Consider the following 72,089-nt stretch of genomic DNA (forward strand, 5'->3'; position numbering starts at 1 on the left):
ACACCTTATGAACCCATATCTGCTCACAGTCTACCGCAATGTTTCTCAGCCTGGGTTCCTTTTGTGTTTGTTAGGGGATCCATGAGCAATTTGTACCTCTCAGGTCAGTTTAGGTGACACCAATAATCCTTTTGGCTATCTGTAAGGGTGACATTCTTCCCAATGGCCAGCAATGTAAGAGACATTCTTCCCCACTGACCACCATGCTAATATACTGTGAGCTGTGGATATAGTAATTATAGGAGGAGTTCCCTGAAGACCTGAACATTATTTCAGGGGCCCCCCATGTTCAGAAAGGCTGGTCTAACTAACAAATTGGAGTAAATGTCACACAGCAGGTTCAGATAAAATATTTTTATTCCACATGGGAAATCCACTGACCTCCACCTGGGTGTCCAGTGAAACCCTTCAACACTGACACGAAAACTGGCACAATGACCTGGGTGTCTGGAAATCGTACTGTATGGCATGTCTTACCCAGCAAGGGCTTTAATGAATTTGGAATGAGCTCAAAAACATATCAAAAGCACCCTTCATTTGTCCAGTGAAGCCCTTCAACAGTGGCACTAAATCTGGCATGGATGATCTTGGATCTGCCATAATTACTATATATGATGTGTTTTATTCAACCAGGGCTTTAATAAATTTGAAATGATCTCAGAAACATCTTACACTCATTTAAAAGCACGCTTTATTTGCCAAACAAAACCCAATCACGTTGGCCCTATAGCTGGCACAGATGAGTCAGACGTCTTACCGGTAGGTTTTACCGGAAAAACATCAGCACATGTTTTTGGTAATAATAGGCTGAACACAAGTACTTTTTTTTATCACATTAATTACCATTGATGATTATATTTTGACTCATGATGACCTAAACAAAACCTTTACATTTAAACTAATGTTAGTTTGCTAACCTTCCAGAAAACCAAGCCATAAACCACAGCCAGCAATAAAAAGGTTATAATGAATTAATGATTGTTAAAGAGACTTTGTATAGCTATGTAATGTATTGAATTTTTTCAAAGCTATTTAGGCTATGGCTACAATTTCTGGAAGACTTTGGACATCTTTTTGTTTTGTAACAAAAATGTTTTCAAACAAACATTTCAATACAGAAATGTATGGCTTGGATCACACTATTACACTGGCCATTCATTCATCGTGTCACCATCTATTTTGGAATCCCAACGTACCAAGGCAGTGTAGCACAACACATCTCAATGCACTACTGTCTGCTTCATTCCCATTACAGGCTCAAGTATACTTTGGGCTGTGTGTTTATTTATTGGAGGCTCTTTCAAAATGAATGGGCACTAAAAAAGTGTGCTCTTACTTTAATATGCCTAAAAATATGTTCTTCCCTAGTAATGCATTGACTATTTGGTGAATGTGTCAAATACAATGTGCATCATGTGATGTCTAATAATAATTTATGCACTTGCCAAAAATAATCGTCATCTCTGACTAATTGTTCCTTTGCTCTAAATGTTACTTATTACCCAAGACTATTGATAAACTTTCCCTGTTCAGGTGTAGGCTGCAGTTCTCTCTGCTACATTTTCTTGATCCTTCTCATGTGCAAAAACGACATACATGGTGCAGTCTGTCAATAGCAGTTAGTTTTTCACAGTTTTCCCAATATATTGTTTTCTCACCCATTGATCCTTCATTATTTTCCGCCATTTTTCTATCCCTTCTGCAATAAAGAACCCGTCTGGTTGCAATTCTTTCAAAGGTTTAGTTCCATAGACTGAAACAACTTTATTCAGAGAATTCAAGAAATATGCAATATGAATAAAATCCTATAAATAAGATTGGAAATGATTCCCCTTTTTTAATTAGGGCATCCCCAACATCCAGGGCTAATAAAAAAGAAGTCCTCCATTCAGACAGTGTGTTTCAGAAAGCACAGACCCCCCTATTCTGTACCATGAACAATGGTCTACTGCAGGGGTGTCAAACTCAAATACACAGAGGGCCAAAATTAGAAACTCAGACAAAGTCGGGGCCAACCTTGAAATTTATTTAAAAAATTGAGGCAATTTTTCCTTCTCATTAGATATAAAACTTTTTTATATAGAAAAAAAGAGGTTTTGCTTCACATTCAATCTGGAACAAGCCTATAATAGAGAAAGAGGCTTACATTTTTTTTTTATTTATTTAAGAAAAAGTCTTTCTCTATTTGTAGCCTCCTGAGTTAAATTTCAGTGGTAAACTTTTTGCACAGGGTAACAATATTAATAACAATATTTATCTATGAAAATCCAACCATTCAGGTCCATGCTTTGGAGTAGTAAGGAAAAGTACAGCCGAGGGGGAGTGCTGAAAATGCCAGACGCGGCCAATGAGAAGCTAAATCTTGTAAGTGGCCCGCCGCTAAAACTCCCTCTTCATTGAAATAGTGCCGCTACTAAAATTCCTTGCATTATTTGCGTCTATAAAACAGTCCAATGCGGGGCCACGCATAGGCAGAGGGCCCGCTGGTCTATAGATGCGAGTGATGCCGGTAATTGTAGTAGCAGCGCTATTTCAATGCAGAGGCGGGCCAGCTGCAGTTCATATGTAGGATTCCTTTGGGGGCCAAAAAAAAAGGACGTTGGAGGCCAGATTTGGCCCCGGGCCAGGGTTTGACACCCTTGGTCTACAGGGACTGACTTTCCCAGAGGGCCCAAAAAACTATTTAAAAAACTGTTAGAGGTTTTGTATCAAAACACCAAAAAGAAGGATGGGCTGGATTTTTACTTGATTACTGGATGAGGCAAAACCTGATCAAGTGCAAAAGATCAAATTGTAAGGTTGGGTGAAATATCAGGGGTACGTTAGGTCAGTGTTTCTCAACCAGGGTTCATTGGAATCCAGAGATTGATAAGGGTTCCTTGAGCAATAGGCAATTTGTGCCTTTTGGGTCAGTTTAGGTGACACCAATGATCTTTTTTGGGTGACATTCTTCCCACTGGCTCAGTTGTTAGGTAATTATAGTAGGGGTTCCCTAAGAACCTGGAAGCTATTTTAAGCATTTAACCAAAGTTAAAAAGGTAAAGAAAGAATATTAGAATATATATAGAATATTAAAGGAATTTTCTTAAGATTTAAGTTATGTTTTATGGTATAGAAGCATAGGGTGAAGAATCAGGTCCATATCATGAAGGCTAACCATTTGATGGTGACAACTTGCTGCTTGCAGGACTGCTAATAATGCTTCCTCTAATATACTTGTGATACTTCCTCCCTGCTCACATCATTGGGGTTATGCAGAGTTCCTGACGTAATCTACCCTGACGAGTGAGTGATTCTGCATCACTTTGGCCAGCAAGGCACTCGTCACGTAGGTAGCCTTCTTGAGTTGACACGTTGACATGTATCTTAGGCTGGAAATACTTGTGTCACAATATAGCGAGTTTCAAATGGGTTTATAATTATTTCCTTGTGGTTAACTGAATGCACCATTTTATGCCTTTAGGTGCCTTACATTTTCAACAAATAAAAAAAAAGTTTGATAGCTCCACGAAAATGCCATATGCATGGCTAGCTTAATATTTTATCTTATAATGTACGCAATTTTTTTGTCAACTCCTGTTTTTCTTTTTCTTTTTAAAAAAAGTTTGGTATGTAACATAGGTCACAGGAAAACTCTTACAGACACCTGATTACAAACAAGTTAAGCATCATTAAAATATCAAACACCTCAATTGTCATTTTGCAAGGGAGTAAAAATATTGATCACAATTCTTTCAGAAATCAGTTATAAATATCTAATCAGTTATAACAATCTATTACATTGATCTAAATTACAATCAGTTATCCAAAACACGCAGATTTGTATTTAACAGATCAGAAGCAATCAACTAAAGTCCGCCATAACTTTTCATCATGACAGTTAAATCAATCAAATGGAGGATTTTCAGTAACATAGCAGGTTGATAGGATCACCAGTGTGCTCATTGCCTTAAGTTGGCCATCTTTGTGGCAAGTTTCACTCTATTTCTACTGGGTTGAATAATTCTTCTTGACAGTCAATTGAAACTACCATTTGAAAATGTCTTGCAGATTCAACAAAAAAAGAATTGAATATTAAATTGATCAACTAAATTATTACCTAAAAAGACAGTTTCAGCTTTAGGATAAGATTAGGGAAAACCTACCAGTTCATGGTTCTTCATGCTGAAAACCATTGGTAGATCGAATGTTAAAAACAAGGTTTCCAACAGCCCCTGAAAATAAGGGGTACCTACTATGACCCATCAAGCATTTTGTCAACAGAGATTACCAGGGGACCATATCCTTGTCACATATGGTCCCTAGATATAAGACAGCCTTGTCCACTATAAACCTCCTACCTTGTCCACCGACATTATCAGCAACCATATCTGGGAACCAAGAATGGTCCTAAAATATATACCAGCCTTGTCAACTATGGCCCTCTTAACATTACATCTACGGACATTAACAGGGATCAAATCTAGGAGCCAAGAATGGTCCCTGGATATAATAAAGCCTTCTCAACTACCATTTCCACCAGGGACCATATGTGGGAACCAGATCCTAAGCTATAAGCCAGCCCTGTGAATTATGACCCTCTTACCAATTTACCCACAGACATTACTAGAGACTGTATCTGGGACCCAGGAATGGTTCTTATATATGAGACAACTTTTGTCAACTATCACCATACTACCATTTTATTTACAAGCATTACCGGGGATTAAATCTGGGAGCCAGAAATGTTTTTTTTTTGACATACACAAACTTAGCCAACTATGCTTCCCCCATAACCTTTTTTTCATTACAGGGACCAATTCTAAGAGCCAGAAATAGTCCTTATATATATAAGGCAGCCCTCTGAATTATGACCCTTATACCATTTTATCCACAGACATTACCAGATCTGTATCTCGGAGCCAGGAATGGTTCTTATATATAAGAAAACTTGGTCAACTATCACCATACTACCATTTAATTTACAAACATTACCAGGGAACATATCTGGGAACCAGGAATTGATCTTCAGAGACCAAGTCTGTGAGCCAGGAATGGTTCTTTATTATTAATTTTTTGATATATATATATATATATATATATATATACAGTATAAATATATATATATATACATATATATATATATATATATATATATACAATATATAGAAACCTAGTCAACTGTTACCCCCCCCCCACAACATTTTGTCTACAGACGTTACCAGGGACCAAATCTGGGACAGAAATAGTCCCTAGATATAAAGCAATCTTGTCAGATATGAGCCTATTATCATTTTATCCACAGATATTTCCTGAGACTGTATCTGGGACCCAGGAATAGTTCTTATATATAAGAAAACTTTGTCAACTATTACCATACTACCATTTAATTCACAAACATTACCAGGGATCATACCCGGGAGCCAGAATTGTTCTTAGATATAAAGTAACCTTGTCAGATATGACCCTCTTACCCTCCTATTCACAGATATTCCCTGGGACTATATCTGACAGTAAGGAATGGTCTTTAGATATAAGACAGCCTTGTTAGCCTCTTACTATCCCATCTATAGGAAGTCTCACTTACCCCAGTGCAGCTGATTTCCCCCCCATCACTGGGTAGAGTCTGGAGTGCCCCCTTCTCCAAGTTGCCCAGTCCATACATTGGGCTGATCAGCAGAATGAAGAATATCACCAGTGTCATTGTCACCCAGCCAGACAGTCCAGAGTACAGGAAAAAGAATCCACACAAAACAAAGTATCCACGTAGGAAATAACTTGTAATGACAGACAGATCTAACAAGTTATCAAAGTTCTTTAAAAAGTTCCCAGTATTGGTCAGCCAAGGGGAGCAGTAGAGGAGTCCCACCAGGTGGGCTATGAGGGGTCACAGTGGAGGTGTCCTGACTGATCCCTACCCGTCCTCTCTGATCCCTGGGGGACTCATGATAAGACCTCAGGCCAGCAGATCCCAAGTGAAGGAGTGTTGTGGCCCCTGAGTGACTAGGGGCCCCTAGCTGTGTGCTGTGCTGGATTCACCGGCAGTGCTGTGTCCTGAGCTGTGTGATCAGTTCCCGATAGCTGGGACCGCCTCTGCCTCCAACACACCCAGCTGGAAGGAGAAACACCTCCAACTGCAGGGACTCACTGACACTATGAATGGACTCACTGACACCATGGAGTCTCTATGGGAGGTGCAGCTGGGTGCCAAGTGTCCCGGTGCCCTGTACTGTCATGTGCAGGGACTGTCCCTATGTTGTCCCTATGCTGTCCCTCTGTTCGGGAAGATCTTTATAAATATTTATATATTGTGTATTTCTTGCTTGTAAATATTTGGAGCTATTATTGTAATGTTTATAATAATGTATACTTTGCAAAGGATTTTATTATTAAATGTTATTAATAAACTTTAATATTATGAAAATAAGTTATTAATAAACTTTTGTATTAAAGCACCAACATTTCAGTTTTAAGAGATCGGGATCACTCTAGACACCAAAATGCCAATAAATAAACAAAAAATAAAAAAAGTTTAATAAATGACAGGAAACGATTTGTTCTTTGCAAATATATTACTGAACTGGTTTTCTCACCTGCGGGTCATCTCTACAAGATTCTGATGTTGTATTGAAACATTGATGTACAATGCTTACAACCTTTCTGTACTATGGCCATATTTTGTATTGTTCCACTTTTCTGTCAACAAAAAATGTATTAAAAAAAAAAGCACCAACATATTATGCAGTGCTGTACAATATACAGAAATTGCAGCTGACTATCCTACATAATAGACCAGCACAAACAAGGTCATAGTAGGAGGAGAGGACTCTGCCCCAAAGACCTTACAATCTTAAGCTGCGTACACCCTTCCAATAATTATCTTTGGAAATGAACAACCGATCGGCCGTAAATCGTTCACAAAAAAGGTGACCAACAACGCTGATGAATGAGGATTGTTGTTGGAAATGAACGACCGTCACGGCGGATCTGATTGGTCAACAGTGGTTCGCTATCTATCGTGTGTACAGTTGTTCAGTGATCGTGCATGTTTCTGCAATACACTTTTTCCTTTACATGTCACTTCCTGCATCGTTAAAACGATCGTATCTAGCATGTGTACACTATTAGTGGATTATATTTGAACCATCGTATCGTTACAACATGTACAGAATTGTGCACAATACGATCGTTCAAGTATAATTGTGTTCGTTTTCTAACGATAAATATTGGAAGTGTGTACCTAGTTTAGGAAAGCATTCAGGGTCCTCCTGAGGTTCTGCAATGAGCATTTTGTGACTCTCAGTGAGTTTATTAGCCCCAATGATCTGTAAGAGTGACCCTGCAATGTAAGAGGCATTCTTCCCCCAGGGTAATGTACTGTGAGTTTTGGATATAGTAATTATAGGAGGGGTTCCCTGAAGACCTGAAAATTATTTCAAGGGTTCCCCCATGTTAAAAAGTTTAAGAAACACTGATCTAAGAGGTGGGGGAGAAAAGGGTACAATAGGTGGGTGTATGGAATGGTGGCCAGTTAGCGATGGGTTAAGAAAGTGATGAGGATGGCCAGGCAAGTGTAAGGAGATGGGTTTTAAGGACTTGTTAAAAATGTGTTGAAGATAGGAGCAAGCTAAGCAAATGAGTTGCAGGTAGTAGGAGGAATTTTAAGGGCGGGTTCATACCTGTCTATACATCGCATGATTCTGCGTGGGTCCTCATGGTTGACACCTCGCCAGCTGCTCGAACACTCGCATGGCAGCACTGGTTCTTATAGAACATGTGGCAACCAGTGTCAGTGAGCAGTACTAGTACAACTTACTGCTACCCCTATTCATTTGATATGGGTCTGCAGCAGGGAGAGCGCTACATGTAACATCTCTCCAAGAGGCAGCAGTTCCTGGCATGATGGAACGGTAAATGCACAACAATGTCACCGTCAGTGTGAATTTAGGCTAAGAAGTCCTGGAGAAATGTGTGGGAAGATGTTATGGGTGGGGAATTTGATAGCAGATCATTGAAAATTGTTACCATCTTGTTGTGTGTTAGGTTGGGGGTCAGGACCCCCCCAACAATGTAATCCTCTTATTATTTGTCATTTGTTTGTGTGTGTGTTAGATGGGGGTCCCTAAAACACAACAGAAAGTCACAACCCCCTCCCCATCCTAACAAATTAAGGGGAACATGTTCCTATATGTTCTGACACTTCCAGCACTACAGACTTTGTGGCTTTGCAATAAACAAATGTGTTTCACTTTGATTCACAGAATAACTAAATGCTATTTTACATTTATTTTACTTTACTTCTCTTTTGATTTGATTTTAGCAATTTTGGTGGCAATACCTTGTTATGTTATAGTTATATATTTCGTAACATTTTACGATTTGCAACTAAGGTCACTTCTAATGATCTAACTTACCTGAACATATTTAGTGATAATAAAGCTGGTATGGTTCTTTGGTCTGATAAAGCAGATTTTGTTTCTGTGAAGGGTGTCACCAGCAACTATCGCTGTCAACCTTTTATGAACATATATGATTGTACCCAATCAATTACTTGAAATTCTGTTTTTATCTTTGTTGTGTATGTTTTTGTGGATTTTAATTTTAAATAATAAAATGAAGGTTTTAAACATATATGATTTGTGGTATATATACTTTAAAAGCCCCATTTGCTGGTGCCAAAATTACCTATTGTGTTTTGTAGAGGTGTATATCAAAATCTTATGTACTCATTGGGCCTGATTTATTAAAGCTCTCCAAAGCTTGAGAGGATACACTTTCATCACTGACGCTGGGTGATCCAGCAAATCTGGAATTGATCTGGTCAAGGATTCAAAATATTTGCTATCAAATAGAAAATGACTTTGAATTATTCCATTCCAGGTTTTCTGGATCACCCAACTTCACTGAAGAAAATGTATCCTCTTCAGCCTGGAGCTGTAATAAATCAGGCCCTATGTCTCAATCTCAGGCACCATTGTATCTTTATTACAATAACATGTTCAAAGACCTTGCAATTCGTTTGGTAACAAAGCAGACATTTTGTTGAAAATACATTTTTCAGTTTCACTGATCTCTACCAACCAGTGCCGGAAATGAACAGAATTGCAGAATTCCGCTTGCCTTGAATGTCATTGGAAAATACTTTTTTTTCTCCACAGAAATGTAAGGTTTGGTCTCACTGAATCCTTTGCAGGGTTTAACTTTCACAAATTCAAAACTTGCAGAGGAATTATTGGAGCTCTACTGATGAAATGTAAATCCAGGAACATCTCAGTGCTTGTACAGTGAACGTCTGACTTATTCTACGATGAGGTTCAGGTTCTCTTTAAACTTTACTCAATTACCAAGCAATCAATAAATTGTTTGATACTGCGAGCATGACACAAACCTATTATTATTTTGTTATTACTAGGAATACTGACTGTGCACAATTATGTATGTAGGTAAGGATGCTAATGATCACTGACGAAGAATTTATTTTACCGATGAACCTGATTTTCTCATGAAAATAGATCTTGTACAGTCAGATTGTATGTATGGCATGATCGGCATGGCATGTAGGTATAGGGTAGCTGGCATAGGGCTTTTGTCCCCTTATATTATATTCATAGGGCTTTATGTATAAAACAGTGAATCTGACATTCAATTGAACATTCCCTGGTGGGAATCATCCAGGTCGATGTGTTTCAATGGCAGTAATTGATTACCACAAGGGAATGTTTAAGAGCATGTCAGATTCCCTGTTTTATAGAAAGAGCCCTTAGAGTTTCCACCTGGCTAGTACAGGTACTCCCTGGATTAAGAATATCTGACATACGGATGACTCCTGGATACGAACTGGGCTTCCCTGCTTGCTCATGTGCAGGATGGAGGCTTGATGGGGGGAGGGGATGGTTTGTATGACTTTCAGAAGAAATCTTTAGGTAAACACAGCTGTCGCTGAGCTCTTCTGTAAGCTCTCATAACTCTTTAATGACCAAGACAAACTCTGCAGTTGTTTCTTTTTGCATATCAAAGCACAGCTTGGTCCAGAAGTTAATGAAAGTCTAGGCTGCATAAGGTTTTGGTTTTTTCTTTGCTTTGTTTGTGATTAACTCACAGTGAGGATTTTATACAGTAACTGACACCATCTGCCTAATAATATGCTGAGACAAACATCTGTCCTAATTGCATTTATTAAAATAATGTACCTGTTCTGACTTACATAGAAATTCAACTTAAGAACAAACTTACAGTTCCTATTTCGTATGTAACCCGAGGACTACCTGTATTTGACTGGCCTGGCTGTTTCTTATATAGTTATGGAGATCCTGGGGGCGTGCTGGGTGCCAAATGTCACTGCGCGTTGTATTGTCTCTCTTGTGCAGAGACAGTCCTTATGCCGGAAGCAATCCTTCTGTCCCTTGTTTTGGTCCCTCTGTCCCCTCTTCTGGTCTCTTAGGCCAATCTTTATAAATATTTATAGGAGAAAGTACAGTTTATTTCTTGCTTGTAAAATACTGGAGCTAATATAAAAGTGTTTACTTAAAATCCATTGCGAAATCTTTTTTATTATAAAATGGTAATATACCTGTCATTATTAAATGTTATTACTATTAAATTATTATTATTTATGTTTAAATGCCAACATATTACACAGAGCTGTACAATGAATAGGAATTGCCGCCAGCAGACCAACCTATTAGACAAGTACAAACCATGACACAGGGGAGCAGGGAGAGCAGTATACAATGGGGGCGGGTTTGGAATGGGGGCTAATTAATGACAGTTTAAGTTTGGGAAGTTTGAAGAAGCGGGCTTTAAAGTGGAATTTCCAATGGGTTTATTGCAGAAAGGGACAAGAGATATTTCTTCTGCAATCGGTATTCTTACCTGCCTGATTGCTCCCGCATCTGTCGATTTTGCCAAGCTATACCCTGCAGTTCCCGCACGCCTGTCGCCTCTCCCTTTCTGCAATTATAACCCGTCTGATCATGCAAACCTAAAAAGCAGAACTTTAGTTCCACTGTAACTGAATTTGGTTCTGTTTTAAAGCAGACCTAAAATAAAAATTTTCACTTTACATAAAGCTGAAAAATATTTTGCAGAAATTATGTTGAAAATACATTTTTCAATTTTGCTTATATCTACCAATCAGTGCCCGGAATAAGCAAAATCCGCTCAGCCGAAATGTTATTGGAAAACGTTTTCCATGGAAATGTGGGGTGCGGTCCCCTTGAGCCCTCTTCAGGTTTTACCCTTCAGAATTTCTAAATGTACACATAAACATTTGGGGTTCTACTGTAAGAATAAGGAGAATGTTAGTCCTCGGACATCTTGGTGTATGTACAGTGAATCTGTGACTTATCTTACTATGATAGAAGTACAGGTTCTCTTTAAAGTTTATCAAGCCAATTCCCAAGCATTTCTAATATTGTTTGATACTGTGGACGTGACACAAGGTTATCATTAGTTTTTTATTATTATTATTACCAGGAATACTGGGTGTGCATAATTATGTATAATGTTTCTGCAAATTATGTAAGAGTACAAACGATAACATGTTTTAATCCCTGTTTGGCAGAAAATGTGCAGACAATGGGAATTTAATTCATTGATTTACCTGTTCTTCTCCATACCTCCCCCCACCACCCATCTTCTCTATATGCAATACACAGTTATGGCACGCACATATTACATTCAGGTGAACAATACAGAATAGCTATATATTCTGCAATTAAATTTAAAACCGACTGGCCACATTTAATGAATATTCAGTGTAGCCATATTCAACAATCTGACTGCAGAATTCCTGTATAATCTTTTTTATTTGTAATACAATATTATGTAATTTGAGGCTATACCTAAGCACGTCATTTATTTGTATCCAGTCATGGTAACTCCTACATTAAATGTGGACAATTTAGGTCTGACAGCACGCTATAGAATCTGATCGTACATTCGCTTTTACCATCTGGGTAGAGGGGTAAAAAAGAAGGGTGACTACTGGAATTTTCAGGTTAGTTGATTTCTTGCACACATAGCTGGACATGGGTAGCTTTTGTTGCCAGCATTGTACTTCTGGTTTCCAACTGGAAAGTATTGGACTGGTTTGGCTGGTAATTTCATGGTCTGGACGAGTGCTGGTTTTATATTTTACCTACCTGTTGATAATTTGGTATATATGTATCCTCCCATTGCTAGAAAAGATTGCTGCTGTCCATTTCCTAGCCCCACCTCAGCAGTATTTCCCCACCCCAGCGCAGGGTGAGGGAGTTACCAGAATCTAATTTGCCTTCTGTTGGAGGATTAGAACTATTTTGTAGCTGTCTGGGCTGAGCTGAGTTTGAGCTGCAAAGATTCTGCACTTGGAGTAACTCAAATTAAGTGACCCCCTTCCCAGGCTGACCAGCAATATAGCGATGATGGCCAGGGGGGGTGACACCAGGAGATTGCTCAGGAACTGGGAAGAAGCTTAGATTTGAGGTTGAGGCATTGCATTACCTAAGCAGAAGCAGCCAACATTTCAGGTTTCCTCAACTTCATTCAGTTTTTTTTAGCCTGGCACTGATTTACTGAATAAGCTCACTTATGAGGCTCGGAAGTCTTGACGTCACTTTTTGAAGTACTTGCTGGATGCATTGCCAATTCCCAGTGTGTGGTCAAATTTACCGAACATGAGAAAGTTCATTGCTTGATCTGGTCTCAAGCTGCAATATTTAAAGCTAGTAAAGTACTTTCTTGTAAACGATGAATAGACTGCAGAGATGGAGACATAATCCTGCCCCTGTACAAAGCATTGGTCAGACCACATCTGGAATATGCAGTCCAGTTATGGGCACCAGTTCACAAAAAGGACATTGGAGAGAGTGCAGAGAAGGGTAACTAAACTAATAAAAGGAATGGAGGAGCTCAGCTATGAGGAGAGATTAGCTGAACTGAATCTATTCTCCCTCGAGAAGAGACGTATAAGGGGGGTATGATCACCCTGTATAAATATATAAATGGTCCATATGAAGAAATGCCAACTATTTACTTTGAGATCATTATAAAGAACAAGAGGGCACTCTTTGCGTCTGGAGGAAAAAAAGTTTAAGCTCCGGATAAGGAAGGGATTCTTCACTGTAAGATCTGTGAAAAAGTGGAATCGGCTCCCTCAGGAGGTAGTTTCAGCAACAACTATATCATCTATAAATGAGGTAGGGAAGTACTCTAGTATACGGCCACTAGATTAGGTCCTTTTTATCTTTATCAAGTCCTAATGAGAGTACCCAGGATTTTACTGTTTTAGGTGAAAGGGTCAGCCACCCTTTATTCCTGGTTTGTGGTAACTACCTTAGTGCTTGTGGTAACTACTAGAGATTGCTTTAAGAAAAAGCTGGAAGATTTCTAGAAGCACAGAATATAACTGGGTATTGAGGGTTTAAAGTAAAAATAACAGGAACTGTTGATCCAGGGAACATCCGGTTGCCTCATAGAATCAGGAAGGATTTTTTCCCCCTGTTGAAGTAAATTGTACCAGGGGGTTTTTTGCCTTCCTGGACCAATTATGTCCTATAGGGTTTTATATCTGGGATATGTTTATTTCCCTAGTGGTTGAACTTGATAGACTTATGTCTTTTTTCAACTTAACCTACTATATAATGTTCTTTAATACAATACTGAGTAAACAAGCCTTGCTTTTTTTGCCTTTTCTGTGTTTAGCTTTTCCTTGTAGACACTTTCCTATTCAAGAAAGAGAATTTGAAGCATGTATTGTAAAGTTAAATAAACAATGAAAAAGGTATTCACCAGCTATGCTGCAAATATGTGCATGAGAAACTACGACTTATAGGCCACTTCCCCTGGCTGTACCAATCAGACGCTGTTTTTTTTATCCAGGAAAAAGTGGCCCCCCGAAGAGCCTTAACAAGCAAATCAGCTGCACCAACACCCAGCAGAAACCATATTTTCTCAAATACTTTTCGACATACCAAAAAACCTGATTTTCCAGCACAATTCATTTCCTTCTTTACTGTCTGGTTCAGCAGTATTTATTTACAGAACTTAGATCTAGATGATGATAAAAAGGATCATTAAGGAGGCAAATCTGGTGGCCACACTAACCCAAGCCCAAAGGCATCCATTGTCTTCCACTGTTCTGATTGGTGGAAGGTGGAAAGATATTGCTATTGCAATAGAACTTTGTATATCACCATTGTTTTTTGCAATTGTTAAGGGATTTGAAGGCAAAGCACAGGAGCTTGAATTTGATTCTAAGGTGAAATGGAAGCCAATGGAGAGAACTACAAAGAGATGCAGCAGAGAAGCAGCGGTGAGAAGATGCCCATCGCATAGATGAGTCTGGCTGCAGCATTCATATTATATTGTAAAGGAGAGAGTCGGGTTAGTGGAATACCAGAGAGGAGGAGGTTTCAGTAGTCCAGAAAAGAGTTAAGAGGCGTGTACAAGGAGTTTGGTGGTCTCTGGGACAGGTAGGGGCAGATTTTCAAAATGTCACAGGTGAAAGTGACAGGACCTGGAAATGTTCTGAAAATGGGGGGTAAAAGACAGGGCAGAATCTGACACCAGGACAATGTGCAAGAGCGGAGGGATGAATACCAGTTTTCTTAACAGTTAGAAATATGTCAGGGGGAGGTTTGGAGATTTGCAATGTAGCTATTACTGGCTATTAAGGCTGGTTCTTCTTCTTTGTCTGTTGGCAGGAGGTCACATCCACTGTTGTTGGTAAGGTGAAGCTTTTAAGTGCCTAACCAATAGCCTATCCCATAAATGTGAAAGTACCAAACCTCCATGGAAGCTTTTAGTAATTGTCACCAGGCTCAGAACACCAAGCAACCGTCCTGAAGACCCCGAGTGTTTCAATCAGTTCGGGTGGCATTGGAGGCTTTCTATAGCAACAAAATGCCAGTGACACCACGTGCAATGGAGAGGCCCACAAATGCTTTACACATTGCTAAAAGTTTGTATATTTGTTTAAACTCTTTCATTGCTAGATTGTGTTCAGGATTGGAAACTAGGTTCTTACAACCTGTCCTGTTCCATATTTCCATATAGGAAAGCTTCCATTAGCACCCACTGCATTACTGTGCTGCCTTCTGCATGCTTTAACCCCAACCCCTTGCAGTATCCACTTACCCTTTGCTGCCCTAAGGTGACAACTCCTGAAGTTTGCAAGCAGCCATGCCATCTTACATTGTGGTCACATAATGCACCATTGTCACCATCAGAAACTCAGATTGAAGCAAAAAATGTGCAGCTGCTGCCTGAACGAATGCATGTAGATTTCAAGAGGCCTCAGCAGAACAGCAGCATGAAAAAAAAAAAAAATAAAAGATTGCAATTATGGGTTTAGTTCCAACTTAAGGTTACAGAGGGAGCAGATGACACTGTTTGCATGCAGCCACACCACGCTGCTTTTGTTTAATAAAGGATCAGGCCAATGCAATTTGGAATGTATCCATATTTACCTGTTATATACGCCTTACAAATTTGCAAAGCTTTGAAACACATAATATGAAGACAGGTGGACTGATAATAGGGCTGACATCTGTGCATCTAAAAAAAATTACTAATTGGAAACACAAAAAATTGGAATTTATTCTGGACATGTTTTCTCTTCCAGTGCTCATTTTTCTAGAGCAATAAAAAAAGACTTCATACATTGGGGTGTTTAGGAATTCAGTGATAGAGACATTTGACAGATTTGGGTGATCTGATCAGAGAATTATATATGCAAAGTGCTGTATGCTGTCCATATGTGCCCTTCCTGCATCTGGTGGTACTAAATCTGAGACAAGAGTAAGGAAAATCTCACTGGAGAGGACATAACCCTTCCAAAATCAGAACCAGGCTGAACAGAAGGCCACCTTGGGTGCTTCAGTAGAAGGGGATGCAAAGGGTAGGATTGCCAACCTATGGGGTACACAGAGTGGGTGCATTTTGGTCCTTTGGGTTTGGGTGTTTAAAGACCTTTTTTTAAAACCACCCACCACCATTTATACTTTGTCCGATATTAAGCTGCTCTGTGCATTTACACCATATTATAAGTTGTTTATGCTCTTCCTGAGGAAGCTAGCGAAACGCGTAGAAGAGCATTTAAAATATCGTTGGACCATTTCAGTTGAATTGCATATTATGTACACATGACTTGGTGATTCAATGCTTAAGAGCATATCATGAACAATATCTATATGCTGTGTAGTATGGTGAAAAACATGATGCCATGTTCAGAGGTTATTTGGCATCATGTACCTGTGATCCCTGTAAAGGGGATTTAAGGGCCTGGATAGGGCAGTTACAAATTATATTGCTGCAGAATTGCATTTTTTTTTATTTGGGATCCAGGCTTGGAAGAAATGGGTGGGACAGGCACACCATCACTGTTTTAGGGCCAGGAAATAAGACTGACATGGGAGTAGGGAGAGAGAGAGATTTGCGGCAAATCGGGCTGTTCTTGCTTACTGAACATTTAAGCGAGAGCAGTAATTCGCCATGAGGTCGTGTTCTCGACGAACAAATTGCGGGGAGCGGGAAAGGCGACTATTTCTACACTTACCCAGCAAATATGGTGGTTCTAACATGTAAAGGGGCTTAGCTATTAATGTTTAAAGTGGACCCATTGACTTTATTGAAATTTGCAAAATGGTTTCACCGACATTTTGTGAACCCACCGGAAGTTTGAGGAAATTTTCGCGAAACTGTCAGAGACCTTCTCGCTCATCCCTACTCGGGAGCCCCTGGCCATGATTAAAAAGACACCTACATCAGGGGAAAGTTGTAACCCGGTGTCTCAGATGATGAGGCTGAGTGCAGCGTGTGTGGTGGGTGAGCCTAGGAGGACTCCCAACTTCTAGGTCTGTGGGACCAATACCCCCGATGGGTGTATCAGTCTGAGTGAAAGCTGTAATGCTGCAGGGAGCAGGACTGAGCAGCCGATGTTGTTTAAAATCCAAAGCTGAAACTACAACAAGTGCGACTTGTGAGTACCAGGACCACTCCTGATGTGGCCACTTGGGCGGAAGGACTTTACTTGCCAACCATTTGGGACTTTTTTTGTTCTGCTTGTGTTTTTATGGATTTTATTGGATCGTGTTGAAATAAAGGAATCTTTTTATTACTTTTTAAACTTAATTTTCATGTACTAAATGTCACTGCTGCACATAAAGTCACTCTTCTAAATAAGAGCAAAGACCAATTTTAAAATGTTTAAAATGTAAGAAAGAAGGAAATGACAGCTGGACATAACAGGTTTTCTGGGTAGTAGGGAGTTTTATATCGGACTGTGTTTTTGTAGAGCAGATTAAAAGAATTCTATTTCAAGGCTCATGCACATGTCCTTGCACAAAAATGACCATAAAACCATTGTATACATTCCATGTCTGGATTACTCAGCACACCGAGCAGCTTATCTTTGAAGTGGTATCTGCAATGTGTACCTTGTAATTTCTGATTTTTATTTGTTAGTGTAAAGGGAACATGTGTTTTATATTAAAGCTCTGATCCAGATTGATTTTGATACTATTAGGTTTGGGATATATTCTACATTTTATTACTAAAGCATTTTATTTGTCTTTTTCATTGTCCAATGAGATTTACTAGAGATGTCATTGGACATTCTGGTTTAATCTTGCTAGATTCTTAAAAGTGACAGAAAAAACAATAATGCAGAATAGAATGTACAGAAATAGAGGGAAGAAGTTGGGAGCAGTATTGTCCAAACGATTATATGGCTTGCCAATGTTTACCAAAGACCATTTAAAGTTATAAACATGGGTTCCCCAATCTGGCCATCGGCATATGGTTACCAGAGCCGCATTTGTACTCTTCCCTGGGCTAGCTAGGGATAAATATGGGAGGGCAGCCATGATGATAGTGGAAGGTCATTGATGGGAGCCATGATGGTTGTAGGCAGAACAGCCCTATGCTAAGCACCTTTCGTAATTTAATGATTATATTACAGCCACAATAGCAATACAAATTCCACTCATAGAGGACATGGCATCCTGGGCCACACCCTAGGTGGCCTTGTGAGAAATATGACCTGATGGTTACCCTGAGGGCTCAGAACCCAGATTTGATGAAAGATGAGCATGTAGGAACATGGAAAGGCTTCCTATAGTTTTGCCTGTAAAGTGAACCTGGTATTTTGTCCAGTATAAGCAAAGTACATGCTCACATGTAGAGAGTACAAAGGTATATGCGGCCACTTCTCAAAGTCACCTACTGCTTGACTGTCTATGCAATACCTAGAACCTCTGGTGATGGTGGAACATATGACATTCCTTCTCCCACTCCACAATGTAGTGCTTGGTGCCCCAGTGTCATATTGCCATGGCCAAGCAATATCTTGCGAGCAGTGGGATAGCTCCGTATTGGTTGCCTAACAAGACGAATGTTGATAATTCACAGTTACATGAGGAAGAAGCATGTAAGGTGAAGGTAAGTAAAGTCTGTTTATGATCTCTTAGTAAAGTGTACCTGTTGCCTATTGCAGGCAAAGTATAGGTTTATTATCAGTATGCAGCATGGGCTCCTGGAGCAGACAAAACAACACTATTTAGGGCAAAAGCAAAGACAAACATGTAGATCAAGATGCAGGGTCGGGTCTCTTTCCTTGCCTAAAGATTCCTCTAGATGTTTACAACAGGCACCGAACTGCTCCACAAGGTAAAGACCAGCAGATAGAAAACGATTAAGGTTGACTGGTACATTTTCAGGATTTATTAAAGCTCTCCATAGCTGGAGGTCCACACCCATTGGACTATCATTGGATATCCTAGGTGATCCAGCAAACCTGGGATAGATTTCTTAAAAATAATTATTAATTTGATTTAATGTTTTCAATCCTGGATGATATCTATTCCTAGTTTATTGGATCACTCAGGTCCTCCCATGATAGTCCAATGGGTGTGACTTATTAAAGCTCTTCAAGACTGGAGAGGATACACTTTAATTAGAAAAGTGAGTGATCCAGGAAACCCAGAATGAATTTCCAAAAAGTAGTTTGCTCATCCAGGTTTACTAATGAAAATGTATTCTCCCTAGCCTTGGAGAGCTTTAATACATCAAGCCAAATGTGTCTATTAGGCAGTAGACTTTCATAGATTAGTAGACTTTAATAGATTGAATCATACTCATAACACAAGAATATAATTTGAAGGCAAATGTTCAATGTCAAAGTTTTTATTTAAAAAAGTTGCCCTTTAGCAAGTCCAGCAATTTTACATGACAAATGTACATAGTATATGTTCCTTCAAGGCTCACCTTTTGTTCCCTTACTTGCACCTTATAGGTCAAAGAACCTTACATTCTGCATGGTTGCTGGAAAACTGAATCAAATGTTGGCTTCTAATATCTCTCAAAAGTCCATTGGTGAGATATTCCAACTTTAGTTGCCAGTTAAACCCAAATTCCAGAACCATTTAGGAGCTCACCTGATGGATGCTTTACACAGGACAAGAAAGACCCTTATCAGTGGTTTCATGGCAACATTCTTAAAAGAAGGATTGGAAACAGTAACTGATATAGGAAAACTTCACCACTGAAGTCTGTGACAAATATAAGAGGCTGGCAAGTGATTCTAAACATTGATTTCCCCTCAAAAACTGAAAGATCATTCTTCTATGAAGTTCAACTCTACTTCAGCCATGCCATATCTGTGAGGTGTCAATCCATTCGCACAAAAGTAACATTCTCCTGTAAATGTTCATTATTTACAGAGGTCTAGTTTCCAAATAAAAACTGGACCAATTCCTGAGGGCTCAAAGGACTGTTGAATCCATCTTGTTCTTCCCCATGTTTATCTCTTCATTAAGTCTTTGCTTGCAAATTTCAAAGTGGTGCTTTAGGCCCTGGCTCTTTTCCGAGCGTATTAGCCTTTTTATGAGGTATTTGGCAACTGCCTTGATCAGGCAAGGTGGAGATAGGCAAGTAGTGTCCTGAAGCTTGGTGACCAGTCTGTAGAGGTCTTTAAAAAGCCGATACCTTGAGATCTTTTTCAGGCTTTTAGGAATGTCTTTCCTTTCACAAAGACCTTCAAAGTAGACTATGGCATACTCCTTTAGTTGTCCATCCTCCTGCTCTGCTCCCAGATCTTTATTCAGGCAGGACATTGCGGCACCAAACAGATTGGCCGGGTCTTTCCATGCAAAGCTGTTCAGCTGGCGATTCATCCACTGATGATACATAGATGTAGTCCGTGTGGTCCACACAATCATTACTTTGCCTTTCCTTTGACTTATTAGCTCCCTTTTTTGATAAAACCAGGGTAACATTCCAATTTGGCTGATAGTGTTCATATCCCACATGTCCAGGATGACCTCACAGCCCAGGATGTTTTGCAGGAAGTCGGCAAAGGCACAGATAAGAGTCTTGTACTCAGAGGAATCTGGTGAGTATACAAGCAGGATGGTTCTTCTCCAAAGTGGAGCTGTGCAAAAGATGAAATTTTATTTAATTAGAAGTTGCAAGACCTCACAAAACAAAATATTACAAAGTGCTGAATACACACTCATGAAAACTATTTTAAGTACACCTAAACTTAAAAAAAGTGAAGTGCTGTCTTATAGGAAATATCTAATACTGATAAATTTATAGGAAATATCTAATACTGATAAATTTATAGGAAATATCTAATACTGAAAAATTTGCCTATGAGGTATATTAAAATAAACCATTTTTGTCTTCAAATTCTCCAAAAAAAAAAAGTTCTTCTGCCTAGGCCCCCCTGTTCTTTGAGCCTTAAAGTTGGTATTTGCCTTGAACTTCCAGTTTCGGGAGATTTGGATCTTCTCCTTGCTGGAACAAAAGCTTAAGAACCTTCAGTTCGAAGATCTCTCTACTTATTGTTTATTCATTCTGTTGATCTATTTTTTGTTTATCTTTCCTACTTTTCTTGAATCTGAGCAATTCAGCAAATCTTGAATGGATTTCTCTAAAGTCATTTGCTTTTTGTTAGCAATTGTTCTCAATCCTGGACCAGATGAATTCCTGGTTTGCTGGATCACCCAGGTTCACTGATAAAAGTGTACCCTCTCCAGCCTTGGAGAACTTTAATAAATCAGACTCATAGTATAGAGCAAGACTAGTTGCAAGAAGATCAAATGTATTACTAGTGCCTAAACCTTTGCCCTCGATCACCTCTTTTAGCATAGCTTCCACACTACTAGTCCTTTTGAACCGACAGAGAAATTATTACCAGAGTGACCTGTTATGGCATGTGGTGGCACGATAAAATTGAATCAGGGGGACCTATTTAATAACAAAATGCACTTAAGAATATAGGGGACACGGTTACTTTTCTTTAGCCCCTCATCTCACCTATTAATTCCGCCTTCTAAATGGGTAGTCAGAAGGTGGCACGCAGGAAGAAAAAAAAGGACTGCTAAAAATGTGCACAAAATATACACTGGCAGTGTTCTCCCCAGCCCTTTTTAGCTGGGCGCACCACCTGGCATTTTTCAGTAACCACCCGGCTGTTTTTGGGTAGTTACTGAAAATTTGGGTCACAATACAGGGGGTGCTTCCCACCTACAGCTTCTTTCCATCCAGCTTAAAACTTAAACATTTCCTGCATTGGTAATAAATTCCTTTAGTCTGACTTAAACCCACCTTTAAAAATAAAAAAAATAAAATAAAAACATATAAACCAGATAAACAGGGCTAAACATTCTACAAAATGCCATTCAAGGGTTTGTGTTTTATCTTGTTTAACTGCTCCACATTCTTTGAATGTCAGGTGACATGTTTTAGATTATTATCTAACCTGTAAATATCTTCCATATCCTGCGGAAGGTCAAGAAAAAGAGTAATGTCAGAGTGAAGGCCACCAGCAATGCAGCAAATGCGATCAGGCCAAGGTGTTTGTGAGAATCTGCCAAGAGAAAATAAATAATTAAATAAAACCATGCCCAGTCTCCCAATGCCAGCCCTAGAGGAGCAGAACTTGAGGAGTATGATTTTAGAATATAACAGAAGGAAAGCATCTCAGGAACCTTTCCTCCTCCAGTAATTCATTCAAACAGTTCTGTCAGCCCACATGGTATGGGATTGCAAGGGCTAGGTTAGACTTTTGATACATTCTTTGAAGAATACTCTGAACTCTTTGAGATTTAACAAATACTTGTGAGTATTACACTGACACATAACTTGGCATTTTGCTCCAGCTATATGTGCCCAGCAAGGACAGTAAATTCCTGAAGCACTACTACTGGGTAAAAAAGGGAGAATTTTATCTGTGCGTGAAACACATTCCCCTAAAATCATACCCTTTATGACTATATTTAGACAAGCCTCGCCCATGAGGCTAAACCCCACCCCCACTTAAAAGAGTGATAACTGTAGTAGAAGTTCTTTATCAGAAGGATAAAGAGAATATACTTACAATCAAATGAGCAAATTAGATACTCATGGGCAAAACGTACATCAGATCGCCACACCTGCACAGAAAGACAACCAAAGCAACATTTTCAAATCAATACAAAATGTCCAATTAACAGTCACTACAGTTTAATTTTAACTTGTTTTTTTGAAAACATTTTATACAAATACAAAATATAAGTGACTAACATGACAAGCAGAAAAAATGGGGAAAGGGGGTACAAAAAGGGTGCAGTAAAACAGCTGTGTAAATCAACCCTGTGGCAAGCATAGTTTCCATATATCACCTAGTAAAAATACTGAAATTCTAGAGAGGGAAACCCCACCAAAAATAAAGGGTATACAAAATTATTGAATAGAGGGATTCACATATTTCATAAACAAAACATAACTTGTGTTTATGTATCCAAAGCGGTGTGGAAGTTTTGTGGGGCGTGCACATGGGTAAAAAAACAAATGGGGGAGATATATCCAGTTCTAAAAATGGATCACTACAGTTTTAATGCAACATGTAAGCTTTTGATGACCAGGTACTCTAACCCTTCCTGTGCAAGAAAAAACAACCTTTCATAATAATCCATCACAAGCTAAGAATATATAAAACCTCTAAAAAAAGAATTATGTCTCAAGTCAATGTATTTGTGGTGTAGGGTGGGGATTTTCTGTTTACTGGAAATCGCTTTTATTGCTTGTGCGCTTAGTTTTGTTTTGTTTTTTTCCCACAAGTTCGTAATGAGTGACCTCCAAAATAGAAGCAGAAAGGAATTCACAATTTTTTGCTAACATTCTTACTATGGATACAATAGCCTGATGACAATTTTCCCTTTATATTTTGTACTGCAATCTATTTTAAAAGCCGTAGTCTACCTGTAGGAATTTTTATGAGCTATCAGAGCTGTAGTTGCTCTACCCTGGACTGTGTCACAACATTTTCTGCACAGCAGGTTTTTCTTTTTTTATTATCTTTGGAATCCTAACTCTGCAAAGTTTAAATTGTTTATATACAATATACGAGCAAAGGTTTGTACACACCTAAACATCCAACCTATATAAGATTGTTGGACGTCCCATTCCAAATTATCATTATGGAGCTTCCTGCCCCATTTCCAATGCCCTGAATACAATACTGACAGTGCAGATAGATTTCATGTCAGCCCAATGGACAATTGTGCTTAAAAACTGCAATGCATACAGTAAAGGTATATTGACAATATTTGGAAAGATAGATATACTATAAATATCTATATGAAATATATATACTAAATATATATATCTATATGAAATATATATATATATATATATATATATATATATATGTAAATGTAAAAACTCCAGGGCAGCCATTCTCAACCAGGGTTCTGCAGGACTTCCTTAAAATGTTTGCTAGAGGTTCCTTGAACTTGCTCTGCAAGTGATGGTGTCTTCCTAATTCTAGATCCAAGGCCACTTGGAATAACCACCGGAATGACATCAATATGATGCCTCCAAGGGTGGCATTCTGAGCACTATAGTACAGTTGCATTTTTCCCACTGAGCGCCAATTAACCTATTTTAGTAGAAATTCCCCAAGATCAGAATTTACCCCACAAATGTGGGGTAAAAACACTGAGAAAGAGATTAGGTGAACATAGAAACAATTCCTACCTTGATACACCTGCCAAAGCCAGGCCAAGGGAGAGAGAGCTGCATCTTTTTACGATGTTTCTGATGTGGCTAAAAGATAAAATAAAATGTTATCAATATGAAAAATGTTTCCTAAAGGAGAGGAACCCATAGCTAGGGTTAGGTAAGAATCAGACTATAAAGTTTGAACAGTAGCATGCAACAATCATGGAAGTGTCAGATGCCTAGGATTTTTTTAGCAAGTTTAGCTCTTCGAGAAAGTGAAGATTTTTAGTATGGGCAGCATGATAGGTATAAATATATTCTTTTGATTACAACCATTTTTATGTTAGTGACACCATAGAGTAACCATTAAAATAAACGTAATCTTGAATCTTCATTAGATGCCATACTTTCTCTTTACTAAAAGCTTTCCAGCCAGCTATGCTTTTTTGCCCATACGTTACAAAAAAAAAAGCCATTCACTTTTATGAGAAGCCATTCATTCGACCTTTTCTTTGACTGAAGATCCAAACAAAGTCTTTTGGCAGAGACATAATGCAATAAAAATGTCACCCCATCCAAAACGTAACATAATACAAAGTTGGTTGGAGTTTAGCCTTAAGCCGATAGGTGTTGGGTTAGGAAATGTTTGAGGTTACTATCAATGTCTTGAAGACTCCACTACTTCTTGTGCCATTAGTGGTGATCACCAAGAGAAGAAATACAGTCCTGGACAACATTAAAAGCCTGACAGCATCTCTATTCCATCCCCGTGAACATGATTTTGTTGGAGATATATCTGAAGTCCTCAGCTTTCTTCCATTTAAATTGAAGATCTTCAATAAATTAAAGTTGATCTTTTAACTCACCGTTGAAAAATTATAGACTGCTGATTGGATGCTGCAGATTCCCGTACTCTGGTTGTGGTAGCAAATCGCCCCACTGAAAGAGGCTGAAACATTAGAGGAGATTTTGAGAAGAACATCAAACAGATTGAACTTCACATCCACCTTCCAAACACGATCTGCAAATAAAAGGACAAATAAATCAAAAATTGGATTTTGTTCGCTTTAAATGTCAAAGAGCTGCAATAAAGAGAATATTTCCTCATTTTAGGGATGAATGTATTTTCTGAAACATTCCAGGCTTCTGAGCACAAATACCTTCCTATTCCATCATGAATGTCTGGCAAGGAGACAACAGGCTGATGTTGGCATGCAGGAAAGAAAAGCCTGTTTCATTTATAACAAGTATTGGCAGATAATGAGAGAAGAGTTTAATCCAATCACACGGCAATCAAACAATGATTAATTGCGGTAGGTTGTTTTTGGCACTTTACCAGTGATTAATGAAAAATGTGTAAGTCAAATCATTGGAATTTATATGGTGCAATAATAAGTCAGACCTCTTGACAGAAGTACTAGGTGCACAGGGATGCAGTCACCAAAAAATAATCTTCCCCATACTGGTACCACAATTGTCATTAATGTCTTTGTATACTGCACTTACACAACGCTTCATTGGATGCAAATGGACTCAACCATTGGGTCATAAAGATTGTCATGGTCAGGTATCCCAAACTTTTTTATTAAATACATTTATAGTGATTAAATGAACTTACCGCTATTGTTTGGGCATTTGTAATAGGTGTGATTCATTATTGAGAACTGAAAGAAAAAAAGGCAACATAAATAGAGAATAAGCTAAATAAATCCATGCACTTAGAAAGGGCTCACCAGGATGAGCTTGGTACACCAACTAGAACAAATGTAGACATAAAGAGCCTGATATATTAAAGCTCTCCAAGGCTGACTAAGATACAGATTCACCAGTGAAGCTGGGTGATCCAGCAAACTGGAATGGATTTCTTCAAAGCTATTTACTATTTGCTAGAAAATGTTTTGAATCCTGGAGCAGATCCATTCCAGGTTTGCTGGATCACCCAGCGTCACTGATGAAAGTGTATCCTCTACAGCCTTGGAGAGAATTTATTAAATCAGACCTCATAGGAGAATGCTCTTTCATAGTATACTGCTCAGTATTAATTGTATAGACCAGTGATACCCAACCATTGTGCTACTGCATTACTGTGCTGTGAGAGATGATCAGGACTACTGTACTGTAGTTTTGCTCACAGCCATTGGAATCCCTGAGCATTGCTCATCTCTTTGAATATTAAAATTAGAACTCCATCTGCCCTTTAGTGGTCAATTATCAAGAGCCCAACAGTCATAATAGTAAATGCTATACTATTATTAATATTATTACACAATATTTATATAGCTCCAACATAATACACAGCGCTGTGCAAAGTCTATAGTCATGCAACTAGCTGTCCCTCAAAGGAGCTCACAATCTAATGTCCCCATCATAGTCATATGTCTTAAGACACAGTGGGGGGGGGAGCCAATTGACCTATCTGCGTGTTTTTGAAACGTGGGAAAAAAACCAAAGATCCTGGCGGGGGAGAACCTGCAAACTCCATGCAGATAGTGTCCTGGCCAAGTTTTGAACCTGGGACCTAGCGCTGCAAAGGCCAGTGTGCTAACCACTGAGCCACCTTGCTTTATCTTCTTATGAATAAAGGCCAAATTGACAGGGGAATATAAATACACCTTATCATTTCTCCTCCAAGATGGCACCCCATCAGCAGTCTTAAGGGGTTTGGATGTCTAAGAGTGGCTATTACAGGTGGATACCATGCCTAAAATATGTTAAATACACAAAAATGAATGGGCAGGGTCTTATTAATTCAATAATAATTTTATATTTTGTTCTATACCACCCAGAAAAGCAAGCTCTTACCTTAAAACATAGGTTGGGATCTGGGTCAATGTCCTCTATGTAAAATTTCTGAAATCAAAATGAAAAAAATAGCAATTAGCACATCAATGCAACTATATAGAATTAAAGTGAACAAAAAAATGCAAATAACTTTATAATGAAGAAAAGGGGATACAAACAAATCCTATCAATGTGATGCCACATCCGTGAATTTACATCACAAACTAGAACATGTATTATGTGGGACTTTGAAGCCCTCTGTATTTACAAAACATAAAAATGTGACTTATTAGGATAAAATACTTTCCACCAATAACTTGTGCATTTTGTAATTTGTTACAGATCACAATGTTTCCACAAATTTCATTTTCTATCTTATCCTGACGTATTTCACAGATTTATTGACTGCTTCTTCCGAAGTATTGAGATAGATTTGAAAAGTTCTTACAATTACAAGTGGAGTGCTCTGACTCCTTGAGCCTGATTTATCAAATCCAAGACTGGAGAAGATAGACTTTTATGGGAGTACCTGGGTGATCTAGCAAATCTGGAATGCATCTGGTCTAGGATGAAAAACATTTACCAACTGATACCATATGAGTATAAGGAAATCTATTCCAGGTTTGCTGGATCATCCAGGTTCTCCTAATAAAGTTTTGGAGAGCCTTAATAAATCAGACCAATTTTGTCAACATTATGCATGGTAAAACTCTGCATTAGATCAGGCAAATGATGTGGCATTGGTGCTGGCATTGTGTTGCGGGTCATATAATCAACCATGGGATGGATCACCCCTAGAAAAGAAGAGGGTATTTCTTTCTATCCATCCAAAGATGGATAAAACAATCTACTCTTTAAGTAGGTTCTATGTTGAGGATCCAGCCAAAAAAACCTCAAAAATATTTCAAATAACACTTGATCCTTGATGCTAGTAATTCTGGATCTGAAAACAAATTGCTCAGATTTTTAGTAGAATAACGTACTGAAGCTTTTTTAATAAGTATACAGTTGCTTTGATGGACCCCTTTAAATAACTTTCAGGTCTTCAGGGAAGCTCTGTTATAATGAATATATCCACAGCTCACAGTACATTAGTGTGGTGGTCCGTAGGAAGAATTCCTATTACATTGCTGGTCAGTGGGAAGAATGTCATCCTTACAGATAGCCAAAAAGATCATTGGTGTCGGTTATACAGACCTGAAAGGCACAGAGTGCTTGTTCCTCAAGGAACCCCCAGCAACCTTTGGAGGAGCCCTGGTTAAGAAACACTAAATTTATAACAAGTATTGGTCGATCTAAAATGAAAGCTGATACCAAATTTGCTAACTATATCATCTAACCTAAGCTTACCAGATTGTCACTTTCAACTGTGGCATCAGGGATCACTACGCAGCTTCCATTTTGCTTACTGCATAGAGACACATTGGGCCATATCCAGCAGGGGCTTTCATAGAGAACTATCATGGTCTTCACATGAAACTTTATCTCTTTTGCAGACACCTTGATCAGATCTGTAAAATCTGTAGAAATAATAGGATTTATGTAATTTAGGGAGGAAACATAAAATATCACACACAAAGGACAGATATCAGCTTTAGCTATAAGCAAGGAATTACTTACAGGGCTCTGGATGGTTTTTAAAGGGGCATGTTTGGTTCCGTTTACTATTCCGATGGGGGTAAAAAACCTTTTAATAAGAAAAAAGTGACCCAATTAAAATCAAACTACAAAATCGGTCTATGCAAAACAGGCAAAGCTTCCTAACACGGTACATTTGTATAGGAATCCGCGATAGGTATTCCATTCTTGGCATATCAACAACACATCAAATCCATAATGCACAATCAATCAATGTTTTGTAATAAGCAGGGCCATGTGCAATGTACCAAACCAGCAACATGCAACTGAATAACAATTATGGGGAAAATGTACTCACCTCAATACACAAACATGGAAGCAAAGTGTCGTATGATAATGAGACATTGTGCGAAGAATTGAACTGCAAAACAAAAAGATTAATATGAAGGCACACCTCTAAATGTAAAAATACACACAGGTGTGCTAGCACTCCCAGCCACACCTATACACATCACTTTTCGGCTTAGATAGTTTGAAAGCAGCATCTTCATTTTTAGCCACCCAATTACTCTTAAATGTTGGTACTACAAGGTCCAAACTCAACTAAACTGGAAAAGTAGAAGCTCACCGTTCTATTGCCCTGTGTGTTTAAACTGCTGCTGATCCCTGGCCACTGTATCCGACACTTCCTGGTTTGTCAAATATTTGCCCCCACCCCTCACTTCAATAATGTTTCCCTGTGATTTTTTCTGAGCAGATTGAGATAGAGACTCCCCAGCTCCATATATAACATTATATATAATAATATTATCTTCATTAACTAGTATGTATATAGTGCCGATATATTATGCAGTGCTGTACAATGTCCATAGTCCTGTCACTAGCTGGTCCTCAAACAGGCTCACAATCTAATGTCCCTACTATAGCCATATGTCATTAATACAGTCCAAGGTCAATTTGGGGGGAAAGCAAATTTGGAATGTGGGAGGAAACCCACGCAAACACTATCTGCAATCTCACTGCAGTCGAGATTCGAACCTGGGACCTAGCGCTGCAAAGTCAGTGTGCTAACGGAGAAGAGGTACACTTACCAGCTTCTTGCCACCATTCTCCAGGTCTTCGCAGGCAATAAATCGGTGACATAGGCGTGCATAGGCATTTTGGCTTTGTGGCATGGACACCACGATCCTCTTCTCCTCTGCAATGTGCTGATAATGGAAACGTGGTGCTGTTTGATGGAAGAAAAAGAGAACGGTAATTTGGATTCACCAGATGAACGTACATTTCCTTATAACGTTTTCACATGCGCTGCTTTTCATATAAGCTTGCTGAGGGCCAATCAGGACATGGTCATTTGAGGAGCCAATTCTATGCACATACCATACATATGACTTTTATGTATGGTATGTTAAACAATGAGCCTGATTCATCAAAGCTCCAGGTTTCAGGTTTGCTGGATGACCCAGATCCACCTATTCAGTCTTGGAGAGCTTTAATGAATCAGACCCAATATGTAAAGGGGCACAGAGAGTACATAGAGCACAGGCTTACCTTTGGAATAGTCCGGGATATCAACTGTTTCGTTTAGCGATATGCCATATTTTGGGTTGGTTACCACAGACACCATTATTTTCTGCCTGGGTTCAACAATCCAGCAGTGGAACTGCAACTGCCACTACACATGGAAAAGAGATTTATGGGTTAGTAACGAATGTGGATTATTAGGGAGATGATGAAAGCACAAATGCTAAACAAAAAAACACTTATGGCACTGTTTGTCATTTAAAGGATTGGAGCAGAAAGCAAAAAGTTACACACATACCTTTTCTGTAGTCTAAAACCTAGCTGGGTGACATTTAGTGTGATAAAACAAAAGGCAGAAAGTGCCAAAGTAAAAGTAATTAGGTCCAGAAAATATTTTTATTCTAAATAAGTTGGTTAAAAAATCCAGGGTGTTTTCGGGACTTATTCCCCCATCATCAGGGCTTAGGAAGCCATTGGAAAAGGATGATGTTTGAGCAAAATGCCAGAATTGAGAACTCACGGACATCCTGATTATTTTAGGATATTCTTGTGGTCCAGCTGGTTACACATTAATATTTTAGCATGGCCCCTTAAGCCCTGATGAAAGGTGATCCGAACAAGGTTATGGAATAAAATGTTATGGAACAGTAACCAGAGATTGCACCCCTCTTCCCCTAGCAGAGACAGATGCCAAAGGACACTATATGGCAAATATAGACACCTGACCATCATACCAATATGACCTTGACGTCCTTTTTCAAATCTTTGATATTCAATATAGAGTTGTTCTTTCTTTGATATTTTAACAGCCTTCGCTCTTCCAGAAAGTCTTTCAAAAATAATTTGGGGTATGTTTGGGGGCATTTGTGCCCATTTAGAAGGATATTTGTGAGGTCAGGTACTGGGGTTGGATCAGAAGACCTGGCTCCCACACACTATTATCATTCATCCCAAAGCTGTCTAGTAAGGTTCAGGTCAGGGCACTCAAATTCCTCCACAGCAGTTTCACTAAACCATGTCCTTATGGGGTTAACTTTGGGCACAGCTATGCTGGAACAGAAAATGACCATTACTCAAACTGTTGCCACCAGGTTGGAAGTGCACAGTGGTCACATATTTGAGTTCTCATTGGGAAGATCTTTCTTAAGGTCTTCTTCTGCTTTTGGAACACCTTTCATTTCCAAGCTGTCTTTGGGCATGAAGAGTAATCTTCTCAATATGGAGGCAAACAGTCAAAAAACCTGGAAGAGAGCTCATCACTTCTCTAGTGTACCCAAAACTAAAAACCAAAAACTTCCACAATCGTTCAGATACATCTGGACACAAATGAGGGTCACAGAGAGTATCAAAGGAGACTCAACCAACTTTGGCAAACTGAATGATTTTCCAATAAATTGAAATATAATACCCAGCTTTCTTAAAATGAAAATAATGAGACCGATCAAAGAAGGTTTTTGATTGATTACCTGGGATTTGAAGCACTCTTTGCCTTTATATATAACCCTGAATGCCTACATTACAATCCATAGCAGATGGAAGCTTTATGTGTTTTTATGTCTATTTGTATCTGCTGCATACAAATAGACATAAATCAAATCAACACTCACCAAATCCCCAACAGTAGAAGATTTCCGTTTCAAAATCCTAATTGAATGAAACCTGTTATTGTTTATTTCCAGAAGTCTTATGTCAAAGCCATTGAACCTGGGGAGTCCTGCAAGAAAACATGCAAAAAGGTGGGATGTTGAATATTATTCAAAGAAAAAAATCAGAAAACAAAAGGTTACACACAAACATTTCTTATAGTCTTAGCTCCAATTCAATCCAAAGCGTTTCAGGGGCTCATGCTCCCTTCATCAGGGCTTAAGAAGTAACTGAAAAATGAAGATAAATCACTTACATCCTGATTAAATTACAAATATTCCTGTGGTACAGCTGGTTACACATCATCCTTTTACTAATGCTTCTAAAGTATTGATAAAGGGGATTGAGGAGCCCTAGAAACGAGTTGGATTGTATAATTTCATCAATTTATTTAAAACAAAAAAAATATTTGTTTAGACCTAAATACCACTGCATTTACCAAGACACCTTAGAAGATTCTCTCTGTACAAGATACATTTTATGTCATGTATGTATTTTATACAAGTTAATGACACCCATTATAGGGTACCAGCATTACCTACATCTCCATCAAGTTTCATTTGCTAAAGAACTGTAAACAACTGATGCATTTTTAATACAGTGTCTGCACATTATTGGGGTACCTGATAACAAAGAGGGACCACAGCTGCTTAGCATGTAGTCAGAACATGCAACACAAGAGCACAATTAGAAGACTAGGACGTTATCCTGCATGACTACACAAGGATCACCAGGGATTATTTTAGTGAAAGTTATGGATTTTAGAAGACCATAAATTGCCATCTCATGTTAAAATGTGTATGAAATATTATTGGTTCCTAGATTGTAAGTTAATTCCCCCACCTCCAAGATTGTAAGGGTCTTCTCCTTCTGTGTCACTGTCTGTATTCGTCTGTCATTTGCAACCCCTATTTAATGTACATCGCTGCATAATATGTTGGCGCTATATAAATCCAGTTTATTATGATTATTATGATTAATATTATTAATAATAATAATAGTAATAATAATAATAATAATAATAATATTAACAATGGTTGGATTTGAGAAATAGAGAACATCTGCCATTTATATATATATGGCCACGAGGTGGCGGTGTTGCTCAGCTTTTTCTCATTGCATTCTGCAGGCTGCTCATATTTTGCAAGAAATGACCTTAACAGCAAACTTTCTGTATTCATCAATTGCTAATACAACAATACCTTAATTGTTATAATATGTCTTTACTTAACCACTGCAAATAGAGTTTCTATATTTACCCAGGAAAGGCATTTCTAAAATCAATAAATTGCCATGCAAAACAAATATATACAGTTAATACAAAACTCGAAATTTGTAAAACAATTACAGTTGTGGGTGAAAAAGGTTTGCAACATTTCCTACCAGTTGCACTCAGACAAAACAAGTGCACAAAGCAATTATACAAATAGTAAAATCTACATTTCATTTAGAATATTCTGTTCATTTTATACACCTGAACTGATTTGTGTAAATCTAGGCCCAGCCGTGATACTCTTATATAAGGTTTGATATTTAAAGTCATTTTGAAAGTTGATTTTCATCATGGGTAAAGAATATGACAGTCAACGTGCAGCACGCCTGATCAAGCAGACACGCATAACAGGCCTGGTCCATCATTATCACTATTAGTAAGACATTCTGGAGCAATGATGTGTTTTGAAACTTTTTGGATGTCAGTAGAAGGTGGAGGCCATCAGCAATAATAATGAAAAAAAAGTCACAAAGGTTTTTTTGTAAAATAAAAAGGGACGTTTTGTTCTGTACAAATGTTTCATAACCTAGAGGAAGTACAAAACCAAGAGCACAAAAAAACGCTGAAAAATAGGACAATGGAAAGTCCTTCAAGCCCTTCCGTGACCACAGACTTGGCAATAACGTTACATTTTCAGCTTTGTCTAATGCAATATTGCTTAAGTTTTTACCATGGGGGAACAATTTAAATAATTTTCAGATCTTGGGGGAATCCCGGCTATAATTACTATATCCTCAGCTCACAGTATATTAGTATGGTGGTCATTGAGAGGAATGTCACCCTTACAGATAGCCTAATAGACCATTGGTGTAACTTAAACTGACCTGAGAGGCACAAAATACTCATTGCTCAAGGAACCCCCAGCAACCTCTGGAGGAACCCTGGCTGAGAAACTCCAAAATCAGAACCCCTGCCCCGTCCTTATTGGCCCTTCCATACAATGTACTTTGAGTGGGAACATCACAACCTTCCCATCAATGCATCCATACAAACTGAAAACAACAAGTTCTGGCTTTGGATGGACTCTGAAGCTGCTTTCACCGGTTTACAACAACATGGAATATCTTCCCGAGTGACAACAAGGCTGATTAAGAACAGAATTTGTCAGGGCCATGTGAAATACAAATTCTGTAGCTGACAAGCAAAATCCAATGAAGTGTTAACTCATTTACAATGGACAAAATTGGTTCAATAATGGCACCAAACACAACAGGACCATGTACAGCATATAAGATCAAGCAACACAGCATGCAATATTAAGAAATATAGTGTGCAATATTGAGCATCACAGCATGCAATAATTACTAATAGAGGATTTAATATCATGTAACACATCATTCAATTTTAAGCAACACAACATGGTTTACTGAGCAACACAGCATTCAATGTTAGGTGGCACAGCATGCAACATTTACCAATAAAGTATGTAATATCATGTAGCGCAGCATGCAATATTTAACAACAGAGTATGAAATAATGAGCAATAGAGTATTTATAATCATGTAGTACAGCATGAAATATTAAGCAACGTAGCATATACTGAGCAAATCATTATACAATATTAAGCAGCACAGTATCCAATATCAAACAACAAAACTATACATAAAATTGTGCAGCAATCAAACTTCATCAATGCAATATGCAACATCAAGCTTTAATATTCAAAATTGATAAATAAATAATGGGCAGCATGGCATGCAAAATTAAGAAACACACATTTGCTCAACATAGCATACATTATCGAGAAACATAGCATGCAATATTAGGCAACTACATATACCATGGTAAACAGCACAGAATGTGATATCAAGCACCACACTATACAATAAAATGAAAACCTGAAGAACGCAATATACAATATTGAGCAATGGCATTTGCAATAATGAGGAACATAGCACACAATATTAAGCATCACAATATATGTAAAAATGTGCAGTAAAGCAGCATGCAAACTTGAGCAATGCAAGATCAAACAACACAGCATGCAATATCGAGCAATAAAACATTGAAGGCCTTTTAGGAACACACCATGAAGGATCAACACATGCAGCATGCAGGACTGAGCCATTCCACCTGTACAGGTCAGGGCGGGGACACAATTCTGTTTACAGATATTATTAATGAATTTACAATAGGCTTGTCATATACGGAACCTTCAGCATGAAAAATGAAGGAAGCTGCTGGAAGATCTCAATATTTAATATGGGAAGCTGCCAAATTTCCTCCATTTTTTGTCAGTCTATATTAATACTGATTATTTACATTCAATCTGCCTGAACAGTTCATCCAATTACCTGACACATTTATTGAAACACCGATCTGTACACATGGCTTGCCATCCAGCAGGACGGTGGAGACGTTGAGGCTGTCTGAGGGTAAATTCCAGGGGGACGTCAAGTTCTCCGACTCTTTAATAGATGAGAATGGATTTTCTGGTGAAGAAAATAGAAGATGGATAAACATCACTACCAGTATCAGAGCTAATTTTTGGAAATAAGATGAGCAGTGCCCAGTAAAAAAACGCGCAGAGGCTAATATTAATGTGTGTGGATTTATTATATTGGGATTAGGTATTGACAAATATGGTCGACACATTTCAGGGAACAGGTCTCCCTTTCTTCAAGGCCGAAAGTGATATTGCTTCAGGTAAACCAAGGCTTTAATTGCTCAGTGTCCTGAATTTCAGATAATAACACAGCCCCCACAGACACCCCATATCATAACACTGCTCCCACAGACACCCCAGATTATAACAATGCTCCCACAGACACCCCAGATCATAACACTGCCCCCACAGACACCCCATATCATAACACTGCTCCCACAGACACCCCAGATTATAACAATGCTCCCACAGACACCCCATATCATAACACTGCTCCCATAGACACCCCAGATCGTAATCCTGCCCCCACAGGAACCCCAGATCATAACAGTGCCCCCACAGACACCCCATATCATAACACTGCTCCCACAGACACCCCGGATCATAACACTGCCCTTACAGACACCCCATATCATAACAGTGCCCCCACAGACACCCCATATCATAACACTGCTCCCATAGACACCCCATATCATAACACTGCTCCCACAGGAAACCCATATCATAAACACTGCCCCCACAGGAACCCCAGATCATAAACACTGCCCCCACAGGCACCCCAGATCATAACACTGCACCCACAAACAATATTAGGCACTATACTACAACACTGCCCTCACAGACACCCCAGATCATAAAACTGCCCCCAAAGGCACCCAAAATCATAACACTGCCCATACAGACACCCCAGATCATAAAACTACCCCCAAAGGCACCCCAAATCATAACAATGCCCCCACAGGCTTAGGCACTTTTTTAAGCCAGGTAGTTTATGTATATATTTTGATGTCAGGTCAATTTAGAGAGAAGTCAGTTAAACTAAAAGTATGTTTTAGGGAGAGAACCAGATTGCCTGGGGATGCCCATGCAAACATAGGAAAAGGATTAAATCTCTTTATATAGATAGTGTCCTTGCCAAAATTCGAACTTGGCACCCTAATGCTACAAGACCACTGAGCCACCATGTTGTACCATAAATAATTTGTGTCTCTAAGTAAAAAGCATTGACAGGGAACTTAGAACATTGTGGGTCCCTACTGATCCAATACAGAATGGTTCCTCAAACAATCTTGACTCTTGCAGTGTTCCACACCAATTGACATCCAATCTCCAGAGCCAAAACCTTTTAGAAATAACAGTTCCCACATATGCCCTTGCATATAGTTTATATTATTTATATTGAATCCTGGACTACTTTGGGAAAGGTACTGCTACCTCTCAACCAGCAATTATCATCACAGGCCAAGGCCAGTTAACAATGGAAATAATCGTTTGGTACCCATAATTCATCTGCATTAAAAAGACAGACTGGCCATAACATTAATAAAGAACAAATGTTAACACTTACCTATTAGTTTGTATGCCTGTAAATAAAGAGAAAAATGAAAACAAGTTAGATTATCAGAAATAAAAAAAAAATTACACATTAAAATAATAAAAAAAAACATATTCCTGAAGTTTATTATTTTTTTATTTCATGGACAATGCAATCTGCTTGGATTTCTGGCAGGAAAATGTACTTTTCACATTTATTGAATAGATATAATAAAACACTTTCAGTTACATATTAAAAGACCAAAAGAGAGCACATAAGAGAAGTGTATTGTTTCCATACTCTATATTAAAATATTCAAACACAGAAAATTGGTAAATTCATAAAATGCATTATCAGTCATGTTGTGGTAACGTGTAACAGCACACCACACTGTACACAAATGTTTGCAGGTCATTGTGATTCATTGTAATTTACCCCGATGCACGCATACAATGCACTGAAGCACCCTACAAGGCAAACACACTGGGCCTGATTTATTAAAGCTCTCCAAGGCTGGAAAAGATACACTTTCATCAGTGAAGCTGGGTGAACCAGCAAACCTGGAATGGATTTCTTCAATGTTTTTTGCTTTTTGTTAGCAAATGTTTTGAATCCTGGACCATATCCATTCCAGGTTTCCTGGATCACCCAGCTTCATTTATGAAAGTGTATTTTCTTCAGCCTTGGAGAGCTTTAATAAATCAGGCCCATTGTGTTGTGTGCATTTTACAAAATACAGCAGGATCAATTTTTTGTGCAGTGAAATGCATTGACAGCTCAATCAAAATTAATTTGCAGCCTAATACTAGAGTCTTTATTGGAGTACATTGTATTATGAGTTGGTCCAGGGTGCTAGTACACACATGGGTAAACTTTCACTTCTCATCTCATTTCTGATCACAGGATCAGATCTAAAATGAATCTGAAAGCAGAGACCAATTTTTGGGGGGTTATGATTAATTGTACATAGATTGGCATTGTTGGTAAATACTGTAAAAATGTGTATCATATTTACAAGCAATGCAAGAATCCAATCAGAATCTCAACACTTTCTACAAAATATTGATGAGTTTCCACCCAAGAAAAACATTTGGCATCTGCAGTTTAAAGACTTTTGACCAATCAGAATATTTAAGGTTTGCTTGGTTGAGCACAAAATTGGGAGCCATTGGCCCTGATTTACTAAAGCTCTCCAAGGCTTGAGAGAATACACTTTCAGAAGTGAAGTTGGGTGATCCAGAAAACATGGAAAGGATTTTTAAAAATCATTTGCTATTAGCCAGCAAAAGTTTTGAATCCTGGACCAGATCTGTTCCTGGTTTGCTGGATCACCCAACTTCACTGATGAAAGTGTATTCTCTCCAGCCTTGGAGAGCTTTAATAAATCAGGGCCATTGTGTATATACGTGTTTGTAAAAGAATTATCTGTATACATCATATCATGTATCCACCACGCACCCCTCACACCGCTGTGACAACAGGAAAAGCGTTGCGTGATGACATTTGAGTTCAGATAAATGATCTCTACAATGATCTTAACAAAGACGCCTTGCTCCTTCACTTGTCAGGTGCAGCCACATTCCTCAATGCAACTCTGCCCCCATTTTCTGGGGTATTGTATGTATATGCTGTAGCATTTTCTCAAAATTCCGTTCTGGTCATTTACTTTGTTTGGGGCTTTAGCTTAAAGGATGTATAGGGTGTAATACATCTCTTGTACTGTCCCCGTATTTATTTCTCGGTCTCTTGCTGGAAAAAAATAACTGTGACCAGTCAGATGGTTAGTGATGTCACGTCTGAGGAATAAGGGAATAAGTGACATTGCTTTGCAGGAGCTGCCTACCAGTAAAGGTAAATGCTGGGGGCAGATAAAGTCCACCTTCAACCAAAAACCGGGTTTTAGGTAGAGCAGGAATAAGGTCAAGGTCAGGTCAGGGTTGCTTTGATGAGCGATATGGGAATGGGAGCAGAATGAGGATACTTGTCTGGATTTTACCCATCAGGTGTGTTCAGTAAAACATCCGACACATTGTGGTGGTTTAAGGCCTCCTTTGTCAGGGGCAGTGTCTGATGTAGCCAATAGAGTTCCTGGAACCAATAATGGTTCTCCTTGCAGAACTGATTTGGGAGTGCAGAGCCCCCTGTTGGCTCAGGAGGGTCCGCGCAGGGCCTATATGCAGTAGAACACTTGGCACCTCCTTATGCCCACCCCTGGTTGGGGCTTGTATTGATTGTATCACTTTAATCCATCAAAGTCAACTCTCAATCCTTGATATAGCAGCCATGCTTCCATGAGAATGTTTCTCACTACTTCCTATTTTACTGACACCAGAATAGGAAGCGTCATGTCTTGATGCCACCCTGTGTGTCAGGGTATTACATGGTGTCACTGAGACAGGAAGGTAAGGGAACGTCTCCCCTACCCGGTCAAGGTTTCAAACCCTCCACAAAGGTTTTGTTTACATTTTGATTATTTAGATACAGAATTGAATTCTTTACACAATAAACATTTTCCAGAATCATTTCTCAGAAAAGCTAATTAATTAAAGAAAGCAAGGATTGCTTTGTTTTATTGGTAAGTCAGCAACTGAGAAGATGTCATCAGTCTGCTGCATGCAGAAGGAAGCCTTTGCTCTATCTCCAATTGCAACGTTGTATCTTTATAACAAGTCAGGGGCTAAACTGCACCAGATATGTGTGAACCACCCGGGAACCAAGATTTATATGACTGATCATCTCTAAATCCAGAAAGTAGATGGTAACCCTGGATGATGCCTGAACAAAGATGGCTTGACCTTTTTTTAGGAACAAGCAGATGAAGGCATTATCAGGGGGGGGGGATTGTGATACCAGTGAGCAGTAAATAAACCTGAAAGTCTAACACTGATACATTACCTTTTTATTCTTTATTATTATAAAGAACTGAAGACAGGTACACTTGAAGACTTGGCAAAATGATAGATTAGTAAATGATATTCTGCCATGTAATGATATATTGCCCTATGCCCAGGATTTTCCAGGAAAATATATTTGCAGCATGGAAGGTATAATTAAACGTTTTGTTTATTGATTAATTACCATAATACGGTGTTATATAATAAACCTGCCAGGGCAACTCTTTTTATTTTATTTGGGGTTTCATTGGCATTGCAATCACATGAGCAGAGGTGGTATTTATAGTGCTTGGTTATGCTCGCTCACTACTCATTCACAGATGGTGCAAAGGGTAACCTGTAACCTGTACACACAGTGTGTTGTTTTGGTGATATCGTCGCTGTTCTTTTTGGGACTTTATGATTACATTGGCATTTAAAGAGAACCAGTCTGTGCTTTAGATACACAATCACCTTGTCTGTGCCAGGGGAAGGGATGGCGGGGAGATCAAGCAAAGTGAATATAGGGGGCTTTTGCTGCAACATTGTCACCTGCACGGGTAAGCTGGCAAAGTCTGTTTAATCTGGAACTTTTTGGTGTGGGTGAGTTTTTGTCATAATTATGGCACACACTTGTCTGGCAGCAACTAGGATTGCCAGCCCATCACCCCTTGGTTCCCGGACCTATGGCACACACTTACCTTGTCTAAGTACCCTGCAGGACTGACAGGTCCAGGAACTAGTCAGCACTCCCCATCAGCAGATTTAGCATCCCCCGAAGCTGCAATCTTCACCACTGACTCTTCCAGATCCACCACAATTGTACCTTCTTTGCATGGTCCCTGGCATCTAGGTCTGTTTGCTGCACCGCATATAGGCTCTTTACTGCATAGCGCATGCACTGTGTATAACAAAAATAAGCCACTAGGAGCACGGAAAAGGTTTTTTAGCAAATTAGATTTTGCATATATACTCCAAAAACCTCTACCTGCAACCACAATTTAATTCCTTCTTTTTTGTGTTTTAGGTCCGGTTCACACTGTTGTGCAGCAGGGCAATTTATTCTTATTAAAGGCAACCCAAAACACCTTGCCAACACAGTGCACCACAACATACAGAGATTTGCATATAATTTTACTGTTTTGCAAATTTTTTTTTTGAAGGGTGCAATGGGCTTTAAATGGTTGGAAGCTTTTGGACCTGTTCTTGTGCCTTAAAATGCCCCCACATTACCCTCACAATATTAAGAGTTTGTTGTGAAAATAAATATTTTGCTCCAAAATCATTTTGGAGGACAAAGAGAAAGCACTGAACGTTCTGTGCCAATACTTTCAATCAAGCTCAGGACAAGGCCTCACTGCTGTCACAAAGTGGCACAACTAGTTTTTTGTGAAGGCTGCCCAGCTAATTGGCAGGTTGCCTAAAGAGGAACCAGGATCATAGCCTATATTTGCTTTGGAAAAGATCTCCACTCCAAGCCTCAGTTAATGATTGTTAGCTCTTACAAATGACGTACAAATGAAGTATAAAGTAAACTTCTGGTGTCAAAGAACGTTAAAAGGTTGGCAAGAAAATGAAATCCAATGCCAGCTCCATAAAGGCATGGGTCGGTGTGCAGGAACTCAAGTGGTCTGCACAGAGTAGTGACCTCAAACCTATTGAACACCATTGGGATGACTTGGAATGCCAATTGTTAGCATGTCATTCAACATCAATACCTGACCTCACAATTGTTCTTTTGGCTGAGTGGCACCAAAGTCCTATATCTGATCCAACACAAGACCTGTCACCATCATTCACACACACATCGGCCATTATATATTCATGGAGCCATAAGGTTCCTCCAGAGGTTGCAATGAGCAATTTGTGCCTCTCAGGTCAGTTTTACTGACACCAATAATCTTTTTTTGGCTGTAAGGGTTGACATTCATCCAAATGACCACCAATGTAAAAGACATTCTTCCCATTGACCACCACACTAATGTAATGTGAGCTGTGGATATAATAATTGCAGGTGTTACCTGAAGACCTGAAAGTTATTTCAAGAGCTTCCGCCGTGTTAAAAATTCAAGAAACACCAATTTAGCCAATTAGTGATCAGATTGGCCAAGCCAAGTGATCAAATTAGTTGTCTTCCCTAAACTTTTTTACATAGATCACTTTTACTGTCTATGATAAGGTAAGCGGTCCTTTTCATACAAATGGAACATTTTGGTTTTCTTGAGTGATACCAAGATGTTTACCTATCTGTGTTTGTGTAAGCAAAGTACTGATGCAACAGCTTTTAAATTCACCTAAAAGATACAAGGGAACTTCCCACACCTATTATAAAGTATTCTGGCAGCAAAAGTAATACATGTAATAATTATTTCAGCATATTTGTTTTGATCTAAGCACAAAAGGAGCCAGACGGCCATATTGACTCGGATGGGAGTCATGGCCAATATCCTTCAACGCATATAGCTTTAAAAATGAGGATACTAAGATCACACCAATCACAAGCCGCCACATAATAATCTATTTTATATATTTATGTATTTATTTATATCAACTGGGGATTTTAATTGAGCCCAGCTTCATGCAATTTTTCTTTCTTGTTAATATGTTATACTAATTGGCAGTGTCGACCACACGGGGCTGGAGGAGGCAGTGTTTGAGGGGTCAATTTTGTTGTCTCTTTTTTATTAATATTACACAGTATTTATATAGCGCCAACATATTACGCAGTGCTGTACAAAGTCCATAGTCAAGTCACTAACTGTCCCTCAAAGGGGCTCACAATCTAATGTCCCTACTATAGTCATATGTCATTATGTCGTCTATTAGTAAGAACTGCAGCTTAGGAACACACCACCCGAACACACCTGATCTAAAGTTTATGTAGACTGTTGGACATTCACGCTGTGCCTGATCAACAGGTAGGTCAGGCTGGAGTCTGATCACTGGCAGACTGTTTATCACAAACCTTTCAGACTGCATTTGTACCCAGCTTATCTGTGCTATTCATATAAGCTGGTGTGTTATCGATGCCAGTTATTTCTTTGTCAAGGGCAAGATGAAAGCCATGATAATTGTACCTACAATTGATGGAACAATCCTTCATTGATGAATAGATTTACCAACTGGTGTGAATTTTGATCTGTAGGCAAATATAAATGTGTTTTTTTAAACTAAAGGGTGCCTAATTCTACTTGATTACTGCAAGAAATGTCTGAATGTGTTGAATCTTTGTATACACATCTGAAGCCTACATTTTATTAACTAACTCCAGACAAATATAAAATGCACAAAATATTTAGGCTCTATAATTGATACATCAATGTATTTTTTACCCAAGTAGTTTAAATACCAGAATTTGACACTGTGCAAATGGCTTAGAGAAGATAGTGAAAAACTAAGCAAAATTCAATGGTCCCAAGCTGATTATTCCATTCTGTAGACAGTCCAATCTTTGAGTAAAAAATTTTGGATGGAGTTAGGCTTCAAAATACAAACACAATGGCCAACAGTTACACAAGGCCCCTAAATAAATGGTTTAAAGCAACCCAGAAGATGATGGAATACCAAGTTAAGGTCAACGTTCCCAAAGCCAATTCCTCCAGCTTGGTGTGATGTGTATGGCAGTCTCTGGTGTCCTAGGAGCTCGTCCATGCTCCTTGTAATATGCACTTAGAAGAAGAAACTGTACTCTGACATTCCCTTCAAAGAAGCTTAATTGATGCACATGATAGCCTCAACATGGACCATCATGGTCCTAGTTGTAGAGCCATTTATGACTTTCTTCCTCTAGAAGATGATGAAAATGGCTCAGGTATGCTTCATAAAGTGAAATGGCCCACATGCCCAGTGACAAAAATGAGGGAAGTTTGCTTAGTTTCTGGGATTTTTCAGGTCATTGCGTTACCCCATCTTTCATGCCATCTGACAACCCCATTTTATGAGTCTGCTACCTATAACAAGTTCAGTTGTTTTAAACTTTATTCCTAGCAGAGCACTTTAACTCCCACATTTCTCGCAAGACTTGACCAAGGTTCGACTAGCGCTCCTCAAGTGGGACTGATCCTACATACCACTTGGTTTTCATCCAATCTTCCTGCTCAATGAACAATGAACTAGCATCATCACACTTCCTGTTGAATAAATAACAAGCGAGTGACTGAACGCTACAACAGTGAACAAGAACTTTGTTGTCTCATGACAGGCTGTGAAGTTGGTGAGTCATAAGCCTGGCTTTATGGAATTACAAACGCTTTAGTGGGTAAACCAGTTGACATATAAGTATTTTAGATTGAAAGTTAATTGATTGCTTGGAGTTACTCCTTGGGATAATGCACCCACCAGCACCAGCTACACACCTGCGTGCGTTGAATCTCCTTAAAAACATTTGGTGTTTGTAACAGGAAATAAGCATATTCACACATTTCAGGGAAAAGTGTTTTGCATGTTCCTCCCACAGGGAAGTTGAGAGTTATTAAGGGCAAGCAGGTTCAAGCAAGTCACAACTATTAATTGCTGTAAATAGTACCGTGCGTAATATAAGGATTCCACCTGACTTAATTACACATTTTACTCTTTACTATCTAGCAGTTAACAAGGATTTTACCTGGCTGATTCAGCCAAACCCTGCTGCCTGTGACAATAACACGCCAATGGATGAGCAAGATGGTCACTGGTCATTTTATCTCGGAGTGCTCTGATCCCTACTTGTTCTGTGATGGGAAGCATTACCAGCATCTTGGTCCTCTTCTCCTTCTCTGTCTCCCTTCATCAGCAAAGAATACAGAATTGTACAGCTCTATGGAGAACTCATGTGTTTAGATTGATGGTGGAGTGGCCATGGACTCCTACCATGGGCCCGCTATGTTTCTGGATGTAAAGAATTGGGTTCTGCCTATTATGCCCATATATATCTATTTTCTTTGTAAGATCATGAAAAGTATAAAGAGTGTGACCTCCGCCTTGCTACCATTTGTGTGCCCATTTGGGAGTTCCCACTTCAATTAGTGTTGATTTTTACCAAGAAAGTTTCCTTACTTTCTGCTTGCTTGCTGGGCAATGGACATGAAGTAAGAGAAAATCTTCATTTACTGGTTCTCAAACAGGACAGGAGATGAGGGTGACATTCCTTTACCTATTAGAAAGCTACCAGGAATTACCAGTACATTGCCAGTGTTGGGACAAGGGCCCCAGACACTCCACAGCCAGCATGGACCGCCACAGCAACCTGCTTGCTTGCCCTTCTTCCCCCAGTGTCCGGCTTGTGCACACCCAAAACCGCAGCACAGCTATCTATCCCTTGGTGCCAGGGTAGGGAAACAGTCTGCACACCCCCAGTCAGACTTTTGCTTTGCTCCTCACTACAGTGGGGTGCCTAGGATGGGAGCCCACTAGTCAGTTCTTCATAGGGGCCCCACTAGTCAGTTTTGCTTCTTATGAGAACTGAACAATTCAGAAATCCAATTGTTAGTTATCAGTCATATGATTCTCTGGAGGCTGGATAAACCTTCCAAAATTTGTTAAGAAACGCCATTTGAGGGTGAACTGGTTCGCTCATTGCTGAAGTAAACTAGTAGTTCCTTGATTCTGTAGATAATTTCCACGTATCAGATGCCGCACCCACAGTTCTGCCCCAATATCTTATCTGATCGCAGCAATACGAGTCTTACGTCTAAAAATCTGGGGCACAAACTCTTCTCACCACAAAGTTACGACTTTGTATATTTATGACTAAATATTTCTAAGAAGTGGCTTGGTGATTCTGCTGAGAACCCCTTCCAGGCAGCTAATAGACCTCAAATTTTCAGCTGTTCTAGAAGTCACCATACATACTGTCAGGGGAACAATACGTAGCTCCAAAAACTCTCTACCTATCTCTTATCTACCTCTATTACTATATAGCAAGCATTCACATTGCAGCACTCCAGTATTATAAGGTTTTTCAGAACCGTTTATAAAACTGGACCTACCACTTGTGCTTTGTATATGGAAATCTAACAATACAAAATCAAAATATTTAAGACAAACGTAGCATCAAAAACATACCAAAAAGTAAATTGAACCATAAGAAAAAAATTCAAGGGAACCATATGTAAAGCAGATTGACAGTTACTGGAAACAAAAATGAAATTTATTATTTTATGTTTAAATACATATTATATAATTAATCTATTACATTTTGTAAAATAGTGAACATACAGTGAAGAACACTAATTTTTGTAGCGGGATTTTTTAGGCCAATATCAACAACATATATTAAAAAAATATTAAAATTGTATTAATTTACATTAAAAGGCTCATTTCAAACTTAACATAATAGGTATATTGATGTAAAATATGTTTAGATTAATGTATTTTTTTCTGTTAATGTAGTAATAATTAAATTGATGATACCAATGTAATCTTTTTATGGTTGTAGATTCTCTCTCGTGAGGAAGCAGATCTTTCCGTGAAACGAGTAGAGAATTAACCCAGAATTTATCCCTCACAGGGACACTCTGAAAGGAGACATCATTGTGTGTAATAATAATGGTTTTTATGTGGTTTTATGTATTGGAAATGAGCCTTTAAATGTAAATAATATTAATAAAATGTTGTTATTTTTATAATATATGTTGTTGATATTGGTCTAAAAAATCCCACTACAAAAATTGGTGTTCTTCACCGTATGTTCTTTTTTTTCTGGGTTCAATAAGGGATGTGGCCTATTTGATATATAACATATGTATAGGCGGAAATCTTCTTCTTCTTTGTAAAATAGTGCATTGTACAGAAAAACATATGAAATCATATTCGAAGATCACATGCGGCTGCATGCAGATTTTTGTGTGACTGTGGTCTGAAGGGGCAATGCAATGATTATGCACAAAATGCAAAAGAAATTGAATTAGATTGGACAACAAAGAAGGACTTTTTTGCAATGGGTTGCTTCCTTCGCCAGAAAACCTGTTGTCAATGTAAAAAAAAACACAGGACAGAAAATGTGATGCTGCTGCAATGATTTTCTTTTCCATAACTTGCAATGAGTCAATAAAAATGCAGACAATTCCAGGAGTGCCAATAACCTGGGCACCCGTCATATACTGTGGTTCCTCTTACCAGGCCCTTTGATGACATACAAGCTGGGGATTTTTCTAAATGTGGCTATTTAGATAATTGGACCAGGACAGGAAGTGATGGGAAATCTCCTTAATGGAGATCAAGCTGGCTAAGAAGACATAACAAGCGTTCTCACCCATTGCCATTCTATTTCAAAACAATCCAGAGTCAATCTGCAGAATAAAGGACAACTTTTACCAATGAATGGAACACATGATGGAAGGAAGTAAATACTAGCGGTGTTTTGTTCTGCATAGATTTATAAAGACGGGATCAATCTGCAGCGGCCGCCCTTGTCCAGCTATGACATCACTGCACTATCTGGACGGCTGCCAAAAGAGATTATCAATACAAAACAAACAGAAAATCAAGTAGAAGATAATAATGGAATGTCACTACCATGAGCCGCTAGTGGACTGATAGCATGACCATGCGGCCTGTCTACTGAAAGAATAGCGGAAAGACCTAAAACTCTGCTTCATTAAACTTTGTCTGAACGTCTATTCTAATGGGAAACAACGCTTTATCATTTTATAGTATAGAGAGATTTCCCTTCACCTCCTCTGCTCAGGACACAAGAGGAAATGAACGCAAATGTCTCCAAAGTAAAAGCTTCCCTTTAACAATCCCAAAAGACCAAAGGCTAGAGTTAAAACCATTTTTTTTTTGTTTTGTTTTTTGCAGGGTGAGGTGTCTAGTATCTGTGCCTGGCTAGGATGATTTACCTTCACTTCAAGAAAGTAAAAAGAAAAAAGTTGTCACTAAGGCATGTCAGCATTTTAAGGTACTGTTTTGGGTAGAAATACAGTATAACATTTGGGATCCCCAATCACTTTCTGTCTGGATGCAATTGGTCACCTGGACAAGCAGGGTAAATAGACAAGATAAAGTTTAAATAAACTTCATTCATACTTTCTTCTGAAATGAGAAAGACAGCATATTTTAGTAAAAGTTTGCAAGCAAAGGACAGACCCCCTGCCATGCACCTAGTTATGAAAATTCCAGAATATAAATCTGCAGATGTTAACTCTACATTTCTTTTTTAATGGTTTCAAAATTAGGAAAATTACACTAAGAGTTTGGATACAATGTTTCATGCAGGGCTGTTTTCACTTTGAATGTCCAATCAAATACAAGAGAAAAAAGAGGCTTGCTGCAAATTATTAGATCATTGTTTCTCGACCTTTTTAACACAGAGGAACCAATAACTTTTGAATATAATAACAAGGACTTTTAAGGCACCATTCATAATGAAATCACAGTGTCACATACATCTTTTTTTAAAACCATAATTTATTTATACCTTAAAAATCTGAAAAATATCTTCATCACAAATGTGGCAACGGACAAGTACAACTCAGTCGCAGTATCTTCGACGCATTTCGCAAATTATGCTTCATTTAGTAATCACAGGATCATTCACACATCATTCAAAGCATTCATTATCAATTTCTTCTAATATAGAAGGATCTGAAATGGATCACATAGGATACCAATGGGGTTCACCAATAACCTTTGAATTCAATAGAATTCAATGAGGAGTTCAATACAAAGCACTTTTCCAGCATTGCCCCATTGTTGAACATGCATTTTGTCCACTTGTGTCACCATATATGCAGTCCTTAGTTGCACTCTCCATTGGTAATCCCAATACACCAATGTTTGGAATAAGAATGTCTCTTACATTGCTGACCAGTGGGAAAAATGTCACCCTTAAAGATACCCTAAAACAGGGGTCCCAAACCCCCGGTCCACTAGTGGGCTGTCTGACAGGTGGGCCACAGCTCCGGCCGGTGCTCCCCTAACAAGGTCAGGAGAAAGACCCAGCTAGTGGGGCGCTCCGGCCAGAGCCGCAAGCATCGCAGGCTCAGGGTAGTGGGGGGCGGGGGTGTGTCTTTGGACGAGTGAGCGGGTTCTAGCATCACGTCACTCTCCACTTCGAATGACACACGGCTCCCCACACATGCGCAGTCCAGATTCTGTAGATTTAGTGGTCCGTGAGCTCCAAAGGGTTGGGGACCACTGCCCTAAAAGATCTGTGGTGTCACTTAATCTGGCCTGGGAGTCACAAATTCGTCAATGCTCAAGGAACCCCTAGTAAAATCTGGAGGAACCCTGGATGGGAAACGTTGATATAGATGATCAAAGTGAACACAGCTGCACCTTGTTGACTAAGCTAAGTGAACAGTTTCTACTCATTTGGCATTGTGCAGGCGGTTCAGTTCATGTAGTACAAGAAAATAGCATTTACACTATCTCCCTGCCAACCTATTTTCTCCATCCAATTCCATTCCCTTTGCAACTGCAGTCTTGGACAAATATTGGTTTTCATACATTTATAAAGCCTGTAAATGCCCTTCAAACAACATACATTGCCATTGGGCACCCAGTAGGCGGTAACAACAATTTCAGTGTCTGTGTGACTAAACCCCAAATCATTCCAACAATCTAACTACTGTGTCCTGTTTAACCCTTGCACACTGTTAAGCTACATACATACAGCAGACTTTAATCTTTTGTAAAAATCTAGTGTGAGAATAGTGGTCCTATTTGGCAATCCACCATGACATATACAAGGGGTAAGCTTCAGGTTTGTTCCCATGGTGGCTTCAACACAAACGTCCATTGTTGCAATTTTTGTGAAATCTGAACTGGAGAACAAAGAGTTTGGTAAAATGTACGCCATCTGAAAGTTAGTTGATAAGGTGGACAATGAGCAGCATTCCCATTGGCAGGTGAATGACGACATTAACCACCCCTGACAGCCAGCAGCCAATCAGACCCCTGTCCTCCATGAACTTTAACAACCATCTGCCATCCAACGCCCACTCACAGAACATTTCTGCATAAAGTTTTCCATTGTAATAACACAAATGATCTTCCCAGTGACAAAAACTGGGTTAAAACGTGGTCACAACCAGGTCACCCAGCCGGTCATGTTTCCAGCACTACAATTAGTAATATATTATTTTACAGGAAATGTCAAACCAGGAACAGCAAACAAATACGTAACAACTTTTTTTCCTTTCACGTGAAAAGAAAAAGAAAATATTTCCATAACAGCGTCGAAATTCCCCAAAGTGGAGCAGCAAAACAAGATTTTCACCTTTTACCTGTTACATATTTTGCATGATGATTTACCTGTTTGTGAAATGTTAAATACCTGGAACTTGTTTGTGCTCACATTAAAAAAAAATACAACGAGATCATGGACGTCCCTCTGCAAGCACGTTCATCTTTTATATATTTGTGATGAAGACGATGAAAATAACGCACGGAGAGGATATAGAATGACCGACCCCGTACGATGATGGTTAACCTTTATCACTGGCCTAGATTTCAATCATTCCCACTGCAGGATTCACCCTTTTTTACCTGATGTCCATTATCACGAAAAGTGTTGGGAAGTTCAAAATGTTGCAGCTGTCACCCAAAACAGAAATAAAGGGAAAATCATTTGTTCTGGTGATTGATTATATGGGCTCTCTTTGGTTTACAGTAAGGTGTTTTGGGGGGGGATCAATTGTATTTTGTACAGCAAATGTATATTATAATAAAAAGAAAAAGAACTAGGCTCCTCTTTGATGAGTTGATTTAGTTTTAAGCCAGCCCCAATAAATCAAATATTTACAATACAGTAAAAAAGATAAGCAAAGAGGGTATTTTTGTGAATTTAAAACATATGTACTCCAAATACAAAACATGTCAGAGATACAAAGAATGATAATATTTTTCTAAATGATAGTAGTGGTAACATGAGTGTTGTTAATGGTTCAATCTTTTTCAGTGGTCATACATAATACGCGTTTCGCTGTTTTAGCTACCTCAGGGGAGGTGGAGAGTTTTAATTGGTGGGTAAATGCTTGATTCTATATAGAAATTGGTGGGTCTGGGTAAAAACAGTTATATGGGTCCAATAGGGTGTAGTAAGGGAAAGATCTCCTGTAACGTATTATTTATTGTAGGTGTAATTGCTAGGGTGTGATTCCACTCTGGTAACTTCAAGTACCTGTTTTTACCCAGACCTAAAACTACTTAAGAAACTGGTTCCTTGACATATCCTTTTGTAATACAAAATATGGGCTCCTTCTTTCTACCCACCAATTTTAATTTCTAAGTCTCTACCACTGCAGTAAGAATGCATAATGCCCCATAGATTGCCCTGGAGGCAGGGGTGGGGGTAATTTTTTGTTATCTTTTAATTTTTGCAAAATCCGTATTAAAATAGATGAGTGCTCTGGCCTTTGCAGTGCTAGATCCCAGGTTTTAATCTTGACCAGGACATTATCTGCATCGAGTTTGCAGGTTCTCCCCGTGCCTGTGAGGGTTTCCTCCCACATTCCAAAACATGCAGTTAGGTTAATTGGCTTCCCCCCAAAATTGACCTTAGACTGTATTAAAGACACATGACTATGGTAGGGACATTAGATTGTAAGCTCTTATGAGGGACAGCTAGTGATATGACTATGGGTATTGTACAGCGCTGCGTAATATGACTGCGCTTTATAAATACTGTGTAATAATAATAATGATGATGAAGGGCTCCCAGGTAAGCAAACCCTCCATGGCCTGTGTAAGGTTGCACAGAACTTCTATAAAATGCAGCCTGTTGACATGTGTACGCATTTTCGTGTGTTGCTCCGTGAAGGAATGCAGCATGTCCAGATTTTTCATTGCTGTGTTTTGGTATGAACTGAGCAATGCTTTTGCAGATGGCAGATTTATATATATATCAGCGTTGTTTTCTAACACACAATCTGCACTCTCCCGGGATTTTTAAAACTTGGTTCTTGCTCTTATCAACTTGACCTTGGATTTTTTAATCCCTGGGACTGCCCCTTGCATTAAAACTGGATCATGCACATTTATTGTCGAGATGCATTGGGGTACTGCAGTGGACTAAGACGTGTTACTTATATACTAATAATATGCGTGGTGCTGCCCTGCAATAGTAAACCCTGGCCCGAAACGAATGTTACCTTTATCCAATTTATGCTCCCTACAGGTTACTATACAATGTGACTTTTATAACGCATTGAAACCTTTTACTGCTGTCTCAGTTATGAGTTTATTAGGCTGCTGGCAGTTTCATAGAATATCCAAAAAAAAAAAAAATTCCATACTTAGGTGACCTAAATTTGCCTTTAGCTGATGATTTGGTTGTTTTAAAACCAAAAAAGAAAATCTAGGTCACCAAAGTATGGCCTAAAATGTTCTTGGTGTACTGCTCATTGATAACATGTACATGTGTTACACATTTGTGAATCTTGCTCGCAGCTCCTGATATATTGAGAAAGATTTCGATGCATTTGTTTATATTGTATATAAAAGGTTATCTCTTGCAGCCACCTCATTTTTCTCATTCCTTCCACCACCCACATGCTTATTCCATGACAAAGGAATATGCAAAGCTGAAACAAGAGATATAGGTGAAAACAAGGCAACATGCGGCAATGCATAATATGGGTGTTGGTGCACTGCGGTGCCATTTATTCTGTATGCACGGTAGCACTATCATACATTGTGGTGCGCTGTGTTAACACAAAATGGAACATTTGCCTTTATTTATGCATTCCGCTGCATTGAAATGAATGGTACATGTAAAATGAGCGCAATACATGCAGCGCACCACAGCACAAAAGTGTGAATGGGCTTTATGTGTAGATAAATAAGTTCACAATATCACACACCACATCCTAAAGTTTGCTAAATCATCCATTATCTTCCCCTTTCATTCTCTGTTCACATAATAGCAAACCTAGGAAAACTTGGACACCATAGAACTGACATTTGCATGGGTAGAGGCCAGTAAGAGCAGGTACTAAGGTTTTACCAAAGCGAAGTTACTAGAGCTGCACTGCAGGACAAAAGCAAAACGTTTATTTGTTGTAAATCGTACAAGTAATCACTGATCCAAATCATTTCTCCAGAAACTAATGCGTTTCACCCTGCAGGTTTAATCATTCCAGTTTATGTTACTATATCACTTTGTTCAGATGGGTGCCAATGGAGGTCACTTACTCAGCATTTCTGCAACCAAAGGAATGCTGAGTATATGCCAACTTCCAAATATAACATTGGGGCAAATAGAGGTGCTCGGATAGACATTTGAATCCATCATATGATCAATATATAGGCACTAAGTCAGTGGGCTTGATTTATTAGAGCTTTAAAAGACTGGAGAGGATACACTTTCATCCAGCAAACCTGGAAAGAACTTGCTTTTTGTTAGCAAATGTTTTCAGTCCTTGACCAGATCTTTTACAGGTTTGCCGGATCACCCAGCTTCACTGATGAACGTGTATCCTCTCCAGTCTTGGACAGCTTTAATTAATCAGTAAGAGATCCTTAAAAATGTTGCAAAAGTGTTCAGAAATCAATTTTTTAATCTTTACTGAAATAGGATATAAACAGGAAGAGTCTCTTTGGGACAAACGACTTCTACTTAGCATTAGGAATATTATAAAACGACAACAAAATGCTGTGCACACTTAGCTTAGACATTAATAAAATGACTTTGATGTATTTTGTTAACTCTTTTTCCTTTCTGTACGTCTGCATGAACACAGCTTACGAGTACAAGCAACCATGATGATGTACAGGTGAGTCCCATGGATGTCACTATCAGGTAACTCAACCCAAGAAATGACATTTAGCCAGCAATGGAATTCATGTGGCTGTAAAAAGGCCAACTTGAAAATGAATCCTACACACAAATCTAATCACATAAAAATGCCTAACATAGTAACAAAGGAGAACTTGTCTTAAAATAAAGCTGATTAAAGTGCGTAATTTAGTGCAAAATCATCAAAAATAACAGTTAAGGGGAATCTGCTCAGAAATATGTGAATGTCATTGCTGGAGCTAAAAACAAGTCCAGTGGTTAATCCTTCTTCGCTCAATGCCACCTCATATACAGAGCAGATTGCTTCGGTTTATATAATATGCATTGATAGGATTGCTCCCTTTACTCAACCTGAACATCAGGCATTTATCAGCAAGCAATTTATTTATATCCTATGCAATTATTGCCCAGATTCTCAGGGTGCTGAATCATTTGGAATGATACGGCACACCTGAAAAGGTTTAAAGTGGACCTGTAAGTAACTTTACAAGGTAATTAAATGTATTTTTTGCCATGTCCCATTATACAGCAACAGTAAAATTTTTCAGAAAAGTTCCAATGTTCTCCCAATTCAATGGCTTTGCCAAAGCTGAGATGATGCCATTAGTCTATTTATAAAACAGGGTATCTGATATTCCCTCAAATTCCCTAATGGGAATCTTCAAGGTCTATGTGTTTCAATAGCAGCATTTGATTTCGGCCAAGGAATGTTTGAGTGAATGTCAGATTCCCTGTTTTATAATTAGAAAGTGTTAGGACTAATTCCTACGAACAGTTCTGCAGCAGTTACAGGGTGGTTGATATTCCTGCCAGCTGCCAGTTCACTGCCATCCCGTGCCACTTATCAATAATACAAATCAAAGGACGTATCTGCAAATTCCAGGTGATCAGGGACACTTCTAACCAGGCTAAACTCCATATGACTCACAATTTCCTTATGATGTGTGTTGTAAACCAAAATATATCTATATTGGCATCTATAAATGCCTGTCCACATAACAATAAAAGACATTTAATATAGAGCATTCCGCGGGTTGTGCAATGCTCTGTTATTCATTCTTAATAGCACCCCAGTACAACTTTAGAACCGCACCGCAAGCCAATGCACAACAGTACCTCTCCCAAAAACAGTGCAGGTTCGATTTTTGGATCGCTGAATGCCCTGGTCTGACACAAAACAGCACTAGAGGCCACATCAGGAACGTGGAGCATGCACCGGTGCTAAATCGGCACATACGTGGGCATGAGCTCCTAAACTTAAGGATAAATAACACCTTATCACTACACACCCATATCACAGCAAAGTTTATGTGTAGATTCATGGAATCATTAGGCAAGCGCTCTCACTCCCCTATTACCCCTGAGTATTCCCAACCATTGCAAAACTCCTGGCACTGTTAGAGTTTACTACAGAGCAATTTCAGAAGAATTTGGGTGTTCCAGCACTAATAGGAGAGTCAGATATTTATACCTAAGATTGGCATAGTCATACCTTGTTTGGCACTTTTTTGTCCACGTTCCAATGGTATAAAATTGCAGGTGCATAAAAATAACATTGTATATAGGAATATGAGACATAGATACTGTACAGATTTAGGAATCATAATTGTTGGTGGTAATAAAATGCAGACAAACTGTATGAACAAAACCCAACCTATACCTATAAATTCTTAATTTTTTTTTTATTTTTTCAACTTTCTCTCCATTGACCCATCTTTAGCCATTTGCACACAGATGATAGTAGCAATCTTGCTACTAAAATTGCCCGTAATAAATTGAGAATTATTATTGATCAATTGCTTTCTAGGGAACAATAATTCATATTGTGTTGTAGCAAATAATCATTATTATGAACAATGTCCTAAATTTGATCAATTAAGCAATGTTACCTGCAACTGCAATTGCTAGAGATTACTTCGTCAGTGACAAATTAAACAGTACAGTTGCACTAGACAAAGTCACTTGTTTGATTTCTGCCTCTTTCAGACTGCATTTCCATGACTTTTCTCTGTTTCTCTCTCTCCCTTTTTCCTTACTTTTTTAATTTTAATAATGTTCCTATTTTTATCTCCCTTTCTTTTCTATACTTTTTATTTCGCCTTGTTTCCTTTTTATTGCTAGCCTTCCTTCTAATAGATTTTACTTTCTTTCTTTTTCTTATTTTACTATTATTATTATTATTATTACGAATAATAATAATAAACAATTTTTATATGGCACCAACATATTACGCAGCGATGTACCTTAAATAGGGATTGCAAATGACAGACAGATACAGTGGCTCCCTTTCTCTTTCTTTATTCCTTTCCTTCTCTCTCTTTCTTTAGATCTTTTAATCTTTTATTCTTTCTCTCTCAATCTTTCTCCATCTCTCTCCTCTCTTGTTCTCTCTCTGTATTTCACTCTCCCTCTTTTGATCTTTTATCTCTCCATCTTTCTCTGTCCCCTTTCTCTCATTCCGTCTTCGGATCTTTCTAAATATTATTCTTGATTTAATAAGCGCCAACATATTATGCAGCGCTGTATAATAAATAGGGATTTCAAATGACAGACAAACAATGACACAGAAGGAGGATGGATTCTGCCCAAAAGAGCTTACAATCTAAGAACTCATCACCTTCTCTTTCAACCCCTCTCTAATTCTTTTCCTTTATTTCTGTCTATCTCTCTGTTTCTTTCTGGCTCTCTCCATCTCTCTCTTTCTCCCTCCCTATCTCTCCATCCATTTTCTCTTTTTCACATAAAAAAAAACATTTAAGAAATAATGATAAAGAAAGTTGTTCCTTACAAAGTTGGCCTGGATTTGCTTTGGCGATTCCTGAACTCTCCATAACAACTCCCGACATTGGCCCAGCAGGAGTAGTTGGTGCAGGATGAGGATGACCAGCGTTGGACAGGTGCCAGATCCCAGACTCCCCATGGATTCCCAGCGTAGTTGATGTCGGTATACACTTATCCCACCTGGAGGTATAGATCCAGCTCCATGTTGGAGGAGACATCACCTGTAGGACTGGCCCCCTTGCAGGTGACTTGTACTAGATGTCTGCCTAGAGCTGGCCCGGTCACATTTTTTACCTTGTCACCTGTGTCACTCCATCCCTGTCACCTCCCTTTTGACTTTACACAATTTTTTTTCTGCCCTGTTTCGTAAACTCCACCTCGATGGCCTGCTCCTCCTATACTCACATGTAAAACATTTCCACCCACTTGTCTTTGCTGCGTGTATACAAAGTGGATTTCCTGGTGGCTGCCTCTCCCAGAGATGACTCTTACCTGCTGGTGTCAGGGAGCCGCCCACAGCTAGGGGCCCACCTGTCTGCAGCTCACCATGCCAAGCCAGAATTTACACTGACTGTGCATTGCAATGCTGATATCCCAGGATTGTAATAATGGGAGCCTGCCACAAATTCCTCAGCTCCCATTTCTGACCACTTGCTGAAAAAGAGTCATGCTGATCCTGTTTCTTCATGTGTAACAACTATTCATTGTACCCACTGACATTGAAAAAAACTACATCTAAAACTTTAGGAAAGTAGGGCATGGGTAAGCATAGTAAAGACAAGATCAAGGCAGATCAAATCTGAAATTCAAGCAGAACTTTTATTTTAAAAAAAGATACCTACCCCCACAGATGGAAAGCCGCTGATCCCTCTGCAATCTGATGCCAGTAGGTCCCGTGCTGTCCTGTCTAGCTTCTTCCCCGCCCAGGCTGGACACGGGGTGCCATCATGTTTTTCCTTTTTCTGCTAATGTCGCCCGATCTTGCATTTCACATGCCTGAGATCAGCACTTCATAATTTCAGGAAAGCCCCTTCTACGCATGCCCGATCTCATGCAGCCTACTGGGATATGTGACATGTGTCAAAGATGGAAGGGGAAGAGTCCTCCACTTTTAATTAAAAAAAACAAACAAGCATTTTTTTTCATTATAAAAAGTTAGCCACTATTTATATAATGAAAAAATGTTGGTGATAGATCCACTTTAAATGAATTTAACAGCTGTCTGATCATAAGCATTTCCAGACACTTTGTGGGCCTGATTTATTAAAGCTCTCCAAGGCTGGAGAGGATACACTTTCATCAGTGAAGCTGGACGATCCAGCAAACCTGGAATAGATCAGGTCCAGGGTTGTAAACATGTGCTAACAAACAGCAAATTAAATTGAAGGAATCCATTCCAGGTTTGTTGGATCACCCAGCTTTAGTGATGAAAGTGTATCCTCTCCAGCCTTGGAGAGCTTTATTAAATCAGGGCCACAAAGTGATGGGACATGTTGGTAAATATTGATCAGAAATACACAAGTGGGGTAATGTGTACAAATAATGAGCAAATCCAAAGAGAATATTGATCATACTGATCCATTTCTGGCTGAAAAAACAATAAAGGGCAGATACTATACCGCGTGTGTCGTGTTTTGGGACTTCCGAGTGACCAATTACTGATTGAAATATTGTTCGGACCAGAGGGTGAAGCACTAAATTGGCAGAGAATCGAGCCTTAGATTCCACTAAATAGGAGCTGGGAATGAGTTTTTGCACGTATGTGGCAGCAGTGGATTGAGGTGGAGGTTTCCTGCAAGCAACAAGTCACTTCTGGCCGTCTGGTTGCTTTTCCTCCATTAGAGGATGAACCTCCACACACCTGCAGGGGCAACACATGCAAACGCGTCAATCCATGGTGCAGTTTGCCACTCCTGGGCACATAGCAGCAGTTTGCTATGCCCATGGGAGTAGCCAACCGAATGGTATAGAAGCTGTCCAATCAGGAAGCTTGAGGTTTGCTGATTTTTATAGCTCTAGTTCTGACTCAGGGCATGTGTCAGATCTCTGCACAGAGACCACTGCTTCCACAACTATAGCAAGGGTCCTTTTTCACAGCATGCTTTCAATATTGTTTCCACGGGTTAGTGTGCACCAAAAACATCATGCTGACCTTTTAGCTACAAGGTCCAAAAAAAGATTTTGGTACATGACCTCAGGTGTGAAAGATTTTAAGGAGGGTTAAGAAAGACGTAAAAGTGAATAAAAATTTGAACTACTCCCTAAAAAACAATGCAAAAAATGTTTAAAATGAGATGACAGCGAGCTCAGAGCTAACATCGTCATAGGTAATGTGTATTATGCCAGGAACACTTAGCTCTGCTTTGATGTATTTAGAAAGTATACAGCAGAAGAAGAGGACCTGTCATAACAACAGTCTGCAATGCTCCAGTGCATCAATGGAAAGCCAAGAGATCAGCTTACATCTTTTGCTTACAGCAGCCAATTAGGACCATGACAAACCCGCAATGAGCTGCAGCATTTTACCTTGAGATCAGCCAAGACACATTGATTGAAGAGGTCGGAAACCAAAGGAAAGCAGACTTTGGCCATGTGATTGTTACAGTGGCCCATGCCATTCTGGTTAGCAGAGGTGTAGTGTGCATTTTATACCCTGTGTTAGATTTAGTGATCACATCACAGAATAATTTGTGCTTCTCTGTGCAATTCAAGCTGGGAGGGATTGTGCATAGCTTCCAGAAAACATCACAAAACAGCTCCATGCACACCTTCCAAGAGCCCTCGGCCCAGATGTAAGCACTGATCTGGCTCTGGAGAGCAGTTAAGAAAATATTGAAATACCTTGATGCTGGATGTCTTCCAGCTGAAAAATGAGGCAGGTTCTGCCTGACCTGCTTCAGCTTCCAATGTACATCTACTCATAGCGTGGAGTGAAATCAGAGAATATTGGGCCCCGGAGAGGAACCCGTGCAACTGTGCAAGATGTAAAAGAGGCCTGCAGGGCAGATTTGATGAAGAAAAGGCTGAAGGGCAGATTTAAGTATCCAAAACAAAAAAATAGACTAGACTTTAACAAATAAGCATTGGCTAAATCACTGACAATGTATAAAAGTCAGTGCCAGGGTATCACCTGTGATATTTCAAAGCCCCTGCATGCTGATTTACAATTTTGTGACAATTTTACTGATTTTTGCTGAGCACAGCAATGGCAAAGCCTTTGAAATATTCATAGTAACCACGTGTGATCACTTTATGCAATAGTTGAGCTCTTGAGAATAAAATGATGTAGACTTGATAGAAACCACAAAAAAAAAAAGTTTTGTCTATCACTTAAAAGTTGTGAAAACATGTAGGATGAAGGATGCGGGGTGGCAGTAACTCTCAATAGGAATCAATTTGATCATTTTAGTTGCATTGAATGATTTATTAATTTATTATATTGATACATGGCCACCTTAAAGGTAAAGGTCACAGTTATATTTGTTTAAATAATGAAAGGATAGTCAGAAACCGATGCTCATACTTTTCATATATGTTCATCTAACAACAGGTTTAGGGATTGTGTATTCAGAGTTGTAAAATGCATTTTGTTTTTGAACACGTAATGCAAAAGCAAAGGTTGCTTGTGACCTACTCTGCCTTTAAAGGTATCTCAACAGACCTGCTGCATCTAAACAAATGCAAAGCAAAGTAGGTCAAGTGCAGTCTCAGAAATTTCATCAATGCAGCTCCGTCGAAGAAAATGAGAATCCAATGACCAATATTTTAAATGAACCTCAAACTCGAGAAAACATACAGAAGCCTTGAATGGTTCTCTACCTTTTTAGGAGGATACCCCTTACTTGAGATCATGCACCCCTCACCGATTTGTAAGGCAGAAAAGGTACCCTTGGACACGATGAGATGAAAAATAATGAAGCACATCTCTGCCACCATGATTCCCCTGCTCCCTGGCTACACTTTCTCTTCCCTAGTCTCTGCTCACAAATCCTTTATGGCTGGATGGTTCACCAGGTCAAATTTTACTTCCCACCTCTTCTGAGGGCACCAACTTTTTGGCCCCATGGTTCCCCAGTTCCCAGGGTGTACTTCCTCTCCTCTGCCCTATGATTATACTTTCTACCAGTTCCTTGGAGGTTTTTCGCCTCTTCTTTGGCTCAGTGGTTTCCCTGGGTGCAGTTCCTCTTCCTACTCCTCTCAGAAACCTCCTATTTGGCCCCGTGGTTTCCGGTTTCCTGCATGTACTTTACCTTCCCTCTACTCTGTGCACACGTCCTCTTCTGGCCCCGTGGTTCCCTGGTTTCCTATGCTCTGTGCACACCATCTCTTTGGCCTTGTGGTTTTCAGGTTCCCTGGGCACACTTCCTCTTCCCTCACTTCCCTGAGCACACCTCTTTAGCCCAGTGGTTTCCTGATCTTCTGGGTTAGCTTCCTGGCCCAGTGGTTCCCCGGTTTCCTGCCTACTTAACCTCCTCACTTGTATGTGTACACCTCTTTGGGCCCTTGGTTCTCTGGTTGTACTTGCTCTCCCCTAAGTACACCTCCTTTTTGGCCCAGTGGTACCCTGATTTCCTGGTCATACTTTCTCACCGTTACCTCTAGACACACCTCCTCCTTGGACCGGTGACTCCCTAGGTGCACTCCCTCTCCCCTCTCTTGTTTGAGCTCCTCTTTGGCCACAAGGTAACACACACCTGATTGCCAAATGAAATGAACTTTTTTTCCATAACTCTAAAGAATGCGTAATGCCTCTCGGGTATTCACTGCAGTCTTCACTTACTTTTATGTCACCCACATGCCACAGCTGACGGGAGAAAAAATATAAGTGTTTTCCACAAAGCTTCCCCAACCAAAACAACAAAGCATAACCTGGCTACGGGTGATGTAATAAAGCCCAGACATCGGTTTACCAATCTAAAGGCAACATTGCCACACATAACTAAAAGGTCATAAAAAATAAAGCAACATAAAAAGTTAAAGCATGGCAAAAGACAATCACATAGGGTAAAATGTAATATGTAAATGTAATTCAGGGTATTCATTACTTTATGCCTTTATTTTCACTATATTCACTTAATATAGTAAGTATAGCCGGGGTTCCCTGAAGGTCTGAAAGTTATTTTAAGGGTTCCCCAATGTAAAAAAGGTTAAGAAAAAATTCTTCAACCCCTCACTGCTCTAACCAAATCTAAACAAGTGTTGGCTTTAGATAGAATTGATCCTAAATATATATATATATATAAATATATTTTTTGCAGCATATTGATTATTATTATTAAACAGGATTTATATAGCGCCAACATATTACGCAGCGCTGTACATTTAATAGGGGTTTCTAATGACAGACAGATACAGACAGTGACAGAGGATGAGAGGACCCTGCCCCAAACAGCTTACAATCTAGGTGGGGGAGGTATCACATTAAACATAAAGGGTTTAAAAGAACAAAATGAGTGGTGTCCCTGCACTCTGTCCCTGCAGTCCCTGTCTCTGTCAAAATATAAATGATATAAGTCATTTTCAAGAAGATATTGTTAGCTTCCTCAGCGCTGAAAGTGTTAACCCTTCGTCTTTTTTATCTGTGTCACGCATGCCAGACACGACACACTGTGTATAATATGGGGACGAGGTGTTTTTTTGTTTTCTGGTTTCCTGTATGTACAATAAAGGTTTGAGCGGATATATAATGGAATCACAGAAATGATAACAAAAGAAAAACAAGTTTGGGAAAAATGCTGAAGTTACTCTGTGTGTAATCAGACTTCTTTCCATTTGGCAGGTTTTGTGAACACGGACATATACTTTCTACACGTCAGTTGTTATTTAAATGGCAGCAGACATCCCACATATAACCACTGAGATGTCTATTTCATATACTGTGCTGTCTGTATTGAAAGGTGTTTTGTGGGGCTTTAGAGAATTGAATTTTTTTTTTCTTTTTTGCTCCAATTCAGTAGGTTATTTTACTAATTGGGTCCCCCGAAACATGTTTGTTGTGTATCTTGTACTGATGAGATCCAAAAAGTCAGAAACAGCTCCATTCACACAGGAATCATTAATCTATTACATACAGGAAGCCGTTGAAGTACAGGTAATTTTTAATTTAATTTGATTTTGGTCAAATTTAATTTTTGTACTGTTTTATGTCTACAATAGTTTTTGTTAATATCTATAAATTCCACCTCCTCTAATTGCTGGGGATTACACCCCCCCCCCTTAATAAATTACCCCAGTTTGTGAACACATGACATGCAGGGTCCCAAGCCTTCTCTTGTCTGGATTATGGAGAGGAAGCGGTTGTCTTCCTGTAATCACATTGCTTAGTAGATGTGTCATCAGAGGTGGAGAGGAGACCAATTGGTAGTGGGTGAGACCTGTAGCTTTGGTTTACCAGTCTACACCCCTAAGGGGCGGCAACAAGACCAGTCTGCAGTGAGCAAGACCTTCAGCCCCGGTTTACCAGTCTCCACCCCCAAGGGATAGCAACAAGAACCTGTCGGCGGTGGCCAAGCACTGGTTTACTACCCTCAACTCCTTGAAGAAGGGTCACATGACTACGTAACCATATAATTTAGAATATAATGTTTTTGGTTTGTTTGCAGTTGGGGGCAGAAAAAAAAGCAAACTTGCCTAGACGGGCTTTACCTATTTCTATAAAATCTATACTTTAGTTAAACATATATAATACAATGCACACCTTTAACATGTGATTAACTAAGCACTAGGGGTTAGCTAAAGACCAGCACAGAAGCTGTTTTCTTTCTGACTCTCTCTCTCCCTAAAATTGAAACTCTAATAGGTCCTGTCTGAACAGCACTGGCAGAAAGGGGAAAAGTCACCACAAATACACTTTAATGTTCAATTCATTTTTTAGAACCTTGTTTTTTTCAGAGTCACTACATGGATTTTACATGGTATCAGGCTTTTGCAATCCCTGTACAGCAGAGCTCAAAATGGGAGAAGAAAAATAAGTACAGGGAGTCAGTTTGATTTATTGTGAAACAAAAAAAAAGAATGTCTACCACTTCTTTTACTGTCATAGGCTAGCATAGAGAGAAGACCTGTAAGTGTTACTTTACTGCAGAAAGGAAAGTCAGGTTTCCTGCCCTACAAGAGAGGCTGTGCTGTGTGGCAGAACTTTGCTACTCTTAGAACTGGATAGAAATCCTTCAGCAAGTAAAAACATTTAGCTTTTTGTCTAGCATTTTCGCTTTGAAGCCCTGATGAAGGGGTCCTTCAAAACTTCTGAAACGTGGTGTTTTGTTCCTACAACTTATTTTTTTCGATGAAGATACCAATTTGGGCTCATGCCACCATAAGCATTACGTACAATCGGACTTCAATGCCTGGATACACTTCCTCCTTGGTCTCCAATGTTCCCCCAAAATCCAATAACAAAATGCTGAGCTAGTAGACTTCCACCCAAAAGTGTGATTGTAAGTGGGGACATTAGACTCTAAGCTCCTCTGTGGGTTGGGGACAGAAGCAGGCGCTTCAATGTTTTCTGTACAGAGCTATGCTATAGAAATGAGTCAAACAATCATGTCTGCGTAGGGAGCATGGTTTGTGGGTTTAAGCCTCGTATGGAATCTTGGCAACGAAACCGAGAGCACAGACAACTGGGTCAGCCCCAATAAAGGGGAAATGTATGACCTACTTTCTGTTTACATGTGCTTTTGTCTTCTAAATTTGTATATTTAGGCCCCAATAATGAACCTATTTGCTGCTTTTTGGTTTGGTATTTATACTATTGAAAGAATTTTGTTCTACATTTAGATACATTCAGAGAAAACCCTGATCCTACTAAAAGGTCCAGTGAGCTCCTACGTTCCTGTGCAATCCAAAGTAGTATCAGCTCTGCCTAGCTCAGCAGAAAATACAGTACCATGTTATGGAAAGGGAGTATTTTATAGTTTTAAGATGAAATCACTGTTCCTCCATTAGGATAAAGTATGAGGGAATTGTCAGCCTAGGGCAGGAAATGTGTTTTTGGCAGGTGCCCCAGGTTGAAAATACTGCCACCATACTGCCAAGGACTAGTAATCATGCCCCACCACCCACGTAGAAACAACCATTGGGGATAAAATGGAAGCATGTTCATAACTGGTCCAACTCAAGGGATGTTCTATAAACATTGGCCACTAGCATTCTCCATTGCTGTAGCGTGATGCAAATGAGGAGACTGCCAGCAAGTTTTCAGGTCTTTCAGTACCAAATCACGGCCTAAAAGCATCCAGGTGTTCATCAGTACCAAGCAAAGCCCTGTTGTAGACATAGAGACAAGATGGAGATCACTTACACTAGATCATTACAAAGGACAAGGGGGCTCACTTTGCATCTGGAGGAAAAGAAGTTTAAGCTCCAGATAAGGAAGGGATTCTTCACTGTAAGTTCTGTGAAAATGTGGAATCAGCTCCCTCAGAAAGTAGTTTCAGCCACTACTATAGATTGCTTTAAAAAAAAAAACTAGATGATTTCTAGAAGCACAGAATATTACTGGGTAATCAAGCTTTAAAGTAAACATAACAGAGACTGATCATCCAGGGAACATCTGATTGCCTCATGGAATCAGGAAGTAATTTTTTCCCCTGATCGAGCAGATTGTACCAGGGTTTTCTTTGCCTTCCTTTGAATCAACTATGTCTATAGGATTTTTTATCTGGGATATGTTTATTTCCCTAGTGGATGAACTTCATAGACTTTTTTCAACCGGACTAGCTATGTAACATTATGACACCTAATGACACCACGGGCAACAAAGCTGTCCAGCCCTGTGCATGGAACCCCATTTATAAATTCATATTAAAACCTACTTCAGTCAGCACGCTAAACCTCATGTTTTGTAGACAGCCCGCATGCTGTTGTGAATCTAACAAAACAGCAAATCTGGATTGGAGCCAGGTCTACTTAGTGATTTATTTTCTAAAGTATGGGTGGCTCCACTCAACAACTAATCCCACATGCCAAGCTGCAGGAGTCACTTAAAGTGAAATCTGTTTTACTAAGAAACAAAACCCTTCTGGTTAGCTATGTACATTGCAAGGATGTTTGATATTGCTAAGTAAGGTTATGTGCTCCTGTTTTGTAAATATGGAGACAGATTGTGCTGAAAGTTAAGGCTTAGCACACATGTAGGATAATTGGTGCTTTTTAGTGACAGAATAATGAATGAGCGCTGTATACACATCAGAGAGGAGAGGGTGATCAAATGCTGTGCTCTCCCCCATTGAAACGCAAGGCAGTTGTTCCTGATTAGTCATTCATTGATATGCCAGGGCTAACAATTCTTTGCTTCACCAGGACGGATCAATAATTGACATTGGGAGACTGCTGTACACATTTGAGATAAGCCTTGTTTATTTGTCTCACAGGAAAATAATTTCACGTGTATGTTGCCTTGATGAGAAGCTCTGTCCATATTTTACTTACCTGGTCAATATTCCTAGACAACCCACCTTAAAAATTATTAGAACAGCTCTTCCCAATCTTTTTATCATGGAGGAACCTTCAGGTCTTAGGGAAACCCTTCTTTAATTACTATATCCACAGCTCAAAGTGCATTAGTGTGGTGATCAGTAGGAAAAATGCCTCATACCATGCTGACCATTGGCAAGAATTTCGCTATTACAGATAGCCAAAAAGACTATTGGTGTCAGTTAAACTGACCTGCGAAGCACAAATTGCTCATGAAACTCCTAGCAAACTCCGGAGGAACCTTGGAGTTCCACAGTACCCTGGTTGGGAAAAAGACAGCCGTTGCAATAAGCCCAATGACATTGCTGATGTCAGGTTCCATACACCTGGTTAATAGGAGGTACACCAAAAGAACAATGGTGGCCTCTTGAATTAAGGAGTTCAGCTAAAGCATACAAACAGACTGTAGGCACCTATACATGCCCAACAGTTTGAAAGTCAAGTGGCTTGCACAGAGCCCTGAACTCCTTAAACATCATTGGACTTAATTGAAATGTGCATTGTGAGTGTGGAGAAGAAAGGGGGACCAATTCAATTCCACTATGTTGTGTAAGAAGTTCAAATAAGCTTTTATAAATGTGGTGGTCCAGAGTCTACAAATGATACAAATTGTAGGAATTCTATTTAAACCGTTTAAGGCTTGTTGAGGTCCAGAGCTGTCTCTGTGCTCAGGTGAGCTAGAAAACATGACGCTGTAGCTGTAGATACTCATAATAATGCAGCACATACTCCTACCTGGGCAGCACGGTGGCTCAGGGGTTAGCACTCCGGCCTTTGCAGCACTAGGTCCCAGGTTCAATTCCCAGCTAGGACATTATCTGCATGGAGTTTGCAGGTTCTCCCCGTGTCTGCGTGGGTTTCCTCCGGGTACTCCGGTTTCCTCCCACATCCCAAAAACATGCAGTTAGGTTAACTGGCTTCCCCCAAACAATTGACCTTAGACTACATTAATCACATATGACTATGGTAGGGAAATTAGATTGTGAGCTCCTTTGAGGGACAGTTAGTGACACGACTATGGACTTTGTACAGCGCTGCATAATATGATGGTGCTATATAAATACTGTATAATAATAATACCTCTGACCATTTAATCTCAGAACAGAATGTATTGGAGCCGAGCACAGCATCACACAATCTCTATATTCTTCCTCTAGGAATATATTATCTAAGGCTTGTGACATAACCATAGCCAGTGTCAACCTGTATCTTCTATGTACAAGTGCAATCCCTGATATTTCATACAAGAGGATATTTTATTTTATCATGTACATTTTTTAAAAGGACACAGAAAGCTCACAGACAGACAGATGGTGGCACAAACACGATTCCCTTTGTAGACTTCAGAGTTCACTCTGTGCAGGCTTGTGGAAGTGAATGCAATTTTTATTAGGCCTCCTTGTGGCATGTACCGTACCCCCCCCCCCCAGCATGGACCATTTATGTACCAGCGATATCATGCAACTCGGTCATGTCTCTCCCTACTGTCCTTTCCAGCATGGTCAGTTACTTCTTTTTCTTCTCCTGGGTGCTAGTGAACCAAGAATCCAGCAATTTCTTGCTGTAATAAATCTGCCAGCCATGAACCTGCACAGCCACCACCATTACCAAATATAGGACAGACACAGCAGAGAAGCCAAAGATGAACCGGTAGGCCTTGCCGTGCCTGTAGAGCTGCTGGGCCATGGGGAACATCTCCATGCTTCCATAGATAAGGGGCGCGATGGAGAAGAGCCCGGTGCTGATCATAGAGATGACCAGGTAGCTGATGTTGTTACGTGGAAAGGAGAATAAGCCAAATAAAGACGGGATGATGCTGAGCAAGTATGGGTATTCCCACTGGTAAGGCATGGCCACTAAGTTGTGTGATACCAACTTCAGATGGGCCACAGAAATTTGAGCGGCTATCAGCACCCAGAGGAGGATGTGGGCGTAGATCAGCTTCTTGATTTCATTCTTCAGAGATACGCTGAAAGGAAGAGAAAAAATCTATTAGAGACCATGACATGTGCAGAAAAAGGTGTGGTTACCTAAAATGGGCATATTAATGCACAATTACATTATGACCACATGTCAGATCTTTGCATACGCCTTTCATCGTGTTTCACATTTGGTTCTTTGCAGACGTGCGGCACAGCAGGCTAAAAAAAATCAAAAGCTGGCTGAACTTTGTATTTACATAGGTGGTTCTAAATTCTTAGAAATGCAGAACGATATGAGGTCACATTACTATAGAGGGAGGTAACAAGGCAGAACAAAATACCCAGGGGGTACCAAATGCACTTTCAAGAAAGCCAACTATTTAAGGTGTAGCCTGCAATTTGTGCTTTGCTGAATATGGGAACAAGACAGTCTAAAGCAGTGTTTCTTAACCAGGGTCCTGTGGAACCCCCAGAGTTTTTCTAGAGGTTGCTAGGCGTTCTTTAAGCAATGAGCAATTTGTGCCTTTTAGGTGAAATTAGAGCAGAACTAATGTAAAAAAAAAAAACAAACACAACCTTCATTCCTGCAGATCGGTCAATCCATCAGGGGGTCTCTTTGTTTGGGTCCGAAACGACACAGTATCCTTCTTTAGCCTGGCGGAGAGGCGCCTCCATCTCCTTCACTCCTATTCCAGGTTCTTCTCTGTACGTCACCCAATCTCCCACTACGAAGGCGAGATTGGGTGACGTAGATGGGGAAAAAGAGTGACACTCTTACTGTGCTTGGGTATTTTTTTTTGCAATTTTTTTCTCTAATTAAAGAAAGGGCTCCTTATGTGCATGCCCCAGATTGGCTCCGTTGAGGCTCTGTGCTGCCATTTTGACTTGATCACCACGGGAGGTGCTATATTTCGACTTGTGGCTTTTTTTTTTTTTTTCAGGATACTTTTACTAGTTTACAAAATAATAATAATAATAATAAGGATACACATCAAAATATTGCATTTTCATATATATATATATATATATATATATATACATATACATAATATTTTGATGTGTATTCTCAATATTATTATAAGGTGAAATGCGTACGGTACAAGACGACCGTTTTAAATTCTACATAATATATTTGAGCTATAATGTATAGCAATAGTACAAATGTTACGTTTTGTAGGTATTTGGTAACTCTCAGAAGTAAAAACCTATTTTTATTTGTCAAAAAGCCCCTCCTTTCACCTCTATCCTTTACATGTTGTAAAGTTAATCTGGGGCTGGTATCTGATATTTAGTTTGAACTTTATTGGAGAATTTGAGGTTTAGTAATCCCTCTCTTCTAACCAAAGCAGTAACTAGTTAGTTTTAAAACTTTTTTGGCTAGCTTCAATTAGTGTATTAGGAGCCCCTGTTATTGCACATTGTGCATCTTTCCCATTTTTGCTAGTTCCAGACAAAATATTGGAGAAGTTGCCAAATTTCTTTTTTGCAGACACCTCTGGTAATGACGAGTGCATAAAGCAAGAAAAACACATCGCAGCAATTTATTCTGTTAATTCTCTTTTAGAAAAAGCCCCGTAGTTTCCAAAGAAACATTTCAGATTGATTTATATGTAATTTATGAATGCCCGGAGGGAATGTATTAAAATATATATATCCAAATGTTAATATTTTGTTACTATTAGCCTAGGTTTATACTAGGGGTGTGTTTACCACTTCCTCATACTGCCGCCTTTCAGGAAACTCTATATGCAACGGCTCCCTACGGCAGCCCATTGGAAATCAATAAGGGGCAGCAGCGAGAGGCATCAATTCCACTTACAGCCGTGTGTGCTGGTTCTCTGCTCAAGCAAATGGCAAGGTGCCATTCCCGGGAAGTCACAACAGATCATGCAATTTAGAAGAAGGGCTGAACCTGATCTTATTGTTTTCTTTTTTCTTCTATTCTTCTAGCATTTTTCTTCTATTTTCCCTATTTGTCCCCACAACATTAAAAAAAAACAAATGAAAGTACCAACCAACACCCACATCAAAATGAAACACTAAGACTATGTACACAATAAATTAACATTGGCGAAAGCAACCTTTCCTGGCTGTTCTTTCCTAAAGGAGATGGAACGAGCACTGTACACACAGCACTGTTCTGTTGTATGGAGAGGGGAGGATGACTGAGGGGCACCTTGCTGCATCCTCCTTCATGGGAAAGTCCAGTGGTTGCTCCTGATCATCCATCTTTTATTGATCTGCCACGACAGATCGATGAACGACGTCAGAGAACTGCTACACACAGCTACAACAATCACAATTGTTCGTCTTGGGCAACGATCATCTAGCGTGTCTACATAGCATTGTCTGGTTAATTTGAGCAGTGAGGAGGGGGTTAGATTCTGTGCCGGTTTTTACTCCCCCACTAAAGATATTTCACGCTTCATTTTAAGCCCTGAACAGCCTTTGATATGCCCTGTACACTTTGCAGATTGTTCCTTACTTCCTGTCTGGGGACAATATTGTCACAGGAACCCAAAAAGAAGCTATAGAGATCTGAGAATAGCTCCGAACCTTCCCTTTACTATTTCCCTGGATTTTCTTAGCAACGCCTTTATGCATGCTATTGTAACATTGCATTGTTGGAGCTTCTCATCAAACAGGGACTCTCACACAACACACGAGAAAGACTGGTAAGATATCAACCAATGAGCAGAGTGAGAAAAGGATTCCGTAAACTGTAGGAGGGGATTGTGGAAAATGAGAGTTCCAAGTGGAATTTCCCTTTAGGAATTTCATGAATAATAGATAAGGATGGGCATGAACAATGATCCTGGGCCAAGTTATCCACAAGGCATTGCTACCTAAAGGCTTCCACCGTCAACAACTGTTCATATCTGGCACCTTTCTCCCCAAAACACAGAAATTTTACGAGCGTATGCAAAGGTGTGTTTGCATAAAACAGGGAGCTGCTCTAAGTTACCCCAGGCTGTGTTCAAACAAAAACAGAGTTGTGCAAACCTCCGTGAAAAAAAAAATTAAAACATTCACTGTGATAAGAAGGTGAATGGGGACGAGGAACAATAGGACAGTAGCGCCACCAAGTGCTGGAGAATATGTTTACAATAGGACTGTTGCAGCTACTGAACACGGACCTAACAGCAACATTTTTACTTTAAATAGACAACTCTTATGTAAAGTAAAAATATTTTGTATTTATTTTTAAAAATAGGTCAATTTTTTCACAGCAAGGCACTGCTATATCGCCCTTACCTTCCTCTTTAGGTTGAATGCTGGGCCCACCTACATCTTGGACATTCGATACATTAGAATTATTGGAGGCTAGTTGCCTCATTGTTAGGAAGTCTATTATTAGTGAGATGTGGCAAGAACTGCAATTTAAAATTATTCATAGAGCATATTATGCGTTTAATCTGCAGTTTCGTTCTAGCTTGCCCTAAGTGTACTTTCCACTTGCTCCCTTAGAACATCTGTTATGGGATTGCCCGGTCATAAGTGCTTTTTGGAAACCAGTCTTTCGATATATTACTCGGGTTACTGGAAATATCCACTCTTTGTTACCTCATTTAGCACTTTTACATAGAGAAACCTCCCCAAATGATGCTTCTTGTTTATCTAAATTTGACCATCTTTGTTTGCTGGCAGCTAAAAAATGCTATACTAAAGCAATGGATGGGATGGAACCTCACGGCCCCCCCCCACACATTAACACAATATACTAATTATTTGCAAACCCTTACGTTGACTGACAAAACTGAAGCTACCAAACACTTAGACACTCACCCACAAAAGTCCTTTGGAACATGGATGCAATATCTGCAGTACTCACTATCTCCATCTCAGCTCCATGATATTATAGAAACTTTTCGCGACACGATCTGGTATGACAGGAGAGCTTTGGGAGCAGTTAATTAGAGCTATGTCTGATAGAAGGGTGCATGGTTTCCTGAGGGGGTTAATTTTACTTTTATTTCAGTTTTTGGGAAGGAGGAGAGAACAGTCCACCGATTCCTTGGGTATACATTAGTTTTGGGACTTGGTTTTGTCCCACGGTTATTTTTCTAATTTTTCTATGCCCAATTGGTCACATTTATAAAAATGTAAAAATTAATGGGCAAAGACAACGTATGATGATGTACTTTATATCTGCTGTAATTTATTTTTGTACATTTTGTATGCAGGATGCTTTTATGCTATCAAAGCTAGGTTTCTTGTGGCCTAATACATCCTGTTTTTTTTTTTTTTTTTGCTTTTTGTAACTGATTGTACGGTATATCTTGACTACAATGTTTTTTACTGTTTGTTGTATCTTGTCTTGCCTTCAATAAAAAGATATTTAAAAAAAAAAAAAATAGGTCGAATCCCTTACCTGCGGAAGTAAAGACAGAATGAGAGCACAAAGCTTCCTGGGATACCTACAGGTATCAGGTATCCTAGGAGGCTTCTAGCTGCCAAGAATGGGCATAAACAGAGAGATTAGCACTGCACATGCATGAGATTGGGAACCAATAACAGTGGCTACGTCACCTAATCTTGTGCCAGAATTGGACACTCACCGAAACATTTCCTGGTGGGGAAACTTCCAGGTCTATGTGTTTCGATGATGGTAATTGATTCTCTAATAAACAAAGAGACTAACCGCTGCTGTGC

At 39.3% G+C, this 72,089-nt stretch overlaps 3 protein-coding genes across 5 annotated transcripts in view; all 3 read right to left on the minus strand.

Moving 5' to 3' along the window:
* IL17RC (interleukin 17 receptor C) overlaps window positions 1-6,048 on the minus strand; it is a 43,154-nt gene extending 37,106 nt beyond the window's left edge. Inside the window, exon 1 of the mRNA XM_072420656.1 lies at window positions 5,567-6,048. Coding sequence (XP_072276757.1) covers window positions 5,567-5,683 — 117 coding nt within the window. The 5' untranslated portion in view covers window positions 5,684-6,048. The remainder of the gene's footprint in view (window positions 1-5,566) is intronic.
* Window positions 6,049-19,127: 13,079 nt separating this feature from the next.
* IL17RE (interleukin 17 receptor E) lies at window positions 19,128-58,663 on the minus strand. 3 transcript variants are annotated; one of them, XM_072420658.1, is made up of 17 exons: window positions 58,567-58,663; window positions 36,700-36,715; window positions 35,041-35,178; window positions 31,437-31,543; window positions 29,857-29,980; window positions 29,397-29,533; window positions 28,664-28,726; window positions 28,348-28,414; window positions 28,078-28,247; window positions 27,925-27,981; window positions 26,749-26,796; window positions 25,565-25,610; window positions 24,813-24,967; window positions 23,983-24,051; window positions 22,343-22,397; window positions 21,725-21,832; window positions 19,128-20,389 (listed from the first exon to the last, which is right to left on the minus strand). In XM_072420658.1, exons 1-17 carry the CDS (start codon window positions 58,651-58,653, stop codon window positions 19,722-19,724), a joined length of 2,115 nt encoding a protein of 704 aa, XP_072276759.1. In that variant the 5' UTR covers window positions 58,654-58,663; the 3' UTR covers window positions 19,128-19,721. The 3 variants fall into 3 exon arrangements, with proteins under 3 accessions (XP_072276759.1, XP_072276758.1, XP_072276761.1); XM_072420657.1 differs by lacking the exon at window positions 58,567-58,663 and adding an exon at window positions 56,048-56,491; XM_072420660.1 differs by lacking the exons at window positions 27,925-27,981; window positions 58,567-58,663 and adding an exon at window positions 56,048-56,488.
* An 8,088-nt stretch (window positions 58,664-66,751) lies between these two features.
* The window catches only part of JAGN1 (jagunal homolog 1), a 7,752-nt gene continuing 2,414 nt past the window's right edge, over window positions 66,752-72,089 (minus strand). Inside the window, exon 3 of the mRNA XM_072420663.1 lies at window positions 66,752-67,483. Coding sequence (XP_072276764.1) covers window positions 67,021-67,483 — 463 coding nt within the window. The 3' untranslated portion in view covers window positions 66,752-67,020. The remainder of the gene's footprint in view (window positions 67,484-72,089) is intronic.

This window comes from Pyxicephalus adspersus, chromosome 8, assembly GCF_032062135.1.
Source record: "Pyxicephalus adspersus chromosome 8, UCB_Pads_2.0, whole genome shotgun sequence".
In the NCBI taxonomy this organism is placed as follows: Eukaryota; Metazoa; Chordata; class Amphibia; order Anura; family Pyxicephalidae; genus Pyxicephalus; species Pyxicephalus adspersus.

Coding starts and splice junctions, on each gene's coding strand:
- IL17RE (XM_072420657.1), bottom strand. CDS start 56,179: ATGGGGAGTCTGGGATCTGGCACCTGTCCAACGCTGGTCATCCTCATC. Junction 29,534..29,856: donor TATCCCGGACTATTCCAAAG/GTAAGCCTGTGC, acceptor TCCATCAAACAG/CACCACGTTTCCATTATCAG. Junction 28,415..28,663: donor TTCCATGTTTGTGTATTGAG/GTGAGTACATTT, acceptor TCTTATTAAAAG/GTTTTTTACCCCCATCGGAA.